The sequence below is a fragment of the Oncorhynchus tshawytscha genome, linkage group LG16 (genome assembly GCF_018296145.1).
Source record: "Oncorhynchus tshawytscha isolate Ot180627B linkage group LG16, Otsh_v2.0, whole genome shotgun sequence".
Lineage (NCBI taxonomy): Eukaryota > Metazoa > Chordata > Actinopteri > Salmoniformes > Salmonidae > Oncorhynchus > Oncorhynchus tshawytscha.
The window spans coordinates 47,629,068-47,700,843 of NC_056444.1; the positions used below are offsets into that span (position 1 = coordinate 47,629,068).

General features: G+C 43.8%; 4 protein-coding genes across 8 annotated transcripts; 2 read left to right on the top strand and 2 right to left on the bottom strand.

Moving 5' to 3' along the window:
- Positions 1–616: 616 nt before the first annotated feature.
- On the top strand, positions 617–31,221 carry LOC112215774 (cadherin-13). Its single transcript, XM_024375163.2, has 17 exons — positions 617–769; positions 2,033–2,155; positions 2,353–2,502; positions 19,750–19,894; positions 20,601–20,776; positions 20,861–20,992; positions 21,134–21,319; positions 21,610–21,923; positions 22,271–22,413; positions 22,541–22,768; positions 28,911–29,132; positions 29,295–29,416; positions 29,497–29,574; positions 29,686–29,802; positions 29,909–29,950; positions 30,090–30,194; positions 30,403–31,221. The coding sequence occupies exons 1-17, from the start codon at positions 734–736 to the stop codon at positions 30,610–30,612; spliced, it is 2,529 nt and encodes an 842-aa protein (XP_024230931.1). The 5' UTR covers positions 617–733; the 3' UTR covers positions 30,613–31,221.
- Positions 31,222–32,855: 1,634 nt separating this feature from the next.
- LOC112216581 lies at positions 32,856–35,539 on the bottom strand. The gene is made up of 3 exons (XM_024376566.2): positions 33,923–35,539; positions 33,504–33,686; positions 32,856–33,238 (listed from the first exon to the last, which is right to left on the bottom strand). The coding sequence occupies exons 1-3, from the start codon at positions 34,293–34,295 to the stop codon at positions 33,024–33,026; spliced, it is 771 nt and encodes a 256-aa protein (XP_024232334.1). The 5' UTR covers positions 34,296–35,539; the 3' UTR covers positions 32,856–33,023.
- Positions 35,540–43,626: 8,087 nt separating this feature from the next.
- LOC112215775 (calcium-responsive transactivator) lies at positions 43,627–57,415 on the bottom strand. 5 transcript variants are annotated; one of them, XM_024375164.2, is made up of 11 exons: positions 57,207–57,415; positions 55,976–56,052; positions 55,705–55,789; positions 55,381–55,528; positions 54,519–54,749; positions 48,576–48,749; positions 46,959–47,060; positions 46,282–46,374; positions 45,919–46,038; positions 45,453–45,642; positions 43,627–45,298 (listed from the first exon to the last, which is right to left on the bottom strand). In XM_024375164.2, exons 1-11 carry the CDS (start codon positions 57,273–57,275, stop codon positions 45,172–45,174), a joined length of 1,416 nt encoding a protein of 471 aa, XP_024230932.1. In that variant the 5' UTR covers positions 57,276–57,415; the 3' UTR covers positions 43,627–45,171. The 5 variants fall into 5 exon arrangements, with proteins under 5 accessions (XP_024230932.1, XP_024230934.1, XP_024230933.1 ...); XM_024375166.2 differs by having other exon boundaries at positions 45,518–45,642; positions 57,207–57,414; XM_024375165.2 differs by lacking the exon at positions 46,959–47,060 and having other exon boundaries at positions 57,207–57,414.
- Positions 57,416–57,630: 215 nt separating this feature from the next.
- LOC112215776 (proteasome subunit alpha type-7) lies at positions 57,631–59,861 on the top strand. The gene is made up of 7 exons (XM_024375169.2): positions 57,631–57,933; positions 58,090–58,216; positions 58,509–58,633; positions 58,707–58,829; positions 58,983–59,102; positions 59,227–59,289; positions 59,396–59,861. The coding sequence occupies exons 1-7, from the start codon at positions 57,838–57,840 to the stop codon at positions 59,480–59,482; spliced, it is 741 nt and encodes a 246-aa protein (XP_024230937.1). The 5' UTR covers positions 57,631–57,837; the 3' UTR covers positions 59,483–59,861.
- The last annotated feature ends 11,915 nt before the right edge of the window (positions 59,862–71,776 follow it).

Consider the following 71,776-nt stretch of genomic DNA (forward strand, 5'->3'; position numbering starts at 1 on the left):
CTGTGGTAGTAGAGTAGTGTCCAGAGGGCACACACTTAATGTGTTGTGAATGTATTGTAATGGTTTTAAAATTGTATAAACTTCCTTAATTTTGCTGGACCCCAGGAAGAGTAACTGCTGCCTTGGCAGCAGCTAATGGGAATCCATAATAAATGCAAATACAAATACAACTACAGACACACGGCAGGTAGTCTAGCTGTTAGAGCGTTGGGGCCAGTATCCGAAAGGTCACCAGTACGAATCCCTGAGCCGACAAGATAAAAACACTGTTGATGTGCCCTTGACCAAGGCACTTAGCCCTAAGTGCTGCAGGGTTGATGTTGATAATGGCTGGCCATGACCCTACTCTCTGAGGGTGTCTCAGTTGGGATATGCCAAAAAAAAAACATATTTCCATTTCACACATGCGTACTGTATAGGACACATGAACACTTGTGAAATAGGACAATGATATGCACCCACTAAAATTCTTATTACACACATCTTTCTGCCTAAAACCATGTTTCAGCTTGCACCCACCTACTGCAGGTTTTTTGAATTGCTCAGCTGTGTATGACATCACCCATTACAGCCTACGCTTGCCCTCCCGCCCATAAATACTGTAGCCGAAGCCAGGACAAGTCACTTCAGCTGTGTTTTCACCTCAGGTGGACTGTGTCTGTACTATATTTAGGGACAAGCCAACACTCTGTGGTATTGGAGTACCATATCAACTCACACATCTGGATACAGTATGGGGACTAGAAGTACCTGTCTGCTCATGACACTGGTAAGATTTGATGTTTGAAATCAGTCATCTGCTGAATAGAGGTCATTGGAGAGGGTCACAGTGATTTTTCATGCTCAACCATTTACTTGGATATAGTTTGGGATGGGACTTTCTGTGTTCATTCAGACCAGGATTGGAATAGCATATTTAAATCAAATGTATCATACTAATTAAGTAACCAGAGTTTAAGCATTTTGTGTTGAAGATATAGTGCTTTAGATCGTTGGGTCTGGAAGGTGGGCGAAATCTGGAAGTGTGATTTTTTTTTTTTAGCAGTGTTTAGTAACCAATATACAGTCTTACATTCATGTGCTTCTTCTCTGGTTCAGGCTGTTGAAGAGCTCCAGACTGCTTTTCTGTCACCACAAGCCTCCGTTTATGGTCTCAAACTGGTCTTGAATGTTCAAAAAAACTAAATTCATAACCTTTACCACATCTGGTGGCTTATCCATTGAAAAAGTGTAATCCTATAAATACCTACAGGTATTGTGAGGCATCGGTTTCTCAAACTAGACACTCTAATGCACTTGTCCTCTTTCTCAGTTGTGCACCGGGGCCTCCCACTCCTCTTTCTATTCTGGTTAGAGCCAGTTTGCGCTGTTCTGTGAAGGGAGTAGTACATGGCGTTAGACTGACGAGTTTCAAAAGAAAGTTATTTGTTTCTGGCCATTTTGAGCCTGTAATCAAACCCACAAAACCCACAAATCTAAAGACCAGTTTTATTGCTTTTGTAACCAGCACAACAGTTTTCATCTGTGCTGACATAATTACAAAAGGGTTTTCTAATGATCAATTAGCCTCTTAAAATTCTAAACTAACACAACGTGCCATTGGAACACAGGAGTGATGGTTACAGATAATGGGCCTCTGTACGCCTACGTAGATAATCCATTAAAAATCAGCCGTTTCAAGCTACAATGATCATTTACAACATTAACAATGTCTACAGTGTGTTTCTGATCAATTTGATGTTATTTTAATGGACAAAAATATGTACTTTTCTTTCAAATACAAGGACATTTCTAAGTGACTTTAAACTTTTGAACAGTAGTGGAAATAAATGTATCTATATAGAGAATGAGATGGTGGTGAGATGAGCTCAGCTAAGTGTCTTTATGTTCCCATGGCTTTCAGTCCCATTCATTCTTATGTACACTTTAACCGTACCTTATTGAGCCCCTACTCACAATAGAGACAGGCTCACCTTTCAGGGAAATACCTTTTTTAACCAATGCATCTGTTCTTGTCTGGTTTGCTCTGTAGTGTCTGGGGATTGTCAGTGTGTCCTCTGAAGAGTTACTGCATCGGCAGAAGAGAATCTGGATTGTAGACTCTTTTAAGATAGAAGAGGCGAGGCCCGGACCATATCCTTATGTACTGGGGAACGTAAGTAAAGATCACACACTCTTTTGTCGAGAGGGAAATGCCTCCTTTTTCTATGTAATAACGTGCATTGATTCAAACACACTCACACACACACATGGTCGAACAAGTAGGCGGACGGACAGACACGGGTGCACATGCACACATACACAAACACACACACACACAAATTCATGCACTGAATGGATGTTTTGTTTCAGGTTCAGATTGAGAAGGCGTTCCGTGTGGGTTTCCATCTACTTGGTCAAGGGGTTGATCTGGACCCCAGAGGAAAACTGTCCATCAATACAGACACCGGAGATATCGTAGTTCATGGAGAACTAGACTACGAGCTTTACCAGAAACTTAAGGTGGGAGAGAATGGAACTCATTAACCATTAAAAAAAAGACAATTAACATATATTTTTTAATGACATTTAGAATTGGCCAAATAATTTATTTGAAACAATTCTAATTCTACAAATTTTAATTACACTGAACAGAATATAAACGCAACATGTAAGGTGTTAATCCCATGTTTCATGAGCTGCAATAGAAAATCCCAGAAATGTTTCATATGCACAAAAAGCTTATTTCTCTCAAATTTTGTGCACATCAAGAAGCTCATTAAACAGCATGATATTACATATTTGCACCTTGTGTCCATGTATACATTGTTTTTCTCAGAGGCTATCCATCATTTTTTATTTTACCTTTATTTAACTAGGTAGTTCAGTTAATTAAGAACAAATTCTTATTTTCAATGACGGCCTAAGAAGAGTGGGTTAACTGCCTTGTTCTGGGGCAGAACGACAGATTTTTACCTTGTCAGCTCGGGGATTCGATCTTGAAACCTTTTGATTACTAGTCCAACGCTCTAACCACAAGGCTACCTGCCGCCACATTGCCCAGTCTGCGCGATCAAAACAATCTTGAAGCATGGATTCCGATAGGTCAGGCCAAAGTTGAATCGACCTTAGCACCGGTACTTCCTGTTTGAGGTTCTGGCTATAGGAAGGGAGGAGAAAAAATATAGTCGTAATCTGATTTGCTGAAGGGAGGGCAGGGGAGGGCCTTGTAGCCATCTCAGAAGGGGGAGTAACAGTGCTTGAGTGTTTTTGCGGCAAGAGTCAAATGTGTCAATGTGTTGATAGAACTTCGGTAGAGTTTTCCTCAAATTTGCTTTGTTAAAATCCCCAGCTATCCCCGTCCATACAGCCAGCTAGGTTCTCAGTACATCGCGCAGACAGGAATAAAGAACTGTCCTGGAAGTAACAAGACAGTGGTGTATGTTTAATGATTAACTACTCGTGGTGTTTTAACCCTCGCAAGGCTGCAGGCCCAGACAGCATTCCTAGCCGCGTCCTCAGAGTCTGCTGTCCCCACTTGCTTCGAGATGTCCACCATTGTTCCTGTACCCAAGAAAGCAAAGGTCACTGAACTAAATGACTATGCCCCACAGCACTCACTTCTGTCATTACGAAGTGCTTTGAGAGGCTAGTTATTAAGGATCATATCACCTCTACCTTCCCTGACACCTCTACCTTCCCTTTCCAGGTCCATACCCAAACAGTTCGAACTACTAATTTTGAAAATTACTCTCTCCAGAAATAAGTCTCTCACTGTTGCCGCCTGCTACCGACCCCCTTCAGCTCCCAGCTGTGCCCTGGACACCATTTGTGAATTGATCGCCCCCCATCTAGCCTCAGAGTTTGTTCTGTTAGGTGACCTAAACTGGGATATGCTTAACACCCCGCCAGTCCTACAATCTAAGCTAGATGCCCTCAATCTCACACAAATCATCAAGGAACCCACCAGGTACAACCCTAACTCTGTAAACAAGGGCACCCTCATAGACGTCATCCTGACCAACTGGCCCTCCAAATACACCTCCGCTGTCTTCAACCAGGATCTCAGCGATCACTGCCTCATTGCCTGTATCCGCTACGGAGCCGCAGTCAAACGACCACCCCTCATCACTGTCAAACGCTCCCTAAAACACTTCTGTGAGCAGGCCTTTCTAATCGACCTGGCCCGGGTATCCTGGAAGGACATTGACCTCATCCTGTCAGTTGAGGATGCCTGGTCATTCTTTAAAAGTAACTTCCTTACCATTTTAGATAAGCATGCTCCGTTCAAAAAATGCAGAACTAAGAACAGATACAGTCCTTGGTTCACCCCAGACCTGACTGCCCTCGACCAGCACAAAAACATCCTGTGGCGGACTGCAATAGCATCGAATAGTCCCCGGGATATGCAACTGTTCAGGGAAGTCCGGAACCAATACACGCAGTCAGTCAGGAAAGCTAAGGCCAGCTTCTTCAGGCAGAAGTTTGCATCCTGTAGCTCCAACTCCAAAAAGTTCTGGGACACTGTGAAGTCCATGGAGAACAAGAGCACCTCCTCCCAGCTGCCCACTGCACTGAGGCTAGGTAACACGGTCACCACCGATAAATCCATGATTATCGAAAACTTCAATAAGCATTTCTCAACGGCTGGCCATGCCTTCCGCCTGGCTACTCCAACCTCGGCCAACAGCTCTGCCCCCCCGGCAGCTCCTCGCCCAAGCCTCTCCAGGTTCTCCTTTACCCAAATCCAGATAGCAGATGTTCTGAAAGAGCTGCAAAACCTGGACCCGTACAAATCAGCTGGGCTTGACAATCTGGACCCCCTATTTCTGAAACTTTCCGCTGCCATTGTCGCAACCCCTATTACCAGCCTGTTCAACCTCTCTTTCATATCGTCTGAGATCCCCAAGGATTGGAAAGCTGCCGCAGTCATCCCCCTCTTCAAAGGGGGAGACACCCTGGACCCAAACTGTTACAGACCTATATCCATCCTGCCCTGCCTATCTAAGGTCTTCGAAAGCCAAGTCAACAAACAGGTCACTGACCATCTCGAATCCCACCGTACCTTCTCCGCTGTGCAATCTGGTTTCCGAGCCGGTCACGGGTGCACCTCAGCAACACTCAAGGTACTAAACGATATCATAACCGCCATCGATAAAAGACAGTACTGTGCAGCCGTCTTCATTGACCTTGCCAAGGCTTTCGACTCTGTCAATCACCATATTCTTATCGGCAGACTCAGTAGCTCGGTTTTTCGGATGACTGCCTTGCCTGGTTCACCAATTACTTTGCAGACAGAGTTCAGTGTGTCAAATCGGAGGGCATGCTGTCCGGTCCTCTGGCAGTCTCTATGGGGGTGCCACAGGGTTCAATTCTCGGGCCGACTCTTTTCTCTGTATATATCAATGATGTTGCTCTTGCTGCGGGCGATTCCCTGATCCACCTCTACGCAGACGACACCATTCTATATACTTTCGGCCCGTCATTGGACACTGTGCTATCTAACCTCCAAACAAGCTTCAATGCCATACAACACTCCTTCCGTGGCCTCCAACTGCTCTTAAACGCTAGTAAAACCAAATGCATGCTTTTCAACCGATCGCTGCCTGCACCCGCATGCCCGACTAGCATCACCACCCTGGATGGTTCCGACCTTGAATATGTGGACATCTATAAGTACCTAGGTGTCTGGCTAGACTGCAAACTCTCCTTCCAGACTCATATCAAACATCTCCAATCGAAAATCAAATCAAGAGTCGGCTTTCTATTCCGCAACAAAGCCTCCTTCACTCACGCCGCCAAGCTTACCCTAGTAAAACTGACTATTCTTCCGATCCTCGACTTCGGCGATGTCATCTACAAAATGGCTTCCAACACTCTACTCAGCAATCTGGATGCAGTCTATCACAGTGCCATCCGTTTTGTCACTAAAGCACCTTATACCACCCACCACTGCGACCTGTATGCTCTGGTCGGCTGGCCCTCGTTACATATTCGTCGCCAGACCCACTGGCTCCAGGTCATCTACAAGTCCATGCTAGGTAAAGCTCCGCCTTATCTCAGTTCACTGGTCACGATGGCAACACCCACCCGTAGCACGCGCTCCAGCAGGTGTATCTCACTGATCATCCCTAAAGCCAACACCTCATTTGGCCGCCTTTCGTTCCAGTACTCTGCTGCCTGTGACTGGAACGAATTGCAAAAATCGCTGAAGTTGGAGACTTTTATCTCCCTCACCAACTTCAAACATCAGCTATCTGAGCAGCTAACCGATCGCTGCTGCTGTACATAGTCTATTGGTAAATAGCCCACCCATTTTCACCTACCTCATCCCCATACTGTTTTTATTTATTTACTTGCTCTTTTGCACACCAATATCTCTACCTGTACATGACCATCTGATCATTTATCATTCCAGTGTTAATCTGCAAAATTGTAATTATTCGCCTACCTCCTCATGCCTTTTGCACACATTGTATATAGACTCCCCCCTTTGTTTTCTACTGTGTTATTGACTTGTTAATTGTTTATTCCATGTGTAACTCTGTGTTGTCTGCTCACACTGCTATGCTTTATCTTGGCCAGGTCGCAGTTGCAAATGAGAACTTGTTCTCAACTGGCCTACCTGGTTAAATAAAGGTGAAATAAAAAATAAAAAAATAAAAAAAACAACCTAGAGCCACTTTAATTTGCATACGGCCCCAATAGATGCAATCCCTATCGCATTGCACACTGCCCTATACCATCTGGACAAGAGAAATACCTATGTAAGAATGCTGTTCATTGACTATAGCTCAGCCTTCAACACCACAATACCCTCCAAGCTCATCATTAAGCTCGCGGCCCTAGGTCTGAACCCCACCCTGTGCAACTGGGTCCTGGACTGCCTGACGGGCCTCCCCCAGGTGTTGAACACCTCCACTACACTGATCCTCGTAAAAGCAGGGGAGCTGGTTCTACTCTGTTTGGCCATTTTCTGTTGCTTTGTCGTGAAAAACTGAGCGGGTCGAACATAACACGTCAAACCTGTAACCCATAGATAGACAGGCTAGAAATGTTTTAACAACGGAATTTTGCATTCAATTGCCCCTCCCTGTTGCATACAACAAGCTTCCATTCCCCATCACAAAGTGATTCATGGACGAGTTAACTAGTAAATACCAGTTGGAGGGCCATTCAAGTGTTTTTTTTACACTTGGTTACGAACACACCACACCATAACACCGCTAACCATCCACTGTATAACAAATATTAATTTGAAGCACAAGACCTATACTTTGACATATTGTGGAATGTTGAACGGTGTACAGTTTTTGTTTCAATCTATACAAATTTAAATAAAAATATAGAAAAACAGTGCCCAATCTCTCATTACTTCATTCAACTGAAGAGAGACACTTGAAGAGTTGAATTCCAAAACGCCAGCTGTGGAAAAGGTATTCAATTGTCATAATAGAGTAAAAGTACAGATACCTTAATTAATAGAAAATTACTCAAGTAAAAGTGAAAGACACCCAGTAAAATACTACGTGGTTTTAAATATACTTAAGTATCAAAAGTAAATGGAATTGACTAAATGTACTTAAGTTTCAAAAGTAAAAGTATAAATCATTTCAAATTCCTTATATTAAGCAAGCCAGATGGCACAATTTTCTTTTTTTCTTTTCGGATAGTCAGGGGCACACTCCCACACTCAGACATTTACAAACGAAGCATTTATGTTTAATGAGTCTGCCAGATCAGACGCAGTAGGGATGACCAGGGATGTTCTCTTGATAAGTGTGTGAATGGGACCATTTCCTGTCAAAATGTGATGAGTACTTTTGGCTGTCAGGGAAAAAGTACATTCATTTTCTTTAGGAATGTAGTGAAGTAAAACAAAAACATACTGTATATATCTCATAGTAAAGTAAAGTACAGATACCCCAGAAAACGACTTAATTAGTACTTTAAAATAGTTTTATTCAAGTAATTTACACCATTGCAAAACACTATATATCTATTTTCAGAAATGTTGGTAAATTTGCTTTAACTGTTTAAATAAATTCTTAAAGAAATTGGTGTCTTTTTCACTGTCTAATCATGACACGTGATTGTTCTTTTCCACCTAGAGGAACATCTACCTATGTGAGATTGATGTTCATTGACTACATCTCAGCTTTCAAAATCATAGTGCCATCCAAGCTTATCACTAAGCTCAGGACCCCGGGACTAAACACCTCCCTCTACAACTGGATCCTGGACTTCCTGACGGGCCACCCCCAGGTGGCGAGGCTAGGCAACAACCCATCCCCCATGCTGAACTTCAACACACCCCTCATGGGTTCGCGCTTAGTCCCCTCCTGTACTCCCACGACTGCGTGGCCATGCAAGACCCCAATAGTTTGCCGACGACACAAAGGCCGATAACACAGATGACATTGAGACAGCCTATACGGAGGAGGTCAGAGACCTGGCAGTGTGGTGCCAGGACAACAACCTCCAACTCAACTTCAGTAAGACAAAGGAGCTGATTGTAGACTTCAGGAAACTGAAATGGGGCAAGCATCGACGGGCTGTAGTGGAGAGGGTCCTCGGTGTCCACATCACTGAGGATCTATCAAATCAAAATCAAATCAAATTTTATTTGTCACATACACATGGTTAGCAGATGTTAATGCGAGTGTAGCGAAATGCTTGTGCTTCTAGTTCCGACAATGCAGTAATAACCAACAAGTAATCTAACTAACAATTCCAAAACTGTCTTATACACAGTGTAAGGGGATAAAGAATATGTACATAAGGATATATGAATGAGTGATGGTACAGAGCAGCATAGGCAAGATACAGTAGATGGTATCGAGTACAGTATATACATATGAGATGAGTATGTAAACAAAGTGGCATAGTTAAAGTGGCTAGTGATACATGTATTACATAAGGATGCAGTCGATGATATAGAGTACAGTATATACGTATGCATAGGAGATGAATAATGTAGGGTAAGTAACATTATATAAGGTAGCATTGTTTAAAGTGGCTAGTGATATATTTACATCATTTCCCATCAATTCCCATTATTAAAGTGGCTGGAGTTGAGTCAGTGTCAGTGTGTTGGCAGCAGCCACTCAATGTTAGTGGAAGCTGTTTAACAGTCTGATGGCCTTGAGATAGAAGCTGTTTTTCAGTCTCTCGGTCCCAGCTTTGATGCACCTGTACTGACCTCGCCTTCTGGATGATAGTGGGGTGAACAGGCAGTGGCTCGGGTGGTTGATGTCCTTGATGATCTTTATGGCCTTCCTGTAACATCGGGTGGTGTAGGTGTCCTGGAGGGCAGGTAGTTTGCCCCCGGTGATGCGTTGTGCAGACCTCACTACCCTCTGGAGAGCCTTACGGTTGAGGGCGGAGCAGTTGCCGTACCAGGCGGTGATACAGCCCGCCAGGATGCTCTCGATTGTGCATCTGTAGAAGTTTGTGAGTGCTTTTGGTGACAAGCCGAATTTCTTCAGCCTCCTGAGGTTGAAGAGGCGCTGCTGCGCATTCTTCACGATGCTGTCTGTGTGAGTGGACCTATTCAGTTTGTCTGTGACGTGTATGCCGAGGAACTTAAAACTTGCTACCCTCTCCACTACTGTTCCATCGATGTGGATAGAGGGGTGTTCCCTCTGCTGTTTCCTGAAGGCCACAATCATCTCCTTAGTTTTGTTGACGTTGAGTGTGAGGTTATTTTCCTGACACCACACTCCGTGGGCCCTCACCTCCTCCCTGTAGGCCGTCTCGTCGTTGTTAGTAATCAAGCCTACCACTGTTGTGTCGTCCGCAAACTTGATGATTGAGTTGGAGGCGTGCGTGGCCACGCAGTCGTGGGTGAACAGGGAGTACAGGAGAGGGCTCAGAACGCACCCTTGTGGGGCCCCAGTGTTGCGGATCAGCGGGGAGGAGATGTTGTTGCCTACCCTCACCACCTGGGGGCGGCCCGTCAGGAAGTCCAGTACTCAGTTGCACATGGCGGGGTTGAGACCCAGGGTCTCGAGCTTGATGACGAGCTTGGAGGGTACTATGGTGTTGAATGCCGAGCTGTAGTCGATGAACAGCATTCTCACATAGGTATTCCTCTTGTCCAGATGGGTTAGGGCAGTGTGCAGTGTGGTTGAGATTGCATCGTCTGTGGATCTATTTGGGCGGTAAGCAAATTGGAGTGGGTCTAGGGTGTCAGGTAGGGTGGAGGTGATATGGTCCTTGACTAGTCTCTCAAAGCACTTCATGATGACGGAAGTGAGGGCTACGGGCGGTAGTCGTTTAGCTCAGTTACCTTAGCTTTCTTGGGAACAGGAACAATGGTGGCCCTCTTGAAGCATGTGGGAACAGCAGACTGGTATAGTGATTGATTGAATATGTCCGTAAACACACCGGCCAGCTGGTCTGCGCATGCTCTGAGGGCGCGGCTGGGGATGCCGTCTGGGCCTGCAGCCTTGCGAGGGTTAACACGTTTAAATGTCTTACACACCTCGGCTGCAGTGAAGGAGAGACCGCATGTTTTCGTTGCAGGCCGTGTCAGTGGAACTGTATTGTCCTCAAAGCGGGCAAAAAGTTATTTAGTCTGCCTGGGAGCAAGACATCCTGGTCCGTGACTGGGCTGGATTTCTTCCTGTAGTCCGTGATTGACTGTAGACCCTGCCACATGCCTCTTGTGTCTGAGCCGTTGAATTGAGATTCTACTTTGTCTCTGTACTGACACTTAGCTTGTTTGATAGCCTTGCGGAGGGAATAGCTGCACTGTTTGTATTCGGTCATGTTACCAGACACCTTGCCCTGATTAAAAGCAGTGGTTCGCGCTTTCAGTTTCACGAGAATGCTGCCATCAATCCCCGGTTTCTGGTTAGGGAATGTTTTAATCGTTGCTATGGGAACGACATCTTCAACGCATGTTCTAATGAACTCGCACACCGAATCAGCGTATTCGTCAATGTTGTTATCTGACGTAATACGAAACATATCCCAGTCCACGTGATGGAAGCAGTCTTGGAGTGTGGAGTCAGCTTGGTCGGACCAGCTTTGGACAGACCTCAGCGTGGGAGCCTCTTGTTTTAGTTCCTGTCTGTAGGCAGGGATCAACAAAATGGAGTCGTGGTCAGCTTTTCCGAAAGGGGGGCGGGGCAGGGCCTTATATGCGTCGCGGAAGTTAGAGTAACAATGATCCAAGGTCTTTCCACCCCTGGTTGCGCAATTGATATGCTGATAAAATTTAGGGAGTCTTGTTTTCAGATTAGCCTTGTTAAAATCCCCAGCTACAATGAATGCAGCCTCCGGATAAATGGTTTCCAGTTTGCAAAGAGTTAAATAAAGTTCGTTCAGAGCCATCAATGTGTCTGCTTGGGGGGGGATATATACGGCTGTGATTATAATCGAAGAGAATTCTCTTGGTAGATAATGCGGTCCAAATTTGATTGTGAGGAATTCTAAATCAGGTGAACAGAAGGATTTGAGTTCCTGTATGTTTCTTTCATCACACCATGCCTCGTTGGCCATAAGGCATACGCCCCCGCCCCTCTTCTTACCAGAAAGATGTTTGTTTCTGTTGGCGCGATGCGTGGAGAAACCCGCTGGCTGCACCGCCTCGGATAGCGTCTCTCCAGTGAGCCATGTTTCCGTGAAGCAAAGAACGTTACAGTCTCTGATATCCCTCTGGAATGCTACCCTTGCTCGGATTTCATCAACCTTGTTGTCAAGAGACTGGCCATTGGCAAGAAGAATGCTAGGGAGTGGTGCACGGTGTGCCCGTCTCCGGAGTCTGACGAGAAGACCGCCTCGTTTCCCTCTTTTTCGGAGTCGTTTTTTTGGGTCGCTGCATGGGATCCACTCCGTTGTCCTGTTTGTAAGGCAGAACACAGGATCCGCATCGCGAAAAACATATTCTTGGTCGTACTGATGGTGAGTTGACGCTGATCTTATATTCAGTAGTTCTTCTCGACTGTATGTAATGAAACCTACACACACCAACACAGTCTTGAAGAGGACACGACAACGCCTCGTGCCGCTCAGCAGGCTGAAAGATTTGGCTTGGGCCCTCAGATCCTCGAACATTTCTACAGCTGCTTCATTGAGAGCATCATGACTGGCTACATCACCGCTTGGTATGGAAACTGCTTGGCATCCGACCACAAGGGACTACATAGGGTAGTGTTTACGTCCCAGTAGATCACAGGGGTAGAGTTCCCTGCCATCCAGGACCTCTAACCCAGGCGGTGTCAGAGGAAGGTCCTAAAAATTGTCAAAGACTCCAGCCACCCACGTCACAGACTGTTCTCTTTGTTACTGCATGGCAAGTGGTACCGATGCACCAAGTCTGAAACCAAAAGGACTCTGAACAGCTTCTACCCCCAAGCCATAACGATGCTAAATAGTTAGTTAAACATTTAATCAAATAGCTGTATTGACCCTTTTTACACTTTGACTCATCATACAGTGGGGCAAAAAAGTATTTAGTCAGCCTCCAATTGTGCAAGTTCTTCCACTTAAAAACATGAGAGAGGCCTGTAAGTTTCAACAAATGTACACTTCAACTATGACAGACAAAATTCGAAAAAAAATCCAGAAAATCACATTGTAGGATTTTTTATGAATTTATTTGCAAATTATGGTGGAAAATAAGTATTTGGTCAATAACAAAAGTTTCTCAATACTTTGTTATATACCCTTTGTTGGCAATGACAGAAGTCAAACGTTTTCTGTAAGTCTTCACAAGGTTTTCACACACTGTTGCTGGTATTTTGGCCCATTCCTCCATGCAGATCTCCTCTGGAGCAATGATGTTTTGGGGCTGTTGCTGGGCAACACGGACTTTCAACTCCCTCCAAAGATTTTCTATGGGGTTGAGATCTGGAGACTGGCTAGGCCACTCCAGGACCTTGAAATGCTTCTTACGAAGCCACTCCTTCGTTGCCCGGGCGGTGTGTTTGGGATCATTGTCATGCTGAAAGCCAGCCACGTTTCATCTTCAATGCCCTTGCTGATGGAAGGAGGTTTTCACTCAAAATCTCACGATACATAGCCCCATTCATTCTTTCCTTTACACGGATCAGTTGTCCTGGTCCCTTTGCAGAAAAACAGCCCCAAAGCGTGATGTTTCCACCCCCATGCTTCACAGTAGGTATGGTGTTCTTTGGATGCAACTCAGCATTCTTTGTCCTCCAAACACGACGAGTTGAGTTTTTACCAAAAAGTTATATTTTGGTTTCATCTGACCATATGACATTCTCCCAATCTTCTTCTGGATCATCCAAATGCTCTCTAGCAAACTTCAGACGGGCCTGGACATGTACTGGCTTAAGCAGGGGGACACGGCTGGCACTGCAGGATTTGAGTCCCTGGCGGCGTAGTGTGTTACTGATGTTAGGCTTTGTTACTTTGGTCCCAGCTCTCTGCAGGTCATTCACTAGGTCCCCCCTGTGTGGTTCTGGGATTTTTGCTCACCTTGTGATCATTTTGACCCCACAGGGTGAGATCTTGCGTGGAGCCCCAGATCGAGGGAGATTATCAGTGGTCTTGTATGTCTTCCCTGTCTTCCATGTCCTAATAATTGCTCCCACAGTTTATTTCTTCAAACCAAGCTGCTTACCTACTGCAGATTCAGTCTTCCCAGCCTGGTGCAGGTCTACAATTTTGTTTCTGGTGTCCTTTGACAGCTCTTTGGTCTTGGCCATAGTGGAGTTTGGAGTGCGACTGTTTGAGGTTGTGGACAGGTGTCTTTTATACTGATAACAAGTTCAAACAGGTGCCATTAATACAGGTAACGAGTGGAGGACAGAGGAGCCTCTTAAAGAAGAAGTTACAGGTCTGTGAGAGCCAGAAATCTTGGTTGTTTGTAGGTGACCAAAAACTTATTTTCCACTTGCAAATAAATTCATTAAAAATCCTACAATGTGATTTTCTGGAGAAAAAAAAATCTCATTTTGTCTGTCATAGTTGAAGTGTACCTATGATGAAAATTACAGGCCTCTCTCATTTTTTTAAGTGGGAGAACTTGCACAATTGGTGGCTGACTAAATACTTTTTTGCCCCACTGTATATGCTGCTGTTGGTGTTTAAAATCTGTCACTTTATTCCTAGTTATATGCACATACAGTTGAAGTCGGAAGTTTACATTCACCTTAGCCAAATACATTTAAACTCAGTTTCTCAAAATTCCTGACATTTAATATTAGTAAAAGTTAGGATCACCACTTTGTTTTAAGAATGTGAAATGTCAGAATAATAGTAGAGAGAATTATTTCAGCTTCTATTACTTTCATCACATTCCCAGGGGGTCAGAAGTTTACATACACTCAATTAGTATATGGTAGCATTGCCTTTAAATTGTTTAACTTGGTTCAAACATTTCGGGTAGCCTTCCACAAGCTTCCCACAATAAGTTGGGTGAATTTTGGCCCATTCCTCCTGACAGAGCTGGTGTAACTGAGTCAGGTTTGTAGGCCTCCTTGCTAGCACACGCTTTTTCAGTTCTGCCCACACATTTTCTATGGGATTGAGGTCAAGGATTTGTGATGGCCACTCCAATACCTTGACTTTGTTGTCCTTAATTAAGCCATTTTGCCACAACTTTGGAAGTATGTTTGGGGTCATTGTCCATTTGGAAGACCCATTTGCGACCAAGCTTTAATTCCTGACGGATGTCTTGAGATGTTGCTTCAATATATCCACACAATTTGCATTCCTCAATGATGACATCTATTTTGTGAAGTGTAACAGTCCCTCCTGCAGCAAAGCACTCCCACAACATGATGCTGCCACCCCCGTGCTTCACGGTTGGGATGGTGTTCTTCGGCTTGCAAGCATCCTCCTTTTTCCTTTTTTGTTACATTTCTCCAAACAGTACGATCTTTGTCCCCATGTGCAGTTGCAAACCGTAGTCTGGCTTTTTTATGGCGGTTTTGGAGCAGTGGCATCTTCCTTCCTGAGCGGCCTTTCAGGTTATGTCGATGTAGGACTCGTTTTACTGTGGATATAGATACTTTTGTACCTGATCTTCACAAGGTCCTTTGCTGTTGTTCAGGGATTGATTTGCACTTTTTGCACCAAAGATCATCCCAAAGATGAGCCAGACTTGTGGTGGTCTACCATTTTTATATGAGGTCTTGGCTGATTTCTTTTGATTATCTCATGATGTCAAGCAAAGAGGCACTGAGTTTGAAGGTACGCCTTGAAATACGTCCACAGGGACAGCACCAATTTACTCAAATGATGTCAATTAGGCTCAGAAGCATTTTCTGGAATTTTCTGGAATTGTTCAAGCTGTTTAAAGGCAGAGTCAACTTAGTGTATGTAAACTTCTGACCCACTGGAGTTGCAATACAGTGAATTATAAGTGAAATAATCTGTCTGTAAACCATTGTTGGAAAAATTACTTGTGTCAAAGTAGAAGTCCTAACTGACTTGCCAAAACTGTAGTTTGTTAACAAGAAATTTGTGGAGGGGTTGAAAAACGAGTTTTAATGACTCCAACTTAAGTGTATGTAAACTTCCGACTTCAACTGTAACTAGCTTATGACCTCGTACCCCTGCACAATGACTCGGCACTGATACCCCGTGTATATAGCCAAGTTAAAGGTGCTGCATGGCCAATTCGACATCTGCATTCATACTTCTTGCAGTTCGCAGCGCTGTGGTGAAAGATGTTGTCAAGGAAATGAGTTTGTGTTACATAGGACCTCCTGCCCCCACCTACCGTCAACCAATCATGTCAATGCGAAACTAGTCGGAGCCTTCCGCATTGTAAAAAAAAAAAGTGGGAGCTACATGGTGATGCAGTACACAGCTAAACTTAGCCTATGCATGCCTCCGGAGGCTCCTTAATTGCGTCACACCCTCCATACGGAACGTCCGACCACAATTTCGGATCACGCATAAATGTCTCTTATCATTACTCATTGTGTATTTATCATTACATTTATTATTCCATGTTTTACTTTTCTATTATTTCTCGATATTATATATCTCTGCATTGTTGGCAAGGGCACATAAAGTAAGCATTTCACCGTTAGTATACACCTGTTGTTTACAAAGCATGTGACAAATAACATAATATTCCTCAGACACCACCTTGTATATAGGTCCTGAATGGCAGGAAGCTTGGCCCCAGGGATGTACTGGGCCGTACACACAACCCTCTGTAGTGCCTGGGGACCCATGACAAATCTTTTCAGTCTCCTGAGGGGGAAAATGTGTTGTTGTTACCTCTTCACAACTGTCTTTGGACCATGATAGTTCATTGGTGATTTGGACACCAAGGAACTTGAAACTCTTGACCCGCTCCACTACAGCCCTGTCGATGTTAATGGGGGCCTGTTCAGCCCTCCTTTTCCTATAGTCCACGATCAGCTCCTTTGTCTTGCTCACATTGAGGGAGAGGTTGTTGCCCTGGCACGACACTGCCAGGTCTCTGACCTCCTCCCTATAGGCTGTCTCATCATTGTCGGTGAAGGCCTACCACTTTTGTGTTGTCAGCAAACTTAATGATGGTGTAGAAGTTGTGCTTGGCCATGCAGCTGTGGGTGAACAGGGAGTAGAGGGGACTAAGCACGCACCCCTGAGGGGCCCAGGTGTTGACGATCAGTGTGGCAGATGTGTTGCTGCCTACACTTACCACCTGGTGGCGGCCTGTCAGGAAGTCCAGGATGCAGTTGCAGAGGGAGGTGTTTAGTTCCTTAGCTTAGTGATGAGCATTGTTGGCACTGTGGTGTTGAATGCTGAGCTGTAGTCAATGAAAAGCATTCTCACATAGGTGTTCCTTTTGTCCAGTAGGGAAATGGGATGTGTGGAGTGTGATTGAGATTGCATCATCTGTGGATCTGTTGAGGCGGTAGGCGAATTGGAATGGGTCTAGGGTTTCCGGCATGATGGTGTTGATGTGAGCCATGACCAGCCTTTCAAAGCACTTCATGGCTACCGATGTGAGTGCTTTGGGGCGGTAATCATTTAGCCAGGTTACCTTCCCTAACTTGGGCACAGGGACTATGGTGGTCTGTTTGAAACATGTAGGTATTACAGACTTGGTCAGGGAGAGGTTGAAAATGTCAGTGAAGACACTTGCCAGTTGATCACGCAAGCTTTGAGTACATGTCCTGGAAATCCGTCTGGCCGCACGGCTTTGTGAATGTTGAACTGTTTAAAGGTCTTGCTCACATCAGAGAGCATGATCGCACAGTCGTCCGAAACAGCTGGTGCTCTAATGCGTGCTTCAATGTTGCTTGCCTCAAAGTGAGCAACAAAGGCATTTAGCTTGTCTAGTAGGCTCGCGTTACTGGCCATCTTGTGACTGGGTTTCCCTTTGTAGTCCGTACTATTTTTCAAGCCCTGTCACCTCTGACGAGCGTCAGTTCCAGTGTAGTAGGATTCAATCTTAGTCCTGTATTGATGCTTTGCCTGTTTGATGGTTTGTCTGAGGGCATAGTGGGATTTCTTATAAGCGTCCGGATTAGTGTCCAGCTCCTTGAAAGCGGCAGCTCTAGCCTTTAGCTCCGTGCGAATTTTGCCTGTAATCTATGGCTTCTGGTTGGGATATGTACGTACGGTCACTGTGGGGATGACGTCGTAAATGCACTTAATGATGAAGCCGATGACTGAGGTGGTATACTCCTCAATGCCATTGGATGAATCCCAGAACATATTCCAGTCTGTGCTAGCAAAATTAGTCCTGTAGCGTAGCACCCGTGTCATCTGACCTCTTCTACATTGAGTGAGTCACTGGTACTTCCTGCTTTAGTTTTTGCTTTTAAGCAGGAATCAGGAGGATAGAATTATGGTCAGATTTGTGAGGGAGAGTTTTGTATGCATCTCTGTATGTGGAGTAAAGGTGGTCTAGAGTTTGTTTTCCTCTGGTTGTACATGTGACATGCTGGTAGAAATTAGGTAAAACGGATTTAAATTTGCCTGCATTAAAGTCCCCTGCCAATAGGAGTGCCGTTGCTGGATGAGCATTTGTTTTTTGCTTATAGCCCAAATGTATCTACATGTAAAATGTATTTCCAATACATGACATTAAATACACTGCTCAAAAAAATAAAGGGAACACTAAAATAACACATCCTAGATCTGAATTAATGAAATATTCTTATTAAATACTTTTTTCTTTACATAGTTGAATGTGCTGACAACAAAATCACACAAAAAAATATCAATGGAAAACAAATTTCATCAACCCATGGAAGTCTGGATTTGGAGTCACACTCAAAATGAAAGTGGAAAACCACACTACAGGCTGATCCAACTTTGATGTCCTTAAAACAAGTCAAAATGAGGCTCAGTAGTGTGTGTGGCCTCCACGTGCCTGTATGACCTCCCTACAATGCCTGGGCATGCTCCTGATGAGATGGCGGATGGTCTCCTGAGGGTTCTCCTCCCAGACCTGGACTAAGGCATCCGCCAACTCCTGGACAGTCTGTGGTGCAACGTGGCGTTGGTGGATGGAGCGAGACATGATGTCCCAGATGTGCTCAATTGGAATCAGGTCTGGGGAACGAGCGGGCCAGTCCATAGCATCAATGCCTTCCTCTTGCAGGAACTGCTGACACACTCCAGCCACATGAGGTCTAGCATTGTCTTGCATTAGGAGGAACCCAGGGCCAACCGCACCAGCATATGGTCTCACAAGGGGTCTGAGGATCTCATCTCGGTACCTAATGGCAGTCAGGCTACCTCTGGCGAGCACATTGAGGGCTGTGCGGCCCCCCAAAGAAATGCCACCCCACACCATGACTGACCCACTGCCAAACCGGTCATGCTGGAGGATGTTGCAGGCAGCAGAACGTTCTCCACGGTGTCTCCAGACTGTCACGTGCTCAGTGTGAACCTGCTTTCATCTGTGAAGAGCACAGGGCGCCAGTGGCGAATTTGCCAATCTTGGTGTTCTCTGGCTAATACCAAACGTCCTGCACGGTGTTGGTCTGTAAGCACAACCCCCACCTGTGGACGTCGGGCCCTCATACCACCCTCATGGCGTCTGTTTCTGACCGTTTGAGCAGACACATGCACATTTGTGGCCTGCTGGAGGTCATTTTGCAGGGTTCTGGCAGTGCTCCTCCTGCTCCTCCTTGCACAAAGGCGGAGGTAGCGGTCCTGCTGCTGGGTTGTTGCCCTCCTACGGCCTCCTCCACGTCTCCTGATGTACTGGGCTGTCTCCTGGTAGCGCCTCCATGCTCTGGACACTACGCTGACAGACACAGCAAACCTTCTTGCCACAGCTTGCATTGATGTGCCATCCTGGATGAGCTGCACTACCTGAGCCACTTGTGTGGGTTGTAGACTCCATCTCATGCTACCACTAGAGTGAAAGCACCACCAGCATTCAAAAGTGACCAAAACATCAGCCAGGAAGCATAGGAACTGAGAAGTGGTCTGTGGTCACCACCTGCAGAACCATTCCTTTATTGGGGGTGTCTTGCTAATTGCATATAATTTCTACCTGTTGTCTATTCCATTTGCACAACAGCATGTGAAATTTATTGTCAATCAGTGTTGCTTCCTAAGTGGACAGTTTGATTTCACAGAAGTGTGATTGACTTGGAGTTACATTATGTTGTTTAAGTGTTCCCTTTATTTTTTTGAGCAGTGTATATTGAAATGTATTTTTTTCTGTATGGGTATTGCGTTGTGTTATTTTATTTTGGTTTAGTTCTTATTAAATGTATTGCTTGATAGCTCGATAGTTTGCTTGATTGGTTGATGTATTCATTGGTTGGTTGGTTGAATGACTGGTGGATTGATTCACATTTCCCTTATCACATGGGACTACAGCTGACATTTGAGGCCCGAGATACATCCAATAATGTATTGGACACCAAGCTGGGAGTGGAGGTGGAGATTCTAGACATCAATGACAACCCCCCAGTTTTCCAGATGAACACTTACACCATCAACCTGAAAGAGTCTACTTCACAAGGTAAAATATTCTATTTGTTTGTGTCTTTCTTTCTTTCTTCTTTTATTCTCGCTGCCTTCATTTTATTTATTGCGGATAAAAGAAAACCACACTGTGAGTTCCATCAGAATGTTTAGGATGTATTGTTAATGTAACTGTTAAGTGTTTCCAGTTCTTCTTTGAAATATGAACTATAATTATTTACAATATGAGTGAAATAGTTTTCATTTTTTTAAGTATGTTAAAACGCAACTGTTCTGTGTTGGAATGGTGTGGACGTACCCCAACAACAAAATGGTGTGGGCGTATACTGGTCATTAAAAATATTAAATGGAGTAGACCACAGATTGGCCAGCTAATCCTCATCTGGAGGATGACATCAACCTCTATGAGGAAATAGCAAGCATTTTTGAAGCAGTCTGTTTTTAGATGTTTTTTTTAAAAGTGTTTCATTCTCCAATTTATTATTTGGCCACACATATGAGTATAGGCTGAGTCAACAACACAATTTGGGTATGAGTTAACAGAATATACACTTTTAAAAGTGAGATTTTCAACGGACAGTTACTTTAAAATCGACACAAATTGCAGACATTGACAAACGGATTTTGCTGCGAAACACACAGCGTAAGTATTTTGAGTGAACCTGCAATGTGGTTGTCCTTTATCTATGATTGGTTGAATTGGAGCCTCTGAAACCATGACTCTCTGTTTCCTCTCATATCAGGAGATTTTGTGACAGCTGTAGTTGCAACAGATAAAGATCAAAGCAGCACAAACAATGGCACCTTTGACCTGAAGATTGTCTCCATCACCCCTACGCCCCCAGACAACCTGGAGTTCTTCCTTGAGCAAAGTGGTCCGACTGGAATCATCAAATTCAAAGGGTGTCTGGAGCACGAGGTAAGAGGTGCCTCTATTTATGTCTATAATCTTTCATTCATTAACATTCAACTATAGTGTGATTGAAACAATCGTCCACTTCAGAAATCAAAGAAATACACCATCCTGGTGGAGGCTAAAGATCGTGGAGAGGTGGTTCAGCTCTCCAGCACCTGTACAAACATCATCAATATAGAGGATGGAAACAACAATCTGCCTGTCTTCACTGGGCAAACGGTGGGCAAAATGATTCTATCCTCTTCACTTTATCACAAGATGTGGTGGAGGTATTTGTTCAAATATATTAATGATTCTCCGGAACCACAACTATATCCCTCTTATAATATACCATCCTCCTGGGATATTATATTATTTCAGGGTGCAGGAAGCATCAAGGAGAGAGACAGAGGTGATGTACCAATTCTTCGGCTCCAGGTTTTAGACCAAGATACCAAAGGTACTGTAGCCTGGAAGGCCAAATACACTATCCACGGAGACAAGGACCAGAACTTCAGAATCACCACTGATCCAGACACCAACGAAGGAGTCTTGTTTGTTGAAAAGGTCTGTTCCCTTTCAAATAAGTTAATGCCTCCTAAATAAGATAGTGTATGTCATGTGAGACTTTCAGATTTTCTGCAATTTACATTTTTAAAGTTGTGGTTCTATTAATCATATTTTTGTTGTTGTTGTTGCAATCAAACTAATAGCAGACCTGTAGTATTAGTTGTAGTAGTATCTGATGAACTGTGCTCATAGATGTGGTTGCAATAATCATATCCCTGTATCCATTTGTTTGACTAAACACTAAATCATCCTTCCGTAAACCACATTCTCCCTCTGTCTCCTGGTAGCCTCTGGACTACGAGGATGGCTCTCAGAGGAACCTGTCAGTCAGTGTAGAGAACGAGGCGCCCTACTTCTCTTGTAAGGTCAAAGGTCGTCCTGCCATGGGCCTGTGGGATGTGGTCACCACAGTATCTTTGATAGGTGAACAGCCCCTGCTGTCCACCCGCCAGGTGACGGTCACGGTGGAGGACATCAACGACCCGCCAATCTTCACCCCCGCCATCAAAAATGTGACGGTGGAGGAGAATGTGGAGGTTGGCTGGTACCTGGAGACGTTCACTGCCATCGATCTGGACAGGAACCATGCCAACACCTTCAAGTAAGACTGGGGATGCATTTAACCCACCCTTCAGTGGGACTTCTGTTCGATCTCCTACTGTACAGTTTTGCAGCACCTCCTACTGGTTTATCAAGCTAGACTGGAAATCTAGGCCAGTTCTCCATGACATTTGTTCTTACAGTTCATTACCAATTTATTACTATAATTAATTTGACCTCAAACCATAGATCATTCTTGATTTTTATAAAAATTCTACTAAAAGTGTCATACCTAGATCATATGTTGTGATGATGCACACTCTTGAAGCCAATCAGGCCAACCAAGCCAACCTTTTGCTAGACCTGTAGTCGAAAACACATCTTACATGCCCAAACCATGTATTGTAGGTACGTGAAAGGAAAGGACCCTTGTGACTGTGTGGCAGTAGACACAAAGACCGGCAAAATAACCACAACTAAGATCTTAGACCGAGAGTCACCTTATGTGAAGGACAATGTCTATCAAGTGACAGTGTTTGCTATTGATGATGGTAAGAACTATAATAAGTACTATTCCAATACAGTAAATTATACCAAAATCAGTCAAATAACACTGTATCGGTATATCATCCACGGTGCCACCAGCATGTGTCAGTTGAGAGTTTCTCTGATTGACAGGCCAGCCTCCCATGACCGGAACTGGAACGTTCAACATCCACCTAAAGGACCAGAATGACAACCTTCCGGAGCTTGAGCTGGCCACCATGGACATGTGTCTTTCAGATGAGCACACCGAGGTCAACATCAAAGCCTACGACCTGGATGAAGAACCCTACAGCGGACCCTTCTACTTCCAGCTCCAAGGGGACGATGTCAAGGGCAAGTGGAGGATTGACCCCGACAACGGTGTGGTTATCCTCCTCATAAATGTCTCGTACCCTCTATCTGACCTCTCATTTATAATACGTTATTCCATATGGGCTCTTTTACTCTCTACATACCTACAGTTGAAGTCGGAAGTTTACATACACCTTAGCCAAATACATTTAAACAGTTTTTCACAATTCCTGACATTTAATCCTAGTAAAAATTCCCTGTCTTAGGTCAGTTAGGATCACCACTTTGTTTTAAGAATGTGAAACTAACTTCCGGCGCCGACAGAGATGGCTGCCTCGTTTCGCATTCCTGGGAAACTGCAGTATTTATGTTATTTCTTACATTAGTACCCCAGGTAATCTTAGGTTTTATCACATACAGTCGGGAGGCACTACTGGATATAAGAACAACTCACCATCATTACGACCAGGAATACGACTTTCCCGAAGCGGATCCTGTGTTTTGCCCACCACCCAGGACAATGTATCGGATCCCAGCCGGCGAATCAAAACAACGTCACCGTAAAAGGGGCCGACGAAGCAGTCTTCTGGTCAGGCTCGGGAGACGGGCACATCGCGCACTGCTCCCGAGCATACTACTCGCCAATGTCCAGTCTCTTGACAACAAGGTTGATGAAATCCGAGCAAGGGTAGCATTCCAGAAAGACATAAGAGACTGTACGTTCTTTGCTTCACGGAAACATGGCTCACTCGAGACACGCTATTGGAGTCGGTACAGCCAGCTGGTTTCTTCACGCATCGCGCTGACAGAAACAAGCATCTTTCTGGTATGCCTTATGATCACACCACGTCTCGTTAATCATAACAACATACACGAACTCAAAGTCCTTCTCTTCACCTGACTTAGAATTCCTCCCAATCAAATGTCGACCACATTGTCTACCAAGAGAATTCTCTTTGATTATAATCACATCCGCATATATTCCCCCCCAAGCAGACACATCAATGGCTCTGATCTAACTTTATTTGACTCTATGTAAACTGGAAACCACATATCCTGAGGCTGCATTCATTGTAGCTGGGGATTTTAACAAGGCTAATCTGAAAACAAGACTCCCTAAATTTTATCAGCATATCGATTGTGCTACCGGGGCTGGTAAAACCCTGGATTATTGTTATTCTAACTTCCGCGGCGCATATAACACCCTCCCCCGCCCTCCTTTTGGAAAAGCTGACCACGACTCCATTTTGTTGCTCCCAGCCTATAGACAGAGACTAAAACAGGAAGCTCCCGCGCTCAGGTCTGTTCAACGCTGGTCCGACCAATCTGATTCCACGCTTCAAGATTGCTACGATCACGTGGATTGGGATATGTTCAGCATTGCGTCAAACAACAACATTGACGAATATGCTGATTCGGTGAGCGAGTTTATTAGCAAGTGCATCAGCGAGGTCGTAACCACAGCAACTATTAAAAACATTCCCAAACAAGAAACAGTGGATTGATGGCAGCATTTGTGCGAAACTGAAAGCGCAAACCACTACTTTTAACCAGGGCAAGGTGACCGGAAACATGACCGAATACAAACAGTGTAGCTATTCCCTCTGCAAGGCAATCAATCAAGCTAAGCGTCAGTATAGAGACAAAGTAGAGTCGCAATTCAACTGCTCTGTAACGATTCTCTTCTATCTCCTCCTCTGATGAAGAGGTGGAACAAGGATCGGACCAAAATGCAGCGTGATGATGATTCATGATATTTTAATGAAGGAAAAAACTATACATGAAGAAACTACAAAATAATGAAATGTGAAAACCGAAACAGCCCTATCTGGTGCAAACACAAAGACAGGAACAATCACCCACAAAACCCAACACAAAACAGGCTACCTAAATATGGTTCCCAATAGGAGACAATGACTAACACCTGCCTCTGATTGAGAACCATATCAGGCCAAACATAGAAATAGACAAACCAGACACACAACATAGAATGAACCAGAACCACCCAGCTCACGTCCTGACCAACACTAAAACAAGGAAAACATACGAACGATGGTCAGAACGTGACATGCTCAGACAAGGTATGTGGCAGAGTCTACAGTCAATCACGGATTACAAAAAGAAAACCAGCCCTGTCGCGGACCAGGATGTCTTGCTCCCAGACAGACTAAACAGCTTCTTTGCTCGCTTTGAGGACAATACAGTGCCACCGACACAGCCCGCTACCCAAACCTGTGGACTCTCCTTCACTGAAGCCGACGTGAGTAAAACATTTAAACGTGTTAACCCTCACAAGGCTGCAGGCCCAGACAGCATCCCCAGCCGCGTCCTCAGAGCATGCGCAGATCAGCTGGCTGGTGTGTTTACGGACATATTCAATCAATCCTTATCCCAGTCTGCTGTTCCCACAGGCTTCAAGAGGGCCACCACTGTTCCCAAGAAAGCTAAGGTAACTGAGTTAAACGACTACTGCCCCGTAGCACTCACTCCCGTCATCATGAAGTGCTTTGAGAGGCTAGTCAAGGACCATATCACCTCCACCCTACCTGACACCTTAGACCGACTCCAATTTGCTTACCACCCCAATAGGTCCACAGACGACGCAATCGCAACCACACTGCACACTGCCCTAACCCATCTGGACAAGAGGAATACCTATGTGAGAATGCTGTTCATCGACTACAGCTCAGCATTTAACACCATAGTAACCTCCAAACGCGTCATCAAGCTCGAGACCCTGGGTCTCGACCCCGCCCTGTGCAACTGGGTACTGGACTTCCTGACGTGCCGCCCCCAGGTGGTGAGGGTAGCTAACAACATCTCCACCCCACTGATCCTCAACACTGGGGCCCCACAAGGGTGCGTTCTGAGCCCTCTCCTGTACTCCCTGTTCACCCACGACTGCTTGGCCATACACGCCTCCAACTCAATCATCAAGTTTGCAGACTACACTACAGTGGTAGGCTTGATTACCAACAACGAGACGGCCTACAGGGACGAGGTGAGGGCCCTCGGAGTGTGGTGTCAGGAAAATAACCTCACACTCAACGTCGACAAAAGAAAGGAGATGATCGTAGACTTCAGGAAACAGCAGAGGACAGTAGTGGAGAGGGTAGTAAGTTAAGTTACTCGGCGTACACATCACGGACAAACTGAATTGGTCCACCCACACAGACAGCGTGGTGAAGAAGGTGCAACAGGAGGCTGAAGAAATTTGGCTTGTCACCAAAAGCACCCACTAACTTTTACAGATGCACAATCGAGAGCATCCTGTCGGTCTGTATCACCGCCTGGTACGGCAACTGCTCCACCCACAACCGTAAGGCTCTCCAGAGGGTAGTGAGGTCTGCACAACGCATCACCGGGGGCAAACTACCTGCCCTCCAGGACACCTACACCACCCGATGTCACAGGAAGGTCATAAAGATCATCAAGGACAACAACCACCCGAGCCACTGCCTGTTCACCCCGCTATCATCCAGAAAGCGAGGTCAGTACAGGTGCATCAAAGCAAGGACCGAGAGACTGAAAAACAGCTTCTATCTCAAGGCCATCAGATTGTTAAACAGCTTCCACTAACATTGAGTGGCTGCTGCCAACATACTGACTCAACTCCAGCCACTTTAATAATGGAAAAATGAACGTAAAAATGTATCACTAGCCACTTTAAACAATGCCACTTAATATAATGTTTACATACCCTACTCATCTCGTATGTACATACTGTACTCTATACCATCTACTGCATCTTGCGATCTTTATGTAACACATGTATCACTAGCCACTTTAAACAATGCCACTTTTATATGTTTTACAAACCCTACTGTAACGGTTCTCTTGGGGTGAAGTAGAGGCGGACCAAAACGCAGCGTGATTATATTGATTCATGTTTAATAAACAAAGATAAACACGAACGCTACAAAACCATAAACGTGGAAAACCAAAAACAGCCCTGTCTGGTGCAAAACACAGAGACAGGAACAATCACCCACAAACACACAGTGAAACCCAGGCTACCTAAATATGGTTCCCAATCAGAGACAATGACTAACACCTGCCTCTGATTGAGAACCATATCAGGCCAGACATAGAAATAGACAAACAAGACATCCAACATAGAATGCCCACTCAGATCACACCCTGACCAACCAAAACATAGAAACATACAAAGCAAACTATGGTCAGGGTGTGACACCTACATTACTCATCTCATATGTATATACTGTACTCTATACCATCTACTGCATCTTGTCTATGCCGTTCTGTACCATCACTCATTCATATATTTTTATGTACATATTCTTCATCTCTTTACACTTGTGTGTAGAAGGTAGTGAAATTGATAGGTTAGATGACTCATTGGTTATTACTGCATTGTTGGAACTAGAAGCACAAGCATTTCACTACACTCGCATTAACATCTGATAACCATGTGTATGTGACAAATAACATTTGATTTGATTTGATTTTTGAGTTGAAATGTCAGAATAATAGTAGAGAAAATGATTTTTTCCAGCTTTTATTTCTTTCATCACATTCCCAGGGGGTCAGAAGTTTACATACACTCAATTAGTATTTGGTAGCATTGCCTTTAAATTGTTTAACTTGGGTCAAACATTTTGGGTAGCCTTCCACAAGCTTCTCACAATATGTTGGGTGAATTTTGGCCCATTCCTCCTGACAGAGCTGGTGTAACGGAGTCAGGTTTGTAGGCCTCCTTGCTCGCACACACTTTTTCAGTTCTACCAACAAATTTTCTATAGGATTGAGGTCAGAGCTTTGTGATGGCCACTCCAATACCTTGACTTTGTTGTCTTTAAGCCATTTTGCCACAACTTTGGAAGTATGCTTGGGGTCATTGTCCATTTGGAAGATCCATTTGCAACCAAGCTTTAACTTCCTGACTGATCTCTTGAGATGTTGCTTCAATATATCCACATAATTTTCCCTCCTCTTGATGCCATCTATTTTGTGAAGTGCACCAGTCCCTCCTGCAGCAAAGCACCCCCACAAAATGATGCTGCCACCGTGCTCCACGGTTGGTATTGTGTTCTTCGGCTTGCAAGCCTAACACAGATTACATTTCTCCAAAAAGTATGATCTTTGTCCCCATGTGCAGTTGCAAACCGTAGTCTGGCATAGACTTGTTTTGGAGCACTAGCTTCTTCCTTGCTGAGCGGCCTTTCAGGTTATGTCGATGTAGGACTTGTTTTACTGTGGATATAAATACTTTTGTACCCGTTTCCTCCAGATCTTCAGAAGGTCCTTTGCTGTTGTTCTGAGATTGATTTGCACTTTTCGCACCAAAGTACGTTCATCTCTAGGAGACAGAACGCGTCCCCTTCAAGGGGTATGATGGCTGCGTTGTCCCATGGTGTTTATACTTGCGTTCTATTGTTTGTACCAATGAACGTGGTACCTTCAGGCGTTTGGAAATTGCTCACAAGGATGAACCAGACAAGGATGAACCAGGAGGTCTACCATTTGTTTTCTGAGGTCTTGGCTGATTTATTTTGATTTTCCCATGATATCAAGCAAAGAGGCACTGAGTTTGAAGGTAGGTCTTGACATACATCCACAGGTGCAGCTTCAATTTACTCAAATGATGTCAATTAGCCTCGGAAGCGTCTAAAGCCATGACATAATTTTCTGGAATTTTCCAAGCTGTTTTAAGGCACAGTCAACTTAGTGTGTGTAAACCTCTGACCCACTGGAATTGTGATACAGTGAAATAAGTGAAATAATCTGTCTGTAAATAATTGTTGGAAAAATTACTTGTGTCATGCCTAAAGTAGACGTCCTAACCAACTTGCCAAAACTATAGTTTGTTAACAAGAAATTTGTAGAGTGGTTGAAAAATGAGTTTTAATGCCTCCAACCTAAGTGTATGTAAACTTCCAACTTCAACTGTAGCTTTTGCACAAGAAGGCCTCATGCCACATTCACATGCTCGTAACCTCAGAGTTCAAATCAATGTAAGTTATTTGCATAGAGCTTCCTATTGGTTGATTCTGATACTTCCCAAGTGGGACACTCGGAATCATCTTTCTACAACGAGTTAGCAAGTCAGAAATTTCAGAGTTTTCTAATTCCGACTAGCATGTGAATGTGGCATAAGTCTCTCAATACTATAGGCCTGTACTTCATGCAGTTCTCAACTAGCTAAACTAATGCTATTGCTATCTCTCTTTCTCACTACACATCCCTCCAGGCTACACAGTGAACCTGGTGAAGGAGAACACAGTGTACGCAGGTCACCACGAGCTGCTGCTGAAGGTGTTTGACCTGCAGGGTCAGGGTGCCCTCCACAACCTGTCCGTCACCGTGTGTGACTGCTCCAGGGTGGCCAGCTGCCGCATGCACAGGGCCACTGGATCCAAGATTGGAGAGAGTGCTGTAGGGATTGTCATTGCTGCCATGTTGCTACTACTAGGTATATAGTCTTTTGAGTCTTGTGTTTGGTGGAAAAGACAAACTGGCCTACATCGCCACCTAGTGTTTATTTGGCAAATTGGCCCCCACTAAATACATTTAAAACAGCACAGGTTAGTGTGAATGAAGATTTGTATCTAATCAAAATGTGTGTCCATCCTAGGTTTTCTACTGTTGTCTCTCCTGTTGACTTCTAAGAGAGATCTGAAGCTGATCCCTCTCGATGAAATCTCTGGAGAACATCTGCTCAAATCGAACATTGAGATCCCAGGAACTGATTGCAAGGTAACCACAGACAACATTACTATCACTACAATCACGTGTTCTTCTCTGGAAATGATATGATATGCTGTTTTTGACCCCAGGTGCCTACGGCTACCATACTCCAAGTGGACAGCCAGGTGGAAACGAAAGCTGCTTTTCAACTCATCAAGAGGATGCCGGTTAGGAAACCTGCAATGTTCAATCAATCAATTATTTTGGTTCATACTGGGCATATTTGACAAATGGAAAACTGTTTAACCATGACAAGTCAATATTATATATTTTCCCAGGCTGTACAGAAGTCAGCCAGTATGCGAGCACAGGTACGTTCAGGATATTCCAAGTATTCCTCCTCCTACCAAGAACAACAGCAGGGAGAGTTTCAACGAGGAACCACCCTGCGCAAGGTAGGCTATAGTAATCAAATAAATCTACTACCTTTATACATTTTTGCCCTGTCCATTCAATTCTCAGTGGCACTGTGTTACAGCAACATTTAACATCTTGTTTCAGAGTGCGCCCACAAAATTACGCTCCAACGGTTATTATGAACAGGTATTTCAAAATCGAATATTTCAATTAACCTTATGTGTAAGCAATTTTTTCTGAGACTTTCATTTTTACTAATGTTGCATTGTGTTTGTACGTGTGTGTGTGTTCTGTGTGTAGTGATGTTGTGTTTCTCATCACTCAGGGGTCAATGGTGAGCAGATCAATGAAGACAAGAACAAGATACTCCTCATGGGAAGAAGATAATTGTCTCGACAAATCCGGGCACCTGATGACCCAACTGAATCGGGTAACAATGTGCAACAGTCACAAACAGTCATGGCTGTAATCAATGAAAAAAAAAAAAACGTTCTAATTGTGTTTTGTTTTTTTTATGTACTAGTTGAACTGTTTTCTTCTTTGTCGATTAACCTTATTGTGACCACAACTCTCCTCCATTCACTTCAATCTCTCCCTCCCTCCTGCCCTCCTTCCATCTATCTCTCCACCTTCTCCAGAGGATGTACACCCTGCAAGTTCAAGGAGAGGAGCTGGGGGACTATGCCCCGCACCCCTACGCTGAAGAGGGGGACCTAGAGACAGACCTCCAGCTGGATGCTATTTCCATCCCTGAGACCCTCTTCGACCAGGACACGCTCCTCTACCTGGGCCCCAGGTTCAACACCCTGGCCTCCATCTGCAACACCGCAGACCTCAGCGCATCCTAAGCCCATCTTGGCTCTGCCAGGACTGGCTAGATGGCATTGGCATAACAGGCTAGGTCACCGGCCACATTCCTGGATTATAAACTGGACTTGATCACTCATTCTTCAAATGAGGTAGAACAGCAAACTTGTTCTGGCAAAATCTGGATGAGAACAAGCAGTGTTATTTATTTTTATTTTTTTACAAAAACCATCAAATGCACACAGGACTACGAAGATCACTGATCAATCAATACAAAGACCAAGATGGAACTCAGTGTTGAAGGGAGAACAATGAAATTGACCACTGAGAACACACACAGAGAGAGACATGTAGTGGGAAAATACTTGCATGGCATTGACTTGGCTCTGTGCTTTTATGAATGCGATGGCTGCAATTTAGAGGTGAATTAACATTGAACATACCACACCATCGCTTACCTCTTTAATCTTCAGAAAATACATTGAGTCAGAATAGTGTAATATTGTTTTCTACGATGGTTATGATGATGATTCCCAAATCAAATTGTATTTTTCACACGCTTCGTAAACAACAGGTGTAGACTAACAGTGAACTGCTTACTTACGGGCCCTTCCCAACAATGCAGTGAAACAATATATACATAGTTTTTGTTTAAAAAAAATTCTACTATAAAAACAACACAAGGAATAAATAGACAAGTAATTAAAGCTTGGCTATATACACGGGTTACCAGTACCGAGTCAATGTGCAGGGGTACGAAGTAATTGAGGTAGATATGTACATACAGGTAGGGATAAAGTGACTAGGCAACAGGATAGATAAACAGTAACTAACAGCAGTGTATGGGGTGAGTCAAAAGAGATTAGTGCAAAAATAATCAATGCAGATATTCCGGGTAGCTATTGGTTAACTAACTATTTAGAGGTCTTATAGCTTGGGGGTAGAAGCTGTTCAGGGTCCTGTTGGTTCCAGACTTGGTGCATCGGTACCACTTGCCGTGCGGTAGCAGAGAGAACAGTCTATGATTTGGGTGGCTGGAGTCTTTGACATTTGTTAGGGTCTTCCTCTGACACCGCCTGGTATAGAGGTCCTGGATGGCAGGGAGCTCGGCCCCAGTGATGTGCTGGTCCGTACACACTATCCTCTGTAGCACTTTGTGGTCAGATGCCAAACAGTTGCCAAACCAAGCGGTGATGCGCCCTGTCAAGATATTCTCAATGGTGCAGCTGTAGACATTTGAGGATATGAGAGCCTATGCCATGCCAAATCTTTTCAGCCTCCTGAGGAGGAAGAGGTGTTGTCGGCCCTCTTCACAGCTGTGTTGATGTGTGTGGACCATGATAGTTCCTTAGTGATGTGGACGCCGAGGAACTTGAAGCCCTCAACCTGTTCCACAACAGCCCCATCTATATACATGGGGGCATGCTTGGATTACCAATGAAAGCTTGGGTTGAAAGTTTTGCACTGAAGTCTGGTTGATTTATTTGTTTGTATTGGTGTTGGCTTTGAATGTATATTCTATAAGTGTTTTTTGGTATCTAAATAAAGGGAATTGTTTTACATTAATTTTGTTTTACTTACGTAGTAATGCAGAGTTCTGTGATATATTTTCATGCATCTCAAGTCACGGTTTCAATGAAACAAACATCTTTCCAAAATATACGTTTACTGTGTGTTACGAATCCCTTTTGGCCCGACAGTCTAGGGGGGATGGTAATGAGACCCGTAACATAACTCATGCAAATTATAATTGTGACAAAGTAAAAGTGTGAACGAAATAACCACGATAACTGAAATTATACCGTCAAACTCAGGGTTTATTGTAAAACACACGGTAATGGGGGGAGCAGGAAAAGGGGCTGAGCTGGACCCAAGGAAAGAAACAATAAGCATCAAAACACCCCTAAGCTAGACTAGCCTAATTTAACAGCTAACTAACTAACCAAAAATACACTGGGTGGTCCGCCCAGTTCTAACTAGTGTTTTTAACAAAGTCTACCTACGGGTAGTGTATGCCCATGGGCGACTTGTCTTGGTTTCCCCTTTTCCCACCAGCAATCAAACACAAACACCATAACCAAAATACTCACAGGAGATGACAAAGTGATTTGGAGGTGCTCAAACAAAAGAGAGGTTAAGACACAAAGAGAGAGTGAAACACAGAGATCTACATACATGGCATTTACAGAGAGATTGAGCTCTAGAGCAAACAACTGATGGGGTTTTTAAACCAAGGGAAAGGAACTGTGATAGGGTAGGAAACAGGAGGAGGTGTGTCTTCTGATTGATGATTGATTGTTGACTGATTGGGGAGTGATGATGTTCACCTGTGAGGGGAGAGAAAAGAAACACACACAGGATACACACACAGGATACTTGTATCCGTAACACTTGTATCCGTAACACTGTGATTTAATGTTCAATTCCCAACCATCCCGACTTATCAGCAGCATCAACATAGCAAAACGTAGGGACAAGTGTGAGTGCGTGGAAGTGTGTGCAGGCGTTCATGCATGGGCGTGTGTGTTGTGCATTCACTTGGGAATGTAGCCAGCGTGCAGGAGCCATTGGTAGGCAGAGAGAGTCCTGTCCTGGAGAGAGAGTCCTGGATCTCCTGTTCCACCTGGAAGCCTTTCTGTGGGTTGTCACGGATCCTCTCTAGAACACCTGGAATACACAAGCACAAAGTGTAAACCTCACACATAGCATCATACTCATGTCTGTTATTCCTACACTGCGTTAAGTGAAATGGTTGGCAATGGAAAAATACTGACTTTCAGAATATTTGATTCTGAATGCATTCATACACTCCTGCACTAGAAAGATGAGGCTTGCTGACCTGTGAATAATTATAGACATATTTATCTTACTATCTTACATGGTCTAAAGTTCTATCGAAAACACACAAGTCTTGATATTGTGGACAGAGTACCTAGCATGCACGTGATGAGGTCTGTGGCAGTGCCCACAGTGGGGTGGGGGTAGGCAGAGATTCCCATCTGGGAGGAGATGACGATGGCATGCGTGTGTTCCTCCTGGTCATGCCACTGGCGCAGGAAGGTAGCGAAAACCCTGCGTTCCGTAAAGGGCCGCTGGACCAGGATCACCCTGTGGGCTGGGGTAGACACATGACAAACACAATCACTAATGGGTAAATTACAAAAATACACATAGGCCTTCTGTATAAGCATAACAACACAATCCCGGCTTGGCTAAAATGTGTTTCAGTGATTCAGTTGTGCTCCTCTGCACCTTAGTTGTAGAATAATGCCACACCAACAACAGATGTCTTTCATATAAAAGTGTTTGTTTTTTTCTCCATCGCTCTGTCTATAATGAGGAGAGTCTCACCTGGGATGTTATTCTCCTTAAGCAGCCTGTAGGAGAAGCGGATGTTCTCTCCAGTGTTGGTGGCCTCTGTCTCCAGCAGTATGTTCCCGCTGGGCACTCCCATCCTCAGAGCAGCATCCAAGAACACGTCAGCCTCTGGCCTCGTCCACACACCTGGAACACACAACACACACACTAGAGACATTGGATAGTAACATACAAACACGGTATGTGTGCGTTGATGCGTGTGTGTGTGTGTGTTTTCTTGCATGGGCAGAAAGAGGGACAGAGAAAGACAGAAATAGCGGGAAAAATGCCCAGTGTCTTGCTGACCTGCAGTCTGGTTGCCTAAGTAACCAGTCAAAAGCAGCCAAAGGGGCCACACGCACGTCATGGCAACCCAGGCCTATTATGACATCACTCTGAGAGAACATACATAATTATGACATAATTTGAACAGAGGAGACCGCATCGATTATTACAAAACACAGAGAGAAAATCTATGAGTATGACATGGAATTAGACATCATCGTAAGAGAGGATAGTTCATTATGATGTTATTTTGGGTGAAGCCAGATGAGCTAATCATGACTTCCCAAAAGAGTGTAGCTTTACACGACTTAAAATTGAAGCATCCTGCTTCACCTCAGGCGAGCACAGAGCTGTAATGGTCCACTCCGTTGATACAGCTGCAGCATCTAGACAATAACAGCGCCTTGAGGGCAGGTGACGTGGGTCATCCTTTAAAGACAGCAGTAGCAGTGGCCAGGCTCAACATGCTGCACTACACCAGTGTTCAACTCATTCACACACATAACATCATTCAGAAGCAGTTAACGTTGACATTCTATTTCTCATTTGTCCCAAGGATAAAAGCTTGGCACAGCCCAGCGACTCTCTCTCCCAACGTTCTCTCTTTTCTCCGCCATCTCTCAATATTTGATTAATGAATTAAGCCAGGTTCATCCTCTACCCAGGATGCACTGCCAGTGTTCCGGCATATTCCACACTCTGGCATTATTGTGAATGGCTAGTCTAAATTCGATCCAGTTATTGTCTCAGTGTAACTCTCATTGGCTAATGTGCATTTCAATGTTCTTCATCCGACTGGCTGATTAGGTCTACTGTCACTTATTCAATCGGTTGGTGAGTCTCCTGTAAACCTTGTTTTCCTTTAGCTGCTGTCAGCCCCCCTCCCTTACTGAATAATTGGCCTTGTCCATTTTGTATTTGACTCCGATTGGCTGAGTGTAGACTGATGATAGTGTTTCTTTGTGAGGTAGAACGAAGCGAATGGTCCCATAGAAAGACCTGGGGGGAAATAAACTTCTTCAATTGACCTCTACTCCTGCACTGTTAACACCAATATTTTTCCTCCAAACCTGCTTGCACACCCACTCTGGTTTAGATTAGGTGTTGTTTTGTTTTTGTCCCGAACTGGACCCAATCCCATCCATAACATAATAAGACAGATGGTTACTTAATGCAAAAAAACAAAAGTAGGATGGTTAGTCTGGGATATAACGCAAAAGTCTAGCAACCCATAGGTTGTGAGTTGGAATCTCATCAGACAACTTTAGCATTTAAGCTAATTAGCAACTTTTCAACTACTAACTACTTTTTAGCTACTTTGCAATTACTTAGCATGTCAGCTAACCATTCCCCTAACCTTTTTAGCTAGACCCTTCCCCTAACACTTAACCTAACACCTAAACTTAACCATAGCTTCACTAATGTTAGCCACCTCCATAGGATTCCTTTAACATACCATACCTTTCGCCAATTTGTACCATATTGTACGTTTTGCAAATCCGTAACATACAGTGGGGCAAAAAAGTATTTAGTCAGCCACCAATTGTGCAAGTTTTCCCACTTAAAAAGATGAGAGAGGCCTGTAATTTTGACAGACTATGACAGACAAAATGAGAAGAAAAAAATCCAGAAAATCACATTGTAGGATTTTTTATTAATTTATTTGCAAATTATGGCGGAAAATAAGTATTTGGTCACCAACAAACAACCAAGATTTCTGGCTCTCACAAACATGTAACTTCTTCTTTAAGAGGCTCCTCTGTCCTCCACTCGTTACCTGTATTAATGGCACCTGTTTGAACTTCTTTTCAGTATAAAAGACACCTGTCCACAACCTCAAACAGTCGCACTCCAAACTCCACTATGGCCAAGACCAAAGAGCTGTCAAAGGACACCAGAAACAAAATTGTAGACCTGCACCAGGCTGGGAAGACTGAATCTGCAATAGGTAAGCAGCTTGGTTTGAAGAAATCAACTGTGGGAGCAATTATTAGGAAATGGAAGACATACAAGATCACTGATAATCTCCCTTGATCTGGGGCTCCACGCAAGATCTCATCCCTTGGGGTCAAAATGATCACAAGAACGGTGAGCAAAAATCCCAGAACCACACAGGGGGACCTAGCAAATGACCTGCAGAGAGCTGGGACCAAAGTAACAAAGCCTACCATCAGTAACACACTACGCCGCTAGGGACTCAAATCCTGCAGTGCCAGACGTGTCCCCCTGCATAAGCCAGTACATATCCAGGCCCGTCTGAAGTTGGCTAGAGAGCATTTGGATGATCCAGAAGAAGATTGGGAGAATGTCATATGGTCAGATGAAACCAAAATATAACTTTTTGGTAAAAACTCAACTCGCCGTGTTTGGAGGACAAAGAATGCTGAGTTGCATCCAAAGAACACCATACCTACTGTGAAGCATGGGAGTGGAAACATTATGCTTTGGGGCTGTGTTTCTGCAAAGGGACCAGGATGACTGATCCATGAAAATGAAAGAATGAATGGGGCCATGTATCATGAGATTTTGAGTGAAAACCTCCTTCCATCAGCAAGGGCATTGAAGATGAAATGTGGCTGGGTCTTTCAGCATGACAATGATCCCAAACACACCGCCCGGGCAACGAAGGAGTGGCTTCGTAAGAAGCATTTCAAGGTCCTGGAGTGGCCTAGCCAGTCTCCAGATCTCAACCCCATAGAAAATCTTTGGAGGGAGTTGAAAGTCCGTGTTGCCCAGCAACAGCCCCAAAACATCACTGCTCTAGAGGAGATCTGCATGGAGGAATGGGCCAAAGTACCAGCAGCAGTGTGTGAAAACCTTGTGAAGACTTACAGAAAACGTTTGACCTCTGTCATTGCTAACAAAGGGTATATAACAAAGTATTGAGATAAACTTTTGTTATTGGCCAAATACTTATTTTCCACCATAATTTGCAAATAAATTCATTAAAAATCCTACAATGTGATTTTCTGGATTTATTTTCTTCTCATTTTGTCTGTCATAGTTGAAGTGTACCTATGATGAAAATTACAGGCCTCTCTCATCTTTTTAAGTGGGAGAACTTGCACAATTGGTGGCTGACTAAATACTTTTTTGCCCCACTGTATAATATGAATTGTAATTCGTAACATTTAATACGAAATGGGTCAAGGACATCCACAAATTACTACATACCATATGAAGCGTAACATACTGTATCATACTTCGTGGAGTGTCTCGGGTTTACATACATAATACTACGAAATGCTCTAAGACCAGGTTGAGTTTCTGTCATATTGCTTTCATCTGCCCAGTTCTATTCGATCTGTGGAGGGGAGTAAATGAGGACAGAGGGAAGGAAAACGTTTTGTGGAATGAAACGCAGCTATGGTGTGCCAGCCCTGACTGCTCATCTAACTGCCTGACCTGACCCTGCTCGCTCTCACTGCCCTCTGGAAGTCCAGTCAGCAGCAGCACACAGTAAACATCCGCTAGTGTGTGTGACCCATGGTGTGACCCCAGGCACAGAGGTCAAAAGTCAGCTCAAACACACTGTTGTTTTTTTCACCGAGAAATACATAGAAAAATCCTTTATCGAGGGTGACAGACGTGTCACTGAGAATTCCTGAGATTCCGGCTCTGAAAATGTTGTTAAAATAGAAGTTGATAGCTGAGACCAAATGTCTAACGGTAGATGCTAAGTGGAATCCTTTGGACGACCTTACCCTACCCTTACCTTTAACCGTTTTAAATGTCATCTTCAACGGGGACACGTCAGAGTTAGACGTCCCAAGGATTCCACTTAAGACTTGGCCAGTGTTTAACACGTACCCGTACTTGCATTTTTGATTAGAGTTTCTAGACATCCTAAAGGGTAAATGTGTGATGTTGATATTATAAGGGAAAACCCTGAACAAGTAAATATGACATCACAGTAACCTGACCCCTGTACAGTTGTGATGAGTATGAGTATAGTACATTGTGTAAATAAAACAATGCAGAATCAAGTGTAATTAAACACATTCAATCATAAATAAATACCATATTTCAGTTATATAAATATTTATTTAGTCCTATAATATGAACAAACTACATTTGGTAGGTGCTAAACAGTGAGGAAAAGGAAAATAATAGTGACTCAAATATTAATCACACACCTATTTTCAATGGCAATTGACAAGACTATAACTGACTAAATAGACCCAGGAACAAATATATTTCAGTTGACTAAAACGAGACAAAATTTCATTATCTGTGACTAAAATCTCACTACTAAATGGACTGGACAAGAGTTTTTGGAGAGATTGAGAGCTTTGAGTGATAAGCACAATTAATATTGGCAGCACAGAATCACAGCGCAGTTCTGTTAAGCAGTGTGAAGGACCAGCCTAGCCTACATCAGCTTGTGAGCTGCGGGGGAGCATGCGATGAGTGTGGGTGGTCAGACAGGCTGATAGGCTCCGCTCCGCCTCCAATCATACATATATTCAACGTAACTAACCAGTCACCACCAGCCTTCTAGTTAGATACCCTTTGCCTGGTTAAGAAACACAAGCTGCTTAACTAAATGTTAAAAAGCAGCAGCAGCATTAAGTTTAATAGTAAAACAACAGTCTAGCTATGTTTTTCTCTCCCTTGAGTATAGGAACGCTTTTGAATTTGTAGTCTCACTCAACCCTCACACTTTTCCCACTGCATTTCATAGACAGGTTCTGTAATTAACGTACTAGCCAAGTTTCCCTCTATTCCTCAGAGAAAACGGCTTGATTCTAGGCATTACCGTTCAAAAGATATTGTCCATAATACCAGCACTCACTTTTTTTCTTTCTATCACGCATTTGTGGGCCACATTTTACATTCATAAAGCATATCACGGCCCTTGCCAAGAGTGTTCAAAGCTGTCATCAAGGTAAAGGGGTGCTATTTGAAGAATCTGAAATATAAAGTATATTTTGATTTGTTTAACACTTTATTGGTTACATGATTCTATATGTGTTATTTCATAGTTTTGATGACTTCACTATTATTGTACGAATGTGGAAAATCAAAGAAAACCCTTGAATGAGTAGGTGTTCTAAAACTTTTGACCGGTAGTGTATGTTTGTCATATTTCTACTGTTGGCAAGAGAATTGGATGTTATGCAGAAGAATATGTTGGTAGGACAAGTCTATGTATGTTTGTGCACATGGAAGACAGTGATTTATGTTTACTATAGGTTAATGAGGCAATACAAATGTGATGTGACTAAAATGAAAGGGCATTTAGTTGACATAAATGGCCCACTGTTTCTCATTCTGACATTAAATAGACCAAATCATTATTCAAATGACAAGAATGCAACTAAGACAATGATATTTTAGTCAAAATGAATAAGACGAGAATACATATTTTTTAAATAATGCAAAAATGAACACTGATTTGAATGCATGAAGGAACAAGTAAGCCCTGTCCAGAATTCCCCAAAGTGCAGTAAAACTAGTGGATAGGCATTGTAAGCTATCTAGCTATAGTATATTCGGAAAGTATACTTTTTTCACATTTTGTTACGTTATAGCCTTATTCTAAAATGAATAAAATAGATTTTCCCCCCTCATGAATCTACACACAATTCCCCATAACGATAGAGCAAAAACAGGTTTTTAGAAATTGTAGCAAACTTAATCAAAATAAAACACTGAAATATGACATTTACATGCAGTACCAGTCAAAAGTTTGGAGACACCTATCCATTCCATTTTATTTATTTAACGATTTTCTACATTGTAGAATAATAGTGACAGTATCAATGTCTACATTCTACAATGTAGACAATAGTAAAGATAAAGAAAAACTCTTGAATGAGTAGGTGTGTCCAAACTTTTGACTGGTACTGTAAGTATTCAGACCCTTTACTCTGTAGTTCATTGAAGCACCTTTGCCAGCGATCTTGGGTATGACGCTACAAGCTTGGCACACCTGTATTTGGGGAGTTTCTCCTATTCTTTTCTGCAGATCCTCTCAAGCTCTGTCAGGTTGGATGGGGAGTGTCGCTGCACAACTATTTTCAAGTATCTCTCGAGATGTTCGATCGGGCCACTCTGGGCCACTCAAGGACATTCAGAGACTTGTCAAGAAGCCACTCCTGCGTTGTCTTGGCTGTGTGCGCTTAGGGTCGTTGTCCTATTGGAAGGTGAACCTTCGCCCCAGTCTGAGGTCTTTAGCAGGGTTTCATCAACGATCTCTCTGCACTTTGCTCCATTCATCTTTCCCTCGATCCTGACTATTCTCCCAGTCCCTGGCGCTGAAAAACATCCCCACAGCATGATGCTGCCACCACCATGCTTCCCCATAGGGATGGTGCCAGGTTTCCTCCAGGCATGACGCTTGGCATTCAGGCCAAAGAGTTCAATCTTGGTTTCATCAGACAAGAGAATCTTGTTTCTCATGGTCTGAGTCTTTTAGGTGCCTTTTGGCAAACACCAAGTGGGCTGTCATGTGCCTTTTACTGAGGAGTGGCTTCTGTCTGGCCACTCTACAATAAAGGCCTGCTTGATGGAGTGCTGCAGACATGGTTGTCCTTCTGGAAGGTTCTCCCATCTCCACAGAGGAACTCTAGACCTCTGTCAGAGTGACCATCATGTTCAGCCCTTCTCCCCCAATTGCTCAGTTTGGCTGGGCAGCTAGCTCTAGTAAGTCTTAGTGGTTTCAAACTTCCCCCATTTAAGAATGATGAAGGCCACAGTGTTCTTGGGACCATCAATGCTGCAGCAATGTTTTGGTACCCTTCCCTGATCTGTGACTCGAGACAATCCTGTCTCAGAGCTCGTAAGGACAATTACTTGGACCTCATGGCTTGGTTTTTGCTCTGACATGCACTGTCAACTGTGGGACATTATATAGACAGGTGTGTCACTTTCCAAATCATGTCCAATCAATTTAATTTACTTACCACAGATGGACTCAAATCAAGTTGTACAAACATCTGAAGGATGATCAATGGTAACAGGATGTACCTGAGATGAATTTCGAGTCTCATAGCAAAGGGTCTGAATACTTACATAAATAGTTTTTTTGTGTTTTTTTGTAATACAATCGCAAAAATAAAATAAAAACCTGTTGTCATTATGGGGTATTGTTTGTAGATTGATGAGGACATTTTTTTATTTGATCAATTTTAGAATAAGGCTATAACGTAACAAAATGTGGTCAAGGAGTTTGAATACTTCCCGAAAGCACATAACTTGGCAATGTAAACAACCATGGTGTGCAGTGCATGGCTAACTTTTCTTAGTTGGTCGAGGACAGGGGGTAGCTAATCGAGCTAGTTAGCTTTATCACGTTAAAACATACCAGCTTTTTTCTGACAGTTATTTCTTTTTGAGATTTGTGCACAGGACGAGGTGACTTTCCTGATTCCAGTTTTTTCCCTCTGTGCTGCCAAGTGGCTTCTGAGCCCCGTCAACCAGCTGCCCTTCACCTCGTTCCTAAAGCAAACGTGTGCAAATATTCGGCTTATCTCTTGGACAAGCCATCTTCGGCTCCGAACCTTTGACAATATAGTTAACATTGCAAAATAATGAATGTCATGTCAAAGGGAGACAGCCAGAAGTGTCGCCCTGACCTCGTCAACTAGCTAACAGTAACGTTACTATAGCAGGATAATGTGATAGTTAGCTAGCTAACGAGACAAGTCACTTTCGACAAGCCTACTAATGAAATCGGCCAAACAAAATGTCCATCTATCTCTAAATATTTTACAAAACCTCGCAATCTAACAACGCTAAACAAACATGAAGCTTTTATACCAATGCTAACTGTTTGGAACAACAACTTCACTTCAGCTGCGAGCTAGCTACGGTAGCACCGAGGTTCAAAAAGCATGTAAAGTCAAAGCATGGGTCGTGTAATGGAACATTGCTTTATACAAGACAGACACAAAACAAGGTGCAAGTAAATTTATTTTACATATTAAACCGTAACAAAAGACGAAGATGAACAATCGATTAAACATTCATATGTGGTTATGCACAAACAAACCCTTTATTCTGTCACACACACGCAATGTATTGCATTATAAGCAAAACAGTACATATCCAATTCACAGGAAATGAATACAATTATATATTATGCAGTCTAAAGAAGCCTATGATTGTCACTGTAGAGTTGAGTTAACATACAGTTATTGAGCTGTTTGACAGCCAGGTACCTCAGATATCCCACTTTATTGACAACATAAAACATATCCCACTTTATTGGCAAGTATAATGAGTTTTGCTGTCCCCTTTTCAGCATTTTATAGTAAAGTTCCAGTCTGACATTACTAGGATTATTACAGGGGATATACCTATACAACAAACCAAACCATGATTTTCATAAAATGATCAAATCGTTTGAGGTAAATAAAGACAACCACAACATATCTTTACATATTGTACATTGTCATAGAAATTATAAGGCAAGTGTGTTTGTGGGACAAACTTGTCTTCTATAACACTCCTAAGGACTTACCAACCAACACTTGATCTAGGATCACTTTGAATAAAATACATTGAATAAGACAAATGGCAAACTTGTTTTGTTTCTGTAAAACATACACCAAACATGTATGCCATATGCACTCACACACATAGGCTAAGACTTCATCACATTGGTTAGAATGTAATACATTACAAAACATCCCTCTATATGGGTTAAGACAGTTGAAGCAAACCCCAAACACAATTGGCAAAAAAAAAAAAAACTTTGGATTATGTACTCAACTAGATAGAAGGCTAAGACTTTTCATTTTTGTACCCTAATAGGCTATAGTGTGTGGTAGCACACAGAGAGTCATTAAAGTCCATTATCAAGCCTAATGATAGTCTCATCCTCTGCTCCAGTGACTGACTGTATTGCACGTATTGAAAAAGGTATTGTGCGGATTGCTAAAAACATTCTAAAATCCTCTCCCTGTGTGTTACTTTACTTTGGCTGTTTGGAAATCATTTCTTAGAAACAACTACGATAAGTAAAAGTGCATAACAGAGAATGAGACATAGACAAATTAAAACATCTGATAAAAGAAATTGTACATTTATAAATAAATATACTGAACAAAAATGTAAACGCAACATGTAAAATGTTGGTCCCATGTTTCATGAGCTGAAATAAAAGATCCCAGAAATGTTCCATACACACAAAAAGCTCAAATTTTGTGCACACGTGTTTACATCCCTGTTAGTGAGCATTTCTCATTTGCCAAGATAATCCATCCATCTGACAGGTGTGGCATATTAAGAAGCTGATTAAACAGCATGATCATTACACAGGTGCACCTTGTGGTGGGGACAATAAAAGGCCACTAAATTGTGCAGTTGTCACACAACACAATGCCACAGATGTCTCAAGTTGAGAGAGCGTGCAATTGGCATGCTGACTACAGGAATGTCCACCAGAGCTGTTTGCAGAGTTGAAAGTTAATTTCTCTACCATAAGCCGCCTCCAACATTGTTTTAGAGAATTTGGCAGTACGTCCAACTGGCCTCTCAACCGCAGACCACATGTAACTACCCCAGCCCAGGACCTCCACATCCGGCTTCATCCCGGACTGTGGGTTTGCACACCCAAAGAATGTCCGCACAAACGGTCAGAAACGGTCTCAGAGAAGCTCATTAGCGTACTCAACGTCCTCACCTGGGTCTTGATCTGACTACATTTCGGCATCTTAACCGGCTTCGGTGGGAAAATGCTCACCTTTTGATGGCCACTGGCACACTGGAGAAGTGTGCTCTTGATGGATGAATCCTGGTTTCAACTGTACAGGGCTGATGACAGATAGCGTGAATGGGTTCGTGTAAGCAAGCAGTTTGCTGATGGCAGCATCGTGAACAGAGTGCCCCATGGTGGCGGTGGGGTTATGGTATGGGCAGGCATACGCTATGAACAATGAACATAATTGATCCACGCCCCTCCCTTTTTTTCAAAGTTATCTGTGACCAACAGAATCATATCTGTATTCCCAGTAATGTGAAATCCATAGACTAGGGCCTAATGAATTCATTTCAATTGACTGTTCCTTATATAAACTGTAACTCATGAAAATCTTTGAAATTGTTGCATGTTGCGTTTATATTTTTGTTCAGTGTAAATGGAAAAAGTCCCAACATATAAAAATCTACAAATAATTGTTCTTAATAAAAAAAAAAAGCTTAGTTAAAAAATTAAAAATGCAATCAGACAAAATTAAAGAATTAACAAAAAGGATCAATCATGGAAATGAATTGTCCATATTAGTTGTAATATTATGATGGTTGTTGATAGTTGCACTCTCATGTCAATCTACCATCTATTGTGCCTATAACCTTACTCAAACATTTGTTCTTCATACACAGACAGAGTGGTAACACTGAACAGTCGGTAACACCACACGCCGATCTACACAACTTCACAGTTTCAAACACAACCTGAACACTTCAGGTTGAACACTACTGACAAGTCCCATTTTCACCTTAATCAAGTTAAGCTTTACACTGAATAAAAGATGCTGAATGTATGACCAAACGTTCTTTTTGTGACCAGGGCACATTTTAAATTGCAATCTTCGACAGAGGACAGCACTTGTATTGTGCACCCTGTGAAAGACAGACAGAAAAGTAGGGTGAGAGAACCAGACGGAGGTTGATAGCGAGGACAGAGACCAAAAAAAAGGAAGACATTTAAAGGCAAGGTTCGAATTAAACATATGAGTCTTTTCAACGCTTATGAGGCTTATAATATAGCTTATAATAATGCTATTGAGGGTTCCCCGATTTGTTACCAGATACCCCAATAATTCAAATCATCTTATAGGGTGAGCAAAAGAAGAGAAAGCAGAGATGAAAGGTGTTTCATGCAGGATCTCCTGAACCAGTTCAGCTGTACTCAGTTAGAAAATAGTGAACCAGCAGAACATGAATCTGACTTAGTCTAGCCTGATAATCCGTGTCTCAGCAAACTAAAAAGATTCAGAGATAAATCTAACTCATTTACTCAGAGACTGGTTTACACACGACTGTTGGGGGTTATTCACAGAACTGTTCCCTTGCCTAACTTGTCCACCAGTTTGCCCAGGAGGTGGTGCCTTATTGCTGGTAGTTTCCGTATTGACCCTAAAAGAGAGGGAGTTAGAAAATAAACATCTTTAGTCATGTCAGGTTAGCATGAGATGGGGAATACTTTTGTTCATGAATACTTTCTCATGATTCAAAGCAACCCATGGGCATCGCCACTGTGGTCATTTGCGGTGTGAGTTGCCCAATTTACCCAATGTTTTGTTGGACAGCACGGTCCTCCTCAAAACGTGGGGTTGGGGGTAGCTGTAGTTGTACCTGTTCGTAGGCGTAGGGCCTCTGTGTCTGTGCCCCAGAGGAAGCCTGGGAGCGGTAGGAGCTGTACTGCTGGCCCTGACCCTGCTGGTACTGGGAGTACTGGGACTGCGCACCCTGACCTGGACCTGGAGACCAAATCAGTCAATCAACCAAGTCTTGAATCACACTGACGGTTGTAACAGTGAAACAATCATCATCTTTAAAAAATAAATGTCCTGATATGAATGTTCAATTCCCAACCAGCCCAACAATTCCAACTATCAGCAGCATCAATATGCCCATAGCAAAACATAGGGATGTGTATGTCTGTGTGTCTGCCACTGTATGTCTGTGCATTCATGCAAGCGTGTGTGTGTGTGTGTGTGTGTGTCTGTGTGTGTGTGTGTGTGTGTGTTCCTTACCGTAGCCCTGTGGCTGTCCGCTGTAGCCCTGCTGTGAGGGGTACTGTTGTTGGCTGAAGGGCTGCTGCTGGCCTGACCCCTGCTGGTACTGGGCCTGCTGCTGACTGTACTGAGAGTTGCCTGGGGATCAGGAGCAGCAATTTCACTACTTCAAGACTTAACTTCATACTGTAATCTCTCGTGGACAGATACATGTAACATTAATAGTAATCGAGCATCTGACACAATTACGCAAGATTTTACTGTAGTTCGGCGTGTCTGAGATTGGGCCTACAGTGGCACATAGCTAGCACCTACAATACTATCACAAGTTCACAACCTTTATGCTTATTAGGCATGAGTCTATGTGTTTTGGGAACATACCTCCTTCGTAGTAGTGCTGTGAGGACTCATCAAAGGACCTCTCATAGCCCTGTTCACCGTAGGATGATTGTTGGTAGGAGTACTCCCCATGACCTGGAGGGGGCAGGAATGAGTACATGCCAAAACCAATCTACCAAAAACAATGTGGCTCCTCACACATTTAGAGTAGAGAGCTTGGTTCTTTCACAGTTTGTAAAAAGTTTACATACATAGGTGTGCACCCATAAGTTGACAAGAGCACAAACAGACATTTGCAGTGCCTCGGACACTTAAACACACAGAGCACACAAATACACGCTAGAATCAGTTGGCGCTCTGCCCTAAACGATTTTCAAAAATGGGAAATCTACCATTTCCACACACCAGAGGGGAAGACTATTGACAGAGGCACACCGGGAGGAAACAGTTCTAAGACCAAACTCAGCACTTTGCCATCAAAATCATAATCCTTCCACAAAAATCCACCGTACAAAAGACTCCCACACGAAGGGAAAGGAAAGACAAGAAGCCAGAGGATTGGAATATGGAGTTCAGCGCTGCAGTATAACTTGAAGACAGGGCAGTGGGATGACACTGAGATTAGATGGCATGTATGCGTGTGTGTGATTGAGATGTCTGAAAGGTGTGTATGTGTTGGAGGGGTTGTGTGTGTGAGGGTCAAGGCTCTAAATGATTACCATCAGAGTAATACTGCTGGTTTATGGGCTCGCTGGAGCTCTGAGTGTGTCCGTACTGCTCTCCGTAGAAATCGTCTTGTCCCATGTACTGCGGTGCCGATCCTGCAAGACAGGCGACACCAGGATTGGTTAATCAGCTGGTCGGACCAATGGGCCTCTGTGTTGGTTGTTGGTGACTAAAGGGGGCTGGACCAGGGCGCTTTGGCAGTTGGAGGGGAGTGTGTGTGTGTGTGTGTGTGTGTGTGTGTGTGTGTGTGTGTGTGTGTGTGTGTGTGTGTGTGTGTGTGTGTGTGTGTGTGTGTGTGTGTGTGTGTGTGTGTGTGTTTGTGTGAGAGAGAAAGAGAAGTTGTGTCTTATGGGTGCTAATTACATAATGAGAAGCTTTTTTTTAGTTCAATGACTCAAGTTCAAGAGGTCCTATTAGTAGATTTAAACTGAATAAATTATTGTGAAGGAGGAGTTGTCCGAAATGTGAATTGATCATGGGAAGAAAATGCATCATTTTGGCATCCATTTTCATTTCAGAATGTTGAGCCCTATCCAAACCATCATCTGAAAAAGTATAGAATCCTATGAGAATGAAGTGAAATACGACTTTCTGAAAGGACCAATAAGAGTGGTTTTAGAAATCCCAGAAGGGCCAATCATATGGGAGACGCTGTGGTGGTGGTGTGCAGAAACTCCAGATGCCATTCCTTCACAAACGACTGAACCAGAAACCAAATATATTTATTTCCGTTGCCAGAAGTATTGCTAGAAATATTGCTGTATCTGCAAGACAGCAACTCACAGTCTCGCTAAATATTAATATTCTACAAAATATTGATCCAATAACGTAATGCAAAAAGGACCATTATCACAGCAGCCAACAGCTAGTGAACAAATTATCTTTCATGGCAAAATGAAACGATTCAATTCCCCATTGACAAATATCCTTTGTCAGTGATGAACTATACACTGGAACAATAGAGTCCTTGTGGACAAGATCTAGTGATCGTACCTGGACAAGCTGGGATAAGACCAAGGTAAGCCACAACAAACAACCCGGGGCAAGTGGCCTCTGTTTCCCTGGAGACATTTTCTCAGACATCCTACAGACGAGCGACTGACGAGTCTCTGTGAGGTACATGCCTAGTCCACGTCCCACACCAAACACAAGGGGACGTTTCGGGACTAGTTTGAGGCTCATGCTGACCGACACCATGGGTAAAGGGATTTACAGAGACTGGGACTCCAAGTTACAAAACAGCCATAAATCTTCAGTCCGCCTCTTAAAGTCACAGGCAGGACATTACTATGGGTGAGATCTAGGCTACACACCTGCGATACCATGGTAACGTATGCGCATCCGTGACAGATTATATCCACCATAAATATCATAGTCTATTATTTAGGCTCACACCTTCTAAACACCTGCTAACCATTAACCTCTCCACCTTTCAATCCAACGTCCATGTCGTCTGCATCCGCAGTTGCTACATCTTCAGGAGTTCCTCTAGAAATCATCTCCATCCTGAACCACACAGCCATTTCCTCCATATATAAACCACAGTGCATCTGCAGCCCATGACCAAACCGCAGCAGCCTGGAGAAAGACAGAGACCCATGGTCACCTACCTTGCTGTGTGGGTCGGTAGGTCCCCATGGGCCTCTGGCTCATCATGTTGTTGCCTTGTCCGCTCTGCCCCAACATGCCCATAGCAGCCTGCTGACCCTGGTACTGCTGCTGTCCGCCACCAGTCTGGGTTGAGGGGTAATGAGGTGTAGCCGACTGCTGGTGCATCATGGAGACTAAAAGGGGGTGGGGGGCGTTATGGGGAGAGATCTTACACATTAACACACACAATGTCAACATCTTCATCATTGTCATCAACAACATACATAACCGGAACAGATACAGGCAGAATCAAAAGAAGGAAAAGAAATAGGGAGGGGTCATGACAGTCAGAGAGTAGCCAGAAAGGGAGGGGTCTGTTTCAAATATTCAAAGAATCTGGGAGAGAGAGGGGCTTTAAAATGCTCTGGAGGAAATGGAAAAGAAGCCAAAGCGGGGTCAGTTCATAAAACAGAGATAAATACACATGGACAACCAGGCAGACGAGGGTGGGCTGCAGGGCTGCATGTCAGGGGTTAGAGGTCAGGAGAAGAGAGGAGAGCCTGAAGCAGGGAGGTGACTGGGGCTAGACTAGCAAATACTGGACTCCAGAGGAAGGATGGGGCTGCCTACCAGTCTGATGAACTGAATGTGTTTGGTTCTTCTTGTCGTTCATATAGGACAATGCAGACTTTCAGAGGTTTTGGAGGGTGAAGTTCAAGTGTATAAAGACTAGAGAAGGTTTTCTAACAGAGAGGGCACAGGGGAGGTTATTGAGAATGATGTTGAAAAGCTGTGGAATACCTTCAGGGGATCCTTGGGTCAGTGAATCATCCACCGATGTCCTGTCTCCTGTCTAAATCAATACAATCCTAATTTTCTAGAATCCTGGGAGGACAGACCTCCCTCCCTATCTCTCCCTCGCTCTCTAGGCCCTACTGATACAGGGAACACTACAGTACATCCTAAATCCCAACCTCCAGACTACACATATGCAGTTGAAGTTGGAAGTTTACATACACTTAGGTTGGAATCATTAAAACTCGTTTTTCAACCACTCCACAAATTTCTTGTTAACAATCTATAGTTTTGGCAAGTTGGTTAGGACATCTACTTTGTGCATAACACAAGTAATTTTTCCAACAATTGTTTACAGACAGATTATTTCACTACATCACAATTCCAGTGGGTCAGAAGTTTACATACACTAAGGTGACTGTGCCTTTAAACAGCTTGGAAAAGTCCAGAAAATTATGTCATGGCTTTAGACGCTTCTGATAGGCTAATTGACATAATTTGAGTCAATTGGAGGTGTACCTGTGGATGTATTTCAAGGCCTACCTTCAAACTCAGTGCCTGTTTGCTTGACATCATGGGAAAATCAAAAGAAAGCAGCCAAGACCTCAGAAAAAAAGGTAGACCTCCACAAGTCTGGTTCATTTCCAAACGCCTGAAGGTACCACGTTCATCTGTACAAACAGTACGCAAGTTTAAACACCATGGGACCACGCAGCCGTCATACTGCTTAGGAAGGAGACACGTTCTGTCAACTAGAGATGAACGTACTTTGGTGCGAAAAGTGCTAAATCAATCCCAGAACAACAGCAAAGGACCTTGTGAAGATGCTGGAGGAAACAAGTACACAAGTATCTATATCCAGAGTAAAACGAGTCCTATATCAACATAACCTGAAAGGCCGCTCAGCAAGGAAGAAGCCACTGCTCCAAAACCTACATAAAAAAAGGCAGACTACGGTTTGCAACTGCACATGGGGACAAATATCGTACTTTTTGGAGAAATGTCCTTTGGTCTGATGGAGAAAAATAGAACTATTTGGCCATAATGACCATCGTTTTATTTGAGAAAAAAGGGGACACTTGCAAGCCGAAGAACACCATCCCAACCGTGAAGCATGGGGGTGGCAGCATCATGTTGTAGGGGTGCTTTGCTGCAGGAGGTACTGGTGCACTTCACAAAATAGATGGCATCATGAGGAATGCACATTGAAGCAACATCTCAAGACATCAGTCAGGAAGTTAAAGCTTGGTCACAAATGGGTCTGCCAAATGGACAATGACTCCAAGAAAACTTCCAAAGTTGTGGCAAAATGGCTTAAGGACAACAAAGTCAAGGTATTGGAGTGGCCATTCCTGCTTACAAGCAAAAATTAAAGCAGGAAGCACCAGTGACTCGGTCTATAAAAAATGGTCAGATGAAGCAGATGCCAAACTACAGGACTGTTTTGCTATCACAGACTGGAACATGTTCCGGGATTCTTCCGATGACATTGAGGAATACACCACATCAGTCACTGGTTTATCAATAAGTGCATTGAGGACGTCGTCCCCACAGTGACTGTACGGACATATCCCAACCTGAAGCCATAGATTACAGGCAACATTCGCACTGAGCTAAAGGGTAGAGCTGCCGCTTTCAAGATGCGGGACTCTAACCCGGAAGCTTACAAGAAATCCTGCTATGCCCTGCGACGAACCATCAAACAGGCAAAGCATCAATACAGGGCTAAGATTGAATCATACTACACCGGCTCCGATGCTCATCTTATGTGGCAGGGCTTGTAAACTATTACACACTACAAAGAGAAGCACAGCTGCGAGCTGCCCAGTGACACGAGTCTATCAGACGAGCTAAATCACTTCTATGCTCGCTTCGAGGCATGCAACACTGAGGCATGCATGAGAGCATCAGCACACTGCACAGCATTGCACTCCACACTGCCCTTTCCCACCTGGACAAAAGGAACACCTACTTGAGAATGGTATTCATTGACTACAGCTCAGCATTCAACACCATAGTACCCTCAAAGCTCATCACTAAGCTAAGGATCCTGGGACTAAACACCCCCTCTGCAACTGGATCCTGGACTTCCTGATGGGCCCCCCTCAGGTAGTGAGGGTAGGTAGCAACACATCTGCCATGCTGATCCTCAACACTGGAGCTCCACAGGGGTGCGTGCTCAGTCCCCTCCTGTACTCCCTGTTCACCCACGACTGCATGGCCAGGCACGACTCCAACACCATCATTAAGTTTGCAGACGACACAACAGTGGTAGGCCTGATCACAGACAACGACGAGAGAGCTTATAGGGAGGTGGTCAGAGACCTGGCCGTGTGGTGCCAGAATAACAACCTATCCCTCAACGTAGCCAAGACTAAGGAGATGATTGGGGACTACCGCAAAAGGAGGACCGAGCACGCCCCCATTCTCATCGACGGGGCTGTAGTGGACCAGGTTGAGAGCTTCAAGTTCCTCGGTGTCCACATCAACAACAAACTAGAATGGTCCAAACACACCAAGACAGTCGTGAAAAGAGAATGACAAAGCCTATTCCCCCTCAGGAAACTAAAACGATTTGGCATGGGTCCTGAGATCCTCAAAAGGTTCTACAGCTGCAACATCGAGAGCATCTGGTTGCATCAATGCCTGGTACGGCAACTGCTCAGCCTCTGACCGCTAGGCACTCCAGAGGGTAGTGCGTATAGCCCAGTACATCACTGGGGCTAAGCTGCCTGCCATCCAGGCGGTGTCAGAGGAAGGCCCTAAAAATTGTCAAAGACTCCAGCCACCACAGTCATAGACTGTTCTCTCTACTACCACATGGCAAGGGGTACCGGAGTGCCAAGTCTAGGACAAAAAGGCTTCTCAACAGTTTTTATCCCCAAGCCATAAGACTCCTGAACAGGTAATGAAATGGCTACCCGGATTATTTGCATTGTGTGCCTCCCCGAAAACCCTATTTTTACACTGCTGCTACTCTCTGTTCATCATATATGCATAGTCACTTTAACTATACATTCATGTACATACTACCTTAATTGGGCCGACCAACCAGTGCTCCCGCACATTGGCTAACCGACGCCATCTGTATTGTGTCCTGCCACACACTACCCGCCAACCCCTCTTATACGCTACTGCTATTCTCTGTTCATCATATATGCATAGTCACTTTACCCATATCTACATGTACTGTACATACTACCTCAATCAGCCTGACTAACCGGTGTATGTATGTAGCCTCGCTACTTTTATAGCCTCGCTACTGTATATAGCCTGTCTTTTTACTGTTTTATTTTATTTTTGTTGTTTTATTTCTTTACTTACCGATTGTTCACTTAACACCTTTATTGCATTATTGGTTAGAGCCTATAGGTAAGCATTTCACTGTAAGTGTCACGTTCTGACCTTAGTTCCTTTTTTATGTCTTTATTTTAGTTGGTCAGGGCGTGAGGTGGGGTGGGCATTCTGTTGTTGTTTTTCTATGTTTTGTTCTGTTGTTATATTTCTATGTGTTTGGCCTAGTATGGTTCTCAATCAGAGGCAGGTGTCAGTCGTTGTCTCTGATTGGGAGCCATATTTAGGTAGCCTGTTTTCTATTGTGTTTTGTGGGTGGTTGTATCCTGTGTTAGTGTTTTCACCATACGGGACTGTTTCGGTTGTTTGTTTGTACTTTTGTTATTTTGTTCAGTGTTCTGTTGATTTATTAAATATATCATTATGGACACTTACCACGCTGCACATTGGTCTGATCCTTGCTACTCCTCCTCTGAAGAAGAGGAATTCCATTACAGTAAGGTCTACTACACCTGTTGTATTCGGTGCATGTGACAAATAAACTTTGATTTGATTTGAAACCGGGATTCATCCGGGATTCAGCGTGCAAGTGGCCATCGAAGGTGAGCATTTGCCCACTGAAGTCGGTTACGACACCTAACTGCAGTCAGGTCAAGAACCTGGTGCAGATGACGATCATAGAAAAGCGTTTCCCTGAGACGGTTTCTGACAGTTTGTGTAGAAATTATTCGGTTGTGCCACAGTTTAATCAACTGTCCGGGTGCTTCGTCTTAGACCATCCCGCAGGTGAAGAAGCCGGACGTGGAAGTCCTGGGCTGGCGTGGCTCTGCGGTTGTGAAGTCGGTTGGACATACTGCCAAATTCCTTAAAACGACAAAGGAAGCGACTTAACATTAAATATTCATGCAACAGCTCTGGTGGATATTCCTGCAGTCAGCATGCCAATTGTACACTTCAGTGGCATTGTGTTGTGTGACAATACTGCACATTTTAGTGGCATTTTATTGTCCCCAGAATCAGGTGCACCTGTGTAATGATCATGTTGTTTCATCAGCTTCTTGATATACCACACCTGTCAGGTGGATGGATTATCTTGGCAAAGGAGAAATGCTCACCATGTAAACAAATCTGTGCATTAAAATGGAGAGAACCAAGTTTTTTGTGCATATAAAACATTTTTGGGTTATTTTATTTCAGCTCATGAAACATTGGACCAACACTTTTATATTTTTGTTCAGTATCCAGAATATCGTTGTTTTTTTATTAATGTTTTTTGGGACAAAAAAAATACTGTTAATTAAGACACCAGGAAATCATCTCCAGGTGATTTTCATTTTGGAAATCTGTTCAAGAATTGCCACTCATAATAGAGACACGTGATCGTATACAAATGTAAGCAAGGTTTAATATTATTATGTTTTAGTCAAATATTATATCTGTTTGGGCTTCTCGCGGTCTTGTTCCAGCCCCACGACCATCCGCTCAAGGAAACAAATCGCCAGAGGCTGACTCAAGATGATAATCCTTGCTCTATGATTCATCCTCTGATGTTCAACCTTTTTGCTTCTCTTCCTCCCTGATCATCCCCCCTACCCTTCCAGAGCTCTGACATTTACTCTAGTGGGGGCTGGCCTCTCACCCTCCCTGCTCACTTCCTGCCAATCACAATACGCTATGAGTGGACTCAACAATCGTTACCAATGCACTTAGCAACAAGACTTGCTGGAGAAAACGAAATAGAACAGCGGAATTAGCAATTATGTATCTCCAAAGGAATAGTGTTTCCAATAACGATTTCATATCATTGGCTTTGATGATGTATTCCTATGCCACTGATCCCTTGTCGCTGATTCCTCTACACCTGGCTGGCTCACCTGTGTTAGACTGCATGTTGAGGTTGCTGCGGGAGGAGGTAGAAGAGGAAGAGGAAGAACCGTAGCCTGGGCCAAGGCCCTGGATCATGCTGCCCTGGGAGGAGGGGGGCACGGGGTGGCTGTAGCCGGAGGCTGAGCCGTGGGTGCTGGCTGGCAGGCTGAGGGACGTGGATGACGGCCCAGCCGACTGTGTCTGACCCGCCTGCTGCTGCATGGGAGCGTGGCTGGGGCCTGACGACACACAGAGCAGTCAGAGCAGCCAGCCACTCAGGCACACGCAGTGCCAGCATGGTCACAGGCACCACGAACACGAAACACATCCAGTTCATCGCTACACCACAGGAGGCTTGTGTAGGACTCAGTAGGCATAGAATGAAGTTTTGAATCAAGGGTGTGTATATTATGTGGAGAGACGACGAGAGAAGAATTAGTGGAGCGGCAAATGGACGAGAGGGTAAAGACCTGTATGGCTATAAAGAGGTGCATCTAAATAGTCTGAAGTGGCTTCCTCTCCTCGTCTCCATTACTTAATGTGCAGTGATGTGAGAGAACTGGACGGAATGAAATGCCCAGTTAGCATCCACTTACAGTATCCTGTATTCAGGGATCAGTGTGGAAGAGGAAGCCACTTTAAAATATGGAGATGCACTCATAGAATGATCTCTGGACAGAGCAGAGGACGAGATCAAATATGCTGCCATAGGAGAGGTAGACAGACGACATACATGCAGCAGACAGTCAGTTTGGCAGAGAGGCGAGCATTCAGATAGTACACACATACAGTGGATAGCGAGTGTGTGTGTGTGTGTGTGTGTGTGTGTGTGTGTGTGTGTGTGTGTGTGTGTGGATACGGAGCTCTCACCATTGCTCATCTGACTCTGCAACATAGAGGTAGGGGGCAGGCCAGGGGTCATGGTGTCATTGAGGTTACTCTGGGAGTGTAGGGGCCCTCTGCCTCCACTCTGTCCCATTCCTCCAGCACCTATACTCCCCATGTTAGGGGTAGGAGGCTGAGAGAACAGGAGGAGAGGAGAGACATGTGAATTTACAGCTCTGGGAATTGTGTTACAGTTAAAGAAGCGCTATTGAGGCCGGGTAAGGGAGAGAGAGAGCGAGAGCGAGAGCAAGAGCGAGAAGAAGACCAACATGGGGCTCTATTGTATTGCGTAACTCCACACAGACTTACTGCAGGTAACAATGACTGCATGTTCTGATTAGAATCTGCTATCGTGGCCAGATAAACTAGGTTTCTGTGAAGGATCTGCTGATACCTGTCAAAGCACAGAAAGACAGGTTAATCACTAATCACAAGAGCCTTCAACATGATGACGATCATTAAACTGTGATATGCCATTCTTCGTGCTTAGAATCACATCTTCATACAAGTACACATCTGCTATAGTAACCTACATAACATGCATCTGTGACAACACTATGAGGACAGGTGTAACTCCTACTGTGTGCATTCTGCTGTTTTTCCTTTGCTCTGGTAATCCATTATGCACTGTATCAGATGGTGATTTTCATCCAGCATCTTGGGGAGATAAAAAAAAATAATGTTAGGCCAGCAGCCTATTATAACAGAGTTATGACACTATAATAAAGTGTCCTGGATTCTCGGGACTTGCGCTCACGTAAGCCCCCCCCTTCCTACTCTCTGAACAAAATTATCTGGGTCAGCTGTTTTTCTTGGAGTATATTTAACGTTGCCAGAAAGAGCCTAGGGCAGAAGAGACTGTTTAAGTCGGACGGAGCCATGGTCTTTTTTTCCTGCAACTCCAAAAGTCGACCATTATTTTTCAGCCAATCACAACATTCTGACATCAGTGACAAAAAGCGAGGGTACAAGAAAGGGGAACCTGTCCTCTATAGGCTACGATCCAAAGAAGGCGCTCTAACCGTAATATATATATGTATATACACACACATATATATATATATATATATATTTATATACTCTCAACAATTTGACAAGCACCAATAAGAGTCCTCCCCGTTCCTTCGAGGATAAACAAAGGTCCAATGATGTTGCACGTAAACCCACACCTTCCATCATCATCGCCCCTGTCAGACTATCCATTCATCCAGTGCACCTGCCTCTTACCACTGGCTGTCTAAAGAATTCTCGCTAGTCTTCTCACATCTTTGGCACGGCTGGCTATCAACTATTGTTTTTGTAACAATAGCCTATCATATAGAGTGCATTTTGTAATGGATAAAATGTTGCTAAAAGAAAAACAACAAACAAAAAAATACTCAAATAACAGTTAACAAAAAAAATCCCATGAAGTGCATGCACCAGAATAAGCAAAAATTCAGTCAGCCTCGGGACAAACTAGATTTGTTTGGTCTCGGATGCTATAGTCTATTATTAGACAACATGTGTTGTTCTAACGCATAACATAGTAGCCGTTATGTCGGCTTCCGTTAAAAGCCACACTGTGCAGTGAAGAGCACAACAGTAACGACGCAATAAAAAGTAGGCTTTGATGAATGTCCATTTGTTTTCATTGGCGTCTTATGATCGCGTCACTTTGTTTGGCTCGCTCTATTGTACCAGTTATGTGCAGATGTTGACTACTTTCCCACCGTTGGCACTGGCTGACTCTCTCCACGCTCTCAAATCGACCAGAATCAAATATTTCCTGTTAAGACGACGTACTAGAGAAAGACATGGCATTAGCCTACCTTTTGTATCGTTTGCTGTGTCACCTCCCCTTTGCTCCTTGGGCGCGCCGATGAAAATGCCACCGACATTGTTATATAAGGAAACGGTAAGAAACGCTCCTTTTATTCTAATATGTTGCCTATTATCTTGCGTGCAGTATAACATAGTTAGGTTTTCCATGTTCAGAAAATAATAGGGGTGTGTGAATCCCTGGATTGCTCCGAAATGAAAATACATTATAAGTACACCACTATTTCCCTGGATGCAAATTGATACTACATTTGATTCTGTTATTAAGATTGATGGTTGATCAGAATTCCATCATGTCTATGAAAATATCGTATTTTTCGAGACTCACTCAGTAATGTGTTGGTATAACCCATTCAGTCAGCTATAGGCTACAGTATAATTTCTCACTGTAGTAGGGGTGTTCTTTGATTCACGACATCCAATGCGCTCGCTCTCCAACGTAAACCAACGATGGCCGCAATAAATCAAGGCTGTTGCACACTAAAGTCCGGATGAGGCGCTGTGTTCAATTTGAATGTGCTGTTTCATTCAAGTCTGATCACTTTCGCTTTTGTTAAAGAGCGAGGGCCAGTCGAGGAGACACAGAAATCGGCTTTTCTTTACAGGTAAAGTGCTTGGAAGATGAGCTACGATCGTGCAATCACAGTGTTCTCACCTGATGGCCACTTATTCCAGGTGGAATACGCACAGGAGGCGGTCAAAAAAGGTTCAACCGCTGTAAGTAGGCCTTTCTCATTTCTGTCAATGTTGATTGAGGTCAAAACAATGGGTCAAGCACTGTGCCGATGCAAAACGTAGCCTATCAATAGAAGTATACCCAAATTGTGCTTACAACGGGCGCAACTGTATCACTTGGGCCTAATTCGTTTACAGGTTGGAGTGCGAGGAAAAAACGTCGTTGTGCTAGGAGTGGAGAAGAAAACTGTCGCCAAGCTCCAAGATGACAGAACAGTGCGCAAAATCTGTGCCTTGGATGACAACGTCTTCATGGCCTTTGCAGGTAACTTACTGTAGGACATGACCAATAAGGCAAGAAGACCAACATAGGACCAATAAGGCACAGTGCACACCCAAGCCACAGATGGTGTGAAGTGGTTGATTGCAAATATGTAATTAGCCTACCATGTGTATGGTATAATTGATGTCATCAACATTTGATCATGTAGGCCTACCTTGAATGATACATTTCATTTTTACTGCTGAAATTGAGCTATTTGATTGTTTGTTCCCCTTGTTGGGTGAGAGGTTTAATTGGTGTAACATACTTGATCTCCTTATCCCATGGCCTGCAGGGTTGACGGCAGATGCCAGGATCGTTGTTAACAGGGCTAGGGTGGAGTGTCAGAGTCACAGGCTTACAGTGGAAGACCCTGTGACTGTGGAGTACATCACACGCTTCATTTCCAGCATCAAACAGGTACCCCACACACACACACAACAGTACAATACACATGTGCAGATTTATCATTTCTACATATTCCCACTTTCAGCGCTACACCCAAAGCAGTGGGCGAAGGCCCTTTGGCATCTCCTCCCTCATTGTGGGGTTTGATTTCGATGGAACACCCCATCTGTACCAAACTGACCCTTCAGGAACATATCATGCTTGGAAGGTAGGGGTGTAATTCTGACCCATACATCTGAATAATTTATAAGGTGCTTTGACAGGTTTGTCATCACCCCAATGAATTACCCAACGTACCTCAAGTTGTAATGCGATTAAATATGAGCAAAATGGGAAAACCTAACTGTGGTTGTGTACATAGGCAAATGCCATTGGAAGATCTGCCAAGACTGTACGTGAGTTTCTAGAGAAGAACTATAAAGAGGAGCATATGGAATCCGATACAGACACCATTAAACTGGCCATCAGAGCTCTACTTGAGGTGAGGTTTTTGCCAGTCCAGATCCAAACTTTTGATTGGCAGCAACGATATTGCATGAGCACCCGCTATTAATGATTGAAATCTCAGATATTCCTGTCACAAGGTTTGCTCCATGTGTTCACAGGTTGTCCAGTCAGGTGGAAAGAACATTGAGCTGGCCATTATGAAGCGGGATGAATCAATGAAGGTCTGTTTGAAATCATGACACCTCTGCAAATCTGTCAAGAGGATCTCACCTGTGTAATGATGCAACGTAATTGTTCACCTAACGACCTCTTTTCCACTGTAAATAGATTCTGGTCCAAGAGGAAATTGAGGAATATGTCACGGCTATTGAAAAGGAAAAGGAGGAAGCAGAGAAACAAAAGAAGAAAACATGAACACTTTCTGAATGAAGTTCATGACCAAACATGCCTTCATCCATCTTCAATATTGCATCAGGATTCTCATTGTTTACATTAATTATCTCATCGTTTCTCTATCCAATGCTGGAGGGACTCCTAAGGAGTGCATATTTTTGTTCTAGCACACTTCTTTTGACTAGTCACCGGGCTCTTGTTTGGCTGAATCGGGTTGGCTATGGTAGTGCTGGGAGAGACTCTTCTGGGTGCCGAGACTAGTGTTGGGCTAAAACAAAACTCCTCCTATCCTGGGAGTCCCAATTAAATGGATGGAGAAACACTGCTGCCCTAATCGACCATATGAAAACTTAAGACTTTGCCTTATTCTTGCAATGAATAAATATCTGTATTTAAACTACAACGTTCAGTTACTATCATTGAACAGAGAAAATTAATAAGAACAAGCGAATCAGCAATTTCCCATCTTTATTAGATTTGTAACAATGTAACATCACTTGTGCTGATGATAGAAAACGAACAAATACATGGAAAGTCATTAGTTCTGGCAGACATTTGGTCTGTAATTAAGTTATTTATAATTATATTAATAAGTAATATTTACAATACCTGGAACACAGAAATTACCTAAAGATATTTTCCCCTCAGTTTCATCTTCAAATTGATCCCTTGAATAGTTTAGGAAGTGTGCATGTCATCTAGCTACTTCTAGCTCTAGCTATACAGCAGAGGTTGAAAAGCACAGGCAAAAAATATACACTGCTCCAAAAAAAATAAAGGGACACTAAAATAACACATCCTAGATCTGAATGAATGAAATATTCTTATTAAATACTTTTTTCTTTACATAGTTGAATGTGCTGACAACAAAATCACACAAAAATTATCTATGGAAATCAAATTTATCAATCCATGGAGGTCTGGATTTGGAGTCACACTCAAAATTAAAGTGGAAAACCACACTACAGGCTGATGCAACTTTGATGTAATGTCCTTAAAACAAATCAAAATGAGGCTCAGTAGTGTGTGTGGCCTCCACGTGCCTGTATGACCTCCCTACAACGCCTGGGCATGCTCCTGATGAGGTGGCGGATGGTCTCCTGAGGGATCTACTCCCAGACCTGGACTAAAGCATCCGCCAACTCCTGGACAGTCTGTGGTGCAACGTGGCGTTGGTAGATGGAGCGAGACATGATGTCCCAGATGTGCTCAATTGGATTCAGGTCTGGGGAACGGGCGGGCCAGTCCATAGCATCAATGCCTTCCTCTTGCAGGAACTGCTGACACACTCCAGCCACATGAGGTCTAGCATTGTCTTGCATTAGGAGGAACTCAGGGCCAACCGCACCAGCATATGGTCTCACAAGGGGTCAGAGGATCACATCTCGGTACCTAATGTCAGTCAGGCTACCTCTGGCGAGCACATGGAAGGCTGTGCGGCCCCCCAAAGAACTGCCACCCCACCTCCAAACCGGTCATGCTGGAGGATGTTGCAGGCAGCAGAACGTTCTCCGCGGCGTCTCCAGACTGTCACGTCTGTCACATGTGCTCAGTGTGAACCTGCTTTCATCTGTAAAGAGCACAGGGCGCCAGTGGCGAATTTGCCAATCTTGGTGTTCTCTGGCAAATGCCAAACGTCCTGCACGGTGTTGGGCTGTAAGCACAATCCCCACCTGTGGACGTCGGGCCCTCATACCACCCTCATAGAGTCTGTTTCTGACCGTTTGAGCAGACACATGCACATTTGTGGCCTGCTGGAGGTCATTTTGCAGGGCTCTGGCAGTGCTCCTCCAGCTCCTCCTTGCACAAAGGCGGAGGTAGCGGTCCTGCTGCTGGGTTGTTGGCCTCCTACGGCCTCCGCGTCTCCTGATGTACTGGCCTGCCTCCTGGTAGCACCTCCATTCTCTGGACACTACGCTGACAGACACAGCAAACCTTCTTGCCACAGCTCACATTGATGTGCCATCCTGGATGAGCTGCACTACCTGAGCCACTTGTGTGGGTTGTAGACTCCGTCTCATGCTACCACTAGAGTGAAAGCACCGCCAGCATTCAAAAGTGACCAAAACATCAGCCAGGAAGCATAGGAACTGAGAAGTGGTCTGTGGTTATCACCTGCAGAACCACTCCTTTATTGGGGGTGTCTTGCTAATTGCCTATAATTTGAAATAACACACATGGAATCATGTACTGTAGTAACCAAAAAAAGTCTTAAACAAATCTAAATTAATTTATATTTGAGATTCTTCAAATAGCAGCCCTTTGCCTTGATGACAGCTTTGCCCACTCTTGGCATTCTCTCAACCAGCTTCACCTGGAATGCTTTTCCAACCGTCTTGAAGGAGTTCCCACATATACTGAGCACTTGTTGGCTGCTTTTTTTTTCACTCTGCAGCCCAACGTATCCCAAACCATCCCAATTGGGTTGAGGTCAGGGGATTGTGGGGGCAAGGTCATCTGATGCATCCCTCTTCTTCTTGGTAAAATATCCCTTACACAGCCTGGAGGTGTGTTCAGTCATTGTCCTGTTGAAAAACAAATGATAGTCGCACTAAGCCCAAACCAGATGGGATGGCGTATTGCTGCAGAATGCTGTGGTAGCCATGCTGGTTAAGTGTTCCTTGAATTCTAAATAAATCACAGACAGTGTCACCAGCAAAGCATCCCCACACCATAACACCTCCTCCTCCCTGCTTCACAGTGGGAAATACACACGTGGAGATTATCTGCTCACCTACACTGCGTCTCACAAAGACACAGCGTTTGGAATCAAAAATCTCCAATTTGGACTCCAGACCAAAGGACACATTTCCACCAATCGGATGTCCATTGCTTGTGTTTCTTGGCCCAAGCAAGTCTCTTCTTATTATTGGTGCCCTTTAGTCGTGGTTTCTTTGCAGAAATTCAACCTTGGCCTTATTCATGCAGTCTCCTCTGAACAGTTGATGTTGAGATGTGTATGTTACTTGTACTCTGTGAAGTATTTATTTCAGCTGCATTTTCTGAGGCTGGTAACTCTAATGAACTTATCCTCTGCAGCAGAGGTAACTCTGGGTCTTCCATTCCTGTGGCGGTCCTCATGAGAGCCAGTTTCATCATAGTGCTTGATGGTTTTTGCGACTGCACTTGAAGAAGCTTTCAAAGTTCTTCATGTCTTAAAGTAATGATGGACTGTAGTTCCTGTTTGAGCTGTTCTTGCCATAATATGGACTTGGTCTTTTACCAAATAGGGCTATATTTTGTAAACCACTCCTACCTTGCCACAACACAACTGATTGGCTCAAACGCCTTTATTTTTTTAATGTAGAAAATAGTAAAATAAAGAAAAACCCTTGTTCTAAAACTTTTGACAGGTAGTGTACATAACAAGTTAGCCCAAGATCCAAATGAGGCCTGCAGGGTAAAAAGAAAGGCGTGGATTTTAGACTCACAATCACAAGGTATATATACCCACGCTTTTGAATAAACACGCACACACCCTTACTCACCTGACCCTTGACCCTCACAGCCTCCCTCTCCCGACTGTCTGGGAGGGCCGGCGCTGTGCTAACCCTCACCCTCTCCAACCAGTGGTAGCCCCCACGGCCCATCAGGAGGCGGCCATGAAACCCGAAGGTCTCAACATTCAGCGTTCTCTCTGCCAAGATAGTGTGTCTGGGTTAGAGAGCTACAAAATGTGATCAGACAAGCATGTAGTCAGATCATTGAAAAAATTTGACAGTCATGAAATTGACTCAGGCAGCATAACAGGTGGAGCACATTCAGACGTTTAGAGCACATTTAAACAAATGAATGTAAACAAGCGTGAATTAAACATAAATTCACCCGGATTCATGGTCTGATGAGATATCAAAGGAGGATTTGGTCTTGTCATAGTAGCACTTAGGCCCAAATGAATTTTCCACCGTCTTCTCACTCAAATCAAATTTATTTATATAGCCCTTCTTACATCAGCTGATATCTCAAAGTACTGTACAGAAACCCAGCCTAAAACCCCAACAGCAAGCAATGCAGGTGTAGAAGCCCGGTGGCTAGGAAAAACTCCCTAGAAAGGCCAAAACCTAGGAAGAAACCTAGAGAGGAACCAGGCTATAAGGGGTGGCCAGTCCTCTTCTGGCTGTGCCGGGTGGAGATTATAACAGAACATGGCCAAGATGTTCAAATGTTCATAAATGACCAGCATGGTCAAATAATAATAATCACAGTAGTTGTCGAGGGTGCAGCAAGTCAGCACCTCAGGAGTAAATGTCAGTTGGCTTTTCATAGACGATCATTAAGAGTATCTCTACCGCTCCTGCTGTCTCTAGAGAGTTGAAAACAGCAGGTCTGGGACAGGTAGCACGTCCGGTGAACAGGTCAGGGTTCCATAGCCGCAGGCAGAACAGTTGAAACTGGAGCAGCAGCATGGCCAGGTGTACTGGGGACAGCAAGGAGTCATCATGCCAGGTAGTCCTGAGGCATGGTCCTAGGGCTCAGGTCCTCCGAGTGAGAAAGAAAGAGAGAAAATTAGAGAGAACATACTTAAATTCACACAGGACACCGGATAAGACAGGAGAAGTACTCCATATATAACAAACTGACCCTAGCCCCCCGACACAAACTACTGCAGCATAAATACTGGAGGCTGAGACAGGAGGGGTCAGGAAACACTGTGGCCCCATCCGATGATACCCCCGGACAGGGCCAAACAGGAATTCTCACTACTGTCTACTCCTGGTTTCTCCTTCATTGGCTTCTAGAGATGGTGAAGAGGCTAGAATGGATGAAAAGCTTGCAGATGATACTAAAGACAAAAATGAGAGGAACCATTTCTGTCAGAGATAGAAAAGTCCCCTTTTTGCAATAATTTCACCAATCAGTGATAGCCAAATCATGAGCTATTGTGTTCTTAATGAATGATCACAGTCATGGTCGAATTGCCATGTTTCTACAACTACAGTACAAAGCCCATATGTCGACGGATATGTGGTCAGTATAATGCAACTAACCTTTGATGTTCAACTTGTCCTGCATCTCCCTCTCCAGCGCTTCCTTGTCGAACATTGGATTTGCAGAATCAAAGTCAAAGTCCGACTCAAACTTGAGGGTGAAGGGCTTCGAGCCCTCCACAAGGAGCTTGGCCTACGGGCTCCTACAGGACAAAATGGAAAGAGTTTGATAAGTCCTTCCTTCTAGGTATGAGAAATTCTACATCAAAGGGTTAATACTACAAATGAAGGGTGCCAATTTGGTTTCCTCTATATCAAATTTCAGCCAGACCAACTAGCCAGCCTAAGCCACCTGCACACCTGACACCTACCAGTCTAGTCAATAACTCAACTCTCCCAATACAATTTCCTTCCCAGTTCCCACCTTACATTTTTTTTATTTCTAAGGGAAAGTTTTGGAAGCAAACACCTCATACATTAACTATAACGTTTCAGGTAAGACCCAAATGCAGTCTGCATTTCAAGAACGAGGGAGCACTGGGAGAGAAAGGCCCGGCAGGTTCTGCAATCTCCATCGTAGTGCTTCGGGGGAGGTAAGCGGGGTCCCCAGGAAACCCGGGTGAAGGCGCTGCTACCAGCCGAGTTACTGAGGGGCTGGGATGTTACCGCCGTGGTAGACTGCTTGGTAGGCAACTCACGGAATTGCTCCCACAATGCGTCCAATGCTAGGTTCATGATGTTCGGCCACGTCCTGGATCCCTTCCACCAGACCGCGGAAGCAACTCCTCGTGTCTACTAATGATGGCTCCTTGGGAGGAGATGGCGTTGTGGAGCTGGTCCAAGTCTGCTGGGTCAGTCATGGCCGGTTCATACTATCACATTTCAGGTAAAACCCAAATGCAACTGTGTTGAAGTAACAATGTGTATTACAGCAACAGGGATGCTGTTACATATTACAGCATCCTTGCTGTAAATTTATAGCAGGGAGGCTGTAATATGTTTTACAGTAAGGAAAATCATGCTGTAAACTATATTACAGCATCACTGCTGTGAAGCAAAATTGCAGTACTAAACTGGCAACTGTGTTGCAGTAATATACAATTAATTTACAGTACCAAGCAGCATTGCAGGTTGTCTTTAAAATACAGCTCACTGAAATGTAATATTGTAAGAAAAACAATGCGTTTACAAATATATATATTTATTCATAACATGAATTTCACATGAATTGCACTTGAACCACAAAGAACAAAATTTGAAAAGAGCAACATTACAACTCCAGATAGTAGGGGAGAGAGAGACAGAGAGAGATACAGTGATAAGAACATTGACAAATACAGGCCAATAATGTACATCACCATAGGTCAGAATAGGTCATTCTTGAAAATACAGGATTGTGTAAGAAATAAATAACATCTAAACAGATCAATGAAAAATAGGAAAACAACAGTTGAACAGTGAGAAAAAAACTATAACAAGAACTGCTTGCCTGCCTGTGTTTGAGAGAGAAACAAGAGAGAGAATGAGATCGAGAGAGAAAGGGGCTGAGAGAGAAGGATGGATAGAGAGGAGCGAGCAGGGCTAGACTGGAGCCAGAGTAGCACGCTACTGCAAGCCAACACAGGCTCCGGGATGGCGCAAGCAGATCATTTGCTGACCCAACCCGCATGGCAGGATTTCTGAGAGAATGAGAGATGCAAACAAGTCTCGAATAAATCTCGGTGGCATGCAGACCATCACCCCAATCTTTGAAACTCTGATCCTCCTTAGCTCTGATACGTCAACAAGGACAAACATGGACATAGAAAGAATAGAGAGAGATTGCTATTACTATCACTACTACTACTATTGCTATCACTACTACTACTATTACTATCACTACTACTACTATTACTATCACTACTATTACTATCACTACTACTACTATTACTATCACTACTACTACTATCACTACTACTACTATTGCTATCACTACTACTACTATTGCTATCACTACTACTACTATTACTATCACTACTACTACTATTACTATCACTACTACTACTATTACTATCACTACTACTACTATTACTATCACTACTACTACTATTACTCGCTGGGTAAAAAGGAAGATGACAACTGACAAATAAAGTTTGTGGTCATCAGGTGTGTGTATTTATGTACTTACATGTTGCAGTTTTTCCACTCAAACACCTTCAGGTCTGCGAGAAAGCGTGTAACGTAGGGGTCAATTGGCAATGGCTTCCTCTGAACGACCTTTCCAATGATGCGGCTCACTCCTGCTTTCGCTGTGCATTTGGTTCCTTCAGGGTTTATTCGAACCAGGAACCTGCACAACCCAACATAGAATATATTAAATCAGTTGAGACATTGAATAAAATAACACTCCTTGAAGTAGGAGTGCTTGCTCTCAAACCTCGGTGTCCACAAACGAATGAGTCGCTCAAATTGCAGGATGAGTTCGGGGTAATGTAACAAGTAGTGATGCTTTGGTGCAAGGGCACTCCACCCCACAAGCAAAACTATAGTTCGCCACATTTCAATGTTTTTTTTTTACATGATTAACGAATGCTTTAATATTTAGGAAACAGAAATTGCAGGATTTACACCCATACATTCCCAATAAAGCTACTTCCAGCTAACAGCCAGCCTGCAATATGAAAATTACACTACCCCCAGCCATAAAATTGCATGCACACACCAAAAGAGCTATCAAGCTATACATTACCATGCAACTCATGCCAACCACACAATCAATTATTCTTTTTATTACAGACTACAAGGCTAAATAAAATATCAGTCTGTGCTTGATGTTTCAAAAACCATTAATTTAAACGTTGCCTAATGAATGGTTGGATAAGGATCACTTCTGAAAGATTAGCAAAAGCACGAGGAAAATTCAACTCACGCGGGAAAATGCCACGACCATCGCCCTGAGTAATGCATCAAGCTAACCACACAATCTGAAGAAAATAAAAGATAACTTTTAATATCCTGCAGGGTAAAATATCAGTCCGTGCCTGTTGTTGCTGAATTAATTAATTTAATGGACTAATAAGGATAACAAAAGCACAGGGGGAATATTCCACCAGACTTTTGACTAAAGCACACAAACCCCGGGACTGAATAGAGCTAACGTTAACCAGAGATATTTAGAGAAAGGTGTCCAATGGAGTTCGCCATCTCTGAGCTATAGCTAACGTTAGCAAGCACCATTCCCCTTTCACCTGAGAGCTTCCAATCATCTCATTCCTACTACAGAATCACCCAAAAAGTACACATCCCAAGGCAAAATGTCAGTCCGTGCCTGCTGACAAACTAAAGGTGTATTCGACATAGCTAAACTCTCGCTCCCTCCCTAGACAAACTGTATTTTTGTCCGGTGGAGTCTAGGACCACTTTGCCACTAATACCATAGCGTTAGCACATGGCACCCATGTCATACACCCACCGGTTAAGTAGCCTATCCAGAGAAACACACACATTCTGCACGTTGTTAATACTAAAATGATTTGCTGTATAGCTACAATATCACTGATTATTTTACCAGCAAGAAAGATCAACGCAACAGACCGACATGTCAACCTGGCTATACTGTTAGCTAACACAATCCAAACAAGCTAACATTAGTTCTAATTTTCAGAGTAAATAACTCGAAAAGCTAGAAAAGCTTAACCAAGTTGGATTCAGACATCACATCTTTCCACCACCACATGTCTATATACTCCAATTTAGACACTCCTCCTTCTCTCCAATTCTTACATATTTTATGGTCCGACAGGAAGACGAAGTGATAGGATAATAAACAATTGTTTCTCCCTTAAGGGAAACTGACCTGACCTCAACCCCCTTGAGGCCCAATCTGAAGATCTCCATCCGTCTCCCCTAACACATTCCACAGCCATCCGTCTCCTACAGATATTATTAACTTCTGATGTGAAAACCAGTCTTTTTCACTCCTTTATATACTATGCTTCTGAGTATAACAATGTTCAAAGTTTCACCCCGAATCCAACACTAGTTAGTAGTTTAGTTAAGAAAACCTGCGGTGGGTATATAGAAGTACATAGTATATGGAATTAGTACATACCTAGTAGCTGCTCAAACATATTTAGGCGACTTTTCCACGAATATACAAAATAAAATAGTTTGAGTAAAACAGAAAGCTTATTTTTTCACGAGTCTTCCCTCACAGACCGTTTGGCGGGGAGCATCCCATTAGTGGAAATCAAGTCTGTTCTCAGCGTAGGCCTGGTTGTAGATAGGTTCGAGTCGCGTCGGGGACATTGTTCGAATTTTATCTTTACCTAATTATCCTAACCTGCTGCGTTAATTCTTGTAACCTGCTAAGAAAAGCAACTTCTGATAGTCAAAATGGCAGACCTGCCCTGAGAACAGTCTTGGTTTCAACTATGAGATACAGCTCTCTTTCTCTCTCTCTCGCACACACACCACAGACGATTGGCGCCACCAACTACAGCAGGGTACTACTGTAAAGAAATGTAGTAAGTTAGAGTAATGTTTACAGGAGGCTTACAATTACAGTTAATAACAGTATTTTTCAGCATTTTACCAATAATGCAGTGCAATCTAGATCTACATTTAAGGTATTTTACTGTGTACTCTACAGTGTTTTACTGTTGAAAATGACAGAAAAGTCTTACAGTGTAGCTTTAAGCTTAAACTGCTGTCCTGAAGCTACCTTAGGTCTACCCATCAAGTCAAGATGGAACTTTATTTAATTGACTAATATTGTTAATATACTGAAAAATTCACCAGAGCTCCGTAGACTGGTCTTCCCTGGATGTCTGACCCTGCTGGGACCCCTGTCACCATCTGATCCTGCTAAGAAATGATGAGCAGTGTTGTGTACTAACTATGCACTAGAGGGTTGCATTCCCCCAGGATGCCTGCAGGTCCCTGCAGGTCCCAACAGAGATCATTGCGGAGCGGTCTGCATTGTTCATGCTGCATTCGGTCAGACAACTTTGTAATGAAAATATTTTTGTTGTCCCACAGATTATTTGGAAATGGTACTCTCTCTGCTTTGTATGAGTTAGCCTACCCACTGTATTAAAATCACATATTTTCCGCATTATTCACACTCAGAAATAGCCTACCTCTCCTAGTTGGGTGTGAGAGTTCAAGTGCACCTAGTATGTGTGGCCTCATTGAAATAGAGTAGGCTACATTTCCGGTGTATTCGCAAAGTATTCAGACCACTTGACTTTTCCACATTTTGTTACATTATACAGCATTATTCTAGAATTGATTTAAATAGTTTCCCCTCATCAATCTACACACAGTAACCCATAATGACAAAGTAAAAGGCTAGGGCTGACCTGGCTATGGTAGCTACTAGCTAGTGTAGCTAATTAATTCACATCTCTGTAGCATTGAAGGTCCCCAAGCTTGTAACCACCAGGGCTCTTCCTAGAGCTGGCCGCCCGGCCAAACTGAGCAATTAGGGAGGTGACCAAGAAACCGATGGTCAACTCTGACAGAGCTCCAGAGTTCCTCTGTGGAGATGGGAGAACCTTCCAGGAGGACAACCATGTCTGCAGCACTCCACCAATCAGGACTTTATGGTAGAGTGACCAGACGGAAGCCACTCCTCAGTAAGAGGCACATGACAGCTCACTTGGAGTTTGCCAAAAGGCACCTAAAATACTCTCAGACCATGAGAAACAAGATTCTCTTGTCCTGGCACCATCCCTACGGGGAAGCATGGTGGTGGAAGCGTCACGCTGTGGGGATGTTTTTCAGCGGCACGGACTGGGAGATTAGTCAGGATTGAGGGAAAGATAAACGGAGGAAAGTACAGAGAGATCCTTGATGAAAACCTGCTCCAGAGCACTCAGGACCTCAGACTGGGGTGAAGGTTCAACTTCCAACAGGACAACGACTCTAAGCACACAGCCACGACAAACAGGAGTGGCTTCGGGACAAGTCTCTGAATGGCCTTGAGTGGCCTAGCCAGAGCCTGGACTTGAACCCGATCTAACATCTCTGGAGAGACCTGAAAATAGCTGTGCAGCAACACTCACCATCCAACCTGACAGAGCTTGAGAGGATCTGCATAAAAGAATAGGAGAAACTCCCCAAATACAGGTGTGCCAAGCTTGTAGCGTCATACCCAAGAAGACTCGAGGCTGTAATCGCTGCCAAAGGTGCTTCAACAAAGTTGTCACCTGTCATCTGTTTCACCTGTCTTTGTGCATTTCCCCACTCCCTCCAGGGGTCATCCATCTTCCTGTTATCCCCTGTGTATTCTCTGTTTGTCTGTTGCAGGTTTGTCTTGTCTTGTCAGGTCTCACCAGCATTCTCTCCCACCTTCCTGTTTGTCTCGTTCTGTTCTCTCCCGGTTCTGACCATTCTGCCTGCCCTGACCTCGAGCCTGCCTGCCATCCCGTACCTGCCTGCCTCTCATCTGATTACAAACTTCTGCCTGCCCTGACCCAGAGCCTGCCTGACGTCCTGTACCTGCCTGACTCTGACCTGATCACGAACCTCTGCCTGGCCTCGACCTGCCCTTTGCCTGCCGCGTATTTCTAATAAATCATCTGACAACTGTTACCATCCGCCTCCTGTGTCTGCATCTGGGTCATATCATATCCTGACATTGAACTTCATTGTGAAACGTGTTGCCTAAACCTATGATGGCACTGCTGTAATGGAATCTATCTGCTATTTGTATTTACAGCTAAGTCCCCTGCTGTTCCCTGATTAAGACGGGATGACCACTTCATTCCAATACCATTGTCAACTCTCTCCTGACATGAACTGAAGCCACATCTCTTGTGCCCATTCCAATGGCACATTGATTTTTTCCTCTCCAAGCACAGTGAGAGGACCTGTAAAGTTTCTCTCATTACTGTATATAGAGTCAATCACATAAACAAACACAATCACATTATTACACGTCAACGATTTTACTCCTTGCTCAGACTAACTCTTTTGCAGTCATAGGAGCATGAAATCAGCAGAAGGCAAGGCAAGTTGATGTGCTCAGAGTGTAGATTTATTTACAGGTCTTGGTGATCCAATGGTGAAAGCATCATATCATACAAAACATACAAGTAGATTGACCAAATATACACGGGCAACAGCCCAAAAGAAATAGCCTCTGTATCAGGCTTAACCTGTCCTATCTGAGAAACCAAATCGAATCAGTCTAACAGGAGCTCAAACAAGTAGGCCTACATAATAAGCACTTGGCGCCCAGGACCATTACCCAATTGACAATTACAACCAATAAACTGGCTCTACGATGTAAAATGCCATTTCCACATCCATTGTTACATTGGTACAATTGTATCAATGATTATTAATAAAATTCCAACACCATGCATACATTATCTTATTCAACGTTCTGACTCCAAAGCTT

Coding starts and splice junctions, on each gene's coding strand:
- LOC112215776 (XM_024375169.2), top strand. CDS start 57,838: ATGAGCTACGATCGTGCAATCACAGTGTTCTCACCTGATGGCCACTTA. Junction 58,217..58,508: donor CGTCTTCATGGCCTTTGCAG/GTAACTTACTGT, acceptor CATGGCCTGCAG/GGTTGACGGCAGATGCCAGG. Junction 59,290..59,395: donor AGCGGGATGAATCAATGAAG/GTCTGTTTGAAA, acceptor CACTGTAAATAG/ATTCTGGTCCAAGAGGAAAT.
- LOC112215774 (XM_024375163.2), top strand. CDS start 734: ATGGGGACTAGAAGTACCTGTCTGCTCATGACACTG. Junction 21,924..22,270: donor AACCATGCCAACACCTTCAA/GTAAGACTGGGG, acceptor CATGTATTGTAG/GTACGTGAAAGGAAAGGACC. Junction 29,417..29,496: donor TCCCAGGAACTGATTGCAAG/GTAACCACAGAC, acceptor TTTTGACCCCAG/GTGCCTACGGCTACCATACT.
- LOC112216581 (XM_024376566.2), bottom strand. CDS start 34,295: ATGACGTGCGTGTGGCCCCTTTGGCTGCTTTTGACTGGTTACTTAGGC. Junction 33,687..33,922: donor TAAGGAGAATAACATCCCAG/GTGAGACTCTCC, acceptor TGTCTACCCCAG/CCCACAGGGTGATCCTGGTC. Junction 33,239..33,503: donor CCTCATCACGTGCATGCTAG/GTACTCTGTCCA, acceptor TGTGTATTCCAG/GTGTTCTAGAGAGGATCCGT.
- LOC112215775 (XM_024375164.2), bottom strand. CDS start 57,275: ATGTCGGTGGCATTTTCATCGGCGCGCCCAAGGAGCAAAGGGGAGGTG. Junction 47,061..48,575: donor CTACCGACCCACACAGCAAG/GTAGGTGACCAT, acceptor CCTGTCTTGCAG/GATCGGCACCGCAGTACATG. Junction 46,375..46,958: donor CCAGCAGTATTACTCTGATG/GTAATCATTTAG, acceptor TGCCCCCTCCAG/GTCATGGGGAGTACTCCTAC.